General features: G+C 47.8%; 1 protein-coding gene across 5 annotated transcripts; it reads left to right on the top strand.

Annotated features, from left to right (window-relative positions):
• The first annotated feature begins 30,521 nt into the window (after positions 1-30,521).
• USF1 (upstream transcription factor 1) lies at positions 30,522-68,602 on the top strand. Of its 5 annotated transcripts, none has more exons than XM_069726255.1 (11): positions 30,522-30,655; positions 51,932-51,973; positions 66,098-66,147; positions 66,230-66,342; positions 66,978-67,079; positions 67,152-67,347; positions 67,415-67,502; positions 67,586-67,644; positions 67,722-67,816; positions 68,100-68,228; positions 68,298-68,602. In XM_069726255.1, exons 2-11 carry the CDS (start codon positions 51,966-51,968, stop codon positions 68,385-68,387), a joined length of 930 nt encoding a protein of 309 aa, XP_069582356.1. In that variant the 5' UTR covers positions 30,522-30,655; positions 51,932-51,965; the 3' UTR covers positions 68,388-68,602. The 5 variants fall into 5 exon arrangements, with proteins under 5 accessions (XP_069582356.1, XP_069582348.1, XP_069582331.1 ...); XM_069726247.1 differs by having other exon boundaries at positions 66,224-66,342; XM_069726230.1 differs by lacking the exon at positions 51,932-51,973 and having other exon boundaries at positions 30,573-30,655.
• Positions 68,603-72,089: the final 3,487 nt, after the last annotated feature.

Raw genomic sequence — 72,089 nt, 5'->3', positions numbered from 1 at the left:
CCGCACCACTGACCACATCTACACTCTGCACAGCCTCATCAAGAGCCACGTCCACAATACAAAGAACGGGAAGATATACGCTTGTTTTGTGGACTTCAAGGCCTTCGATTCAGTGTGGCACCCAGGACTATTCCTACAACTGCTGGAGAGCGGAATAGGAGGTAAAACATATGACGTCATCCGAAGCTCCTACACCGAGAACAGTTGCAGTGTGAAGGTCAACGGAAGGAGGAAGGCCTATTTCCAACAGAGTCGAGGAGTGAGACAGGGCTGAAGCCTCAGTCCAATGCTCTTTAACATCTACATCAATGAGCTGACAGTAGCCTTAGAGTCCTCCTCAGCACCAGGACTCATCCTCCATGACACCCAGGTGAAATTTCTGCAGTATGCAGATGACCTCGTGCTGTTATCACCAACTGAGAAAGGCCTCCAAGATCATCCTAAAGACCTTCAGCAGCACATGGGCACTGCCAATCAATGAGAAAAAAACTAATATCATGGTGTTCCAGAAAAGAAAGCAGAAACCCACTGGCCATCCTACCTTTATGATAGACAACCGTCCACTTACAGAAACCAACAGGTACACCTACCTGGGCCTAGAACTCAGCCAGTCAGGGAGCTTCAAGCAAGCTGTAGAGTTACTAAAAGACAAGGCATCCAAAGCCTTCTATGCCATCAGAAGGCGTCTGTACCATCTCAAGGCACCAGTAACCGTCTGGCTAAAAATCTTTGACTCCATCATTGCCCCAATCCTTCTGTACGGTGGTGAGGTCTGGGGCCCAGTCTTATACCCAAACTGGTCAAAGTGGGATGCTAGGCCGACAGAAATATTCCACCTAGAGTTCTACAAGCATCTTCTCCAAGTCCATCGGAGCACATCAAATAGCGCCTGCCGAGCAGAGCTGGGCAGATTCCCACTACACATCACAATAAAGAAGAAGGCACTGTCATTCAAGGCTCACCTACAAAGTAGCAGTCCCAGCTCCTACCATCACAAAGCCTTCCTACACCAGTAAGCCCCAGGAAGCCTCCCAAGAAAAAGTACCCAAAGCCAGTCTGACCAAGCCATCAACCTACATGGCCTGACAAAAGGTGAAATCCAGAAGATGGTACACAAAGTCAAAGAGGAATATCTCAGCATCTGGAGGAACAACATAAACAAATCCAAGAAACTGACAATATACCAGAATCTACAGAGGCAGTACAAACTGGCCCCATATCTAGAGAAACTAGAAAACCCCAAAGATCGACAGATCCTGAGGCGGTACAGACTGAGCGCCCACAGCCTACTCATTGAATCCGGGCAGCACCGACAGAACTACAAGCCCCGAGAGAGCAGACTCTGCCAGCAGTGCCCCCAGGAGGCCGTGGAGGATGAGGCCCACTTCCTGCTGAGGTGCCCTCATACTCCGCAGTGAGGGACACTCACATCAAGAGACTGTCTGATCTCCTCCCAGACTTCACCTTCATGGAGGAGCAAGAGAAACTGCCGATAATACTGGGGGAAGAGGAAAGTGCAGTGGCCGTAGCAGCGGAATATGTCAGTGCCTGCCACAGACTTTAGGCTAGGTTTACATTGCGTTAGTGCAATCCGTTTAGCGCATATGCCAACGGAATGCGCTAACGCAATGTCCAAAAAGGGATTGCGTTTGGCGATCCCGCTAGCGCAGATGCCTGATCTGCGCTAGCGAAGAACGGACCCTGAACGCTGCAAGCAGCGTTCGAGGTCCGTCCAAAAATAATGGGACATTGCTGACGCATGCCAAAAATGGCATACGTTAGCGATGCGTTAGCACATTGCGGTCAATGGGTGCGCTAACGGATCCGCTACATAGCGTTAATTGCGCCAACTGCGGCATGTAACGGATTCCGTTAGCGGACACCCACTAACGCAATGTGAACAGAGAGAGACTGACAGACAGAGAGAGAGAGACAGACTGAGAGAGACAGATACAGAGAGAGATAGAGACTGAGACAGAAAGAGACAGAGAGAGACAGAGAGACAGAAAGACAGAGACACAGAGAGACAAAGGCTGAGAGAGACTGACAGAGACAGAGAGACTGAGAGCGACAGAGAGTGACAGACTGTGAGAGACAGAGAGAGACAGAGACTGACAGAGACAGAGACAGCCCAGAGAGACAGAGATTGAGAGAGACTGAGAGGCAGAGACTGTTATGGACCTGGTGGTTAGGAGCACCCGGAACGACCTGATGGTTAAACTTCATACAGGACGAGCTCTGCGATGTGGGACCTCTGCTGACCGCAAGCCCTAATCCTATCACACACACTAGAAATAGCCGTGGAGCGCTCCTGACCAGACCTAGGCGCCTCGTCACAGCCTAAGAACTATCTAGCCCTAGAGATAGAAAATAAAGCCTACCTTGCCTCAGAGAAATTCCCCAAAGGTAAAGGAAGCCCCCCACATATATTGACTGTGAGTAAAGATGAAAGTCACAAACGCAGAAATGAAACAGGGTTCAGCAAAGGGAGGCCAGACTTACTAAATAGACAGAGTATAGGAAAGGTAACTTTGCGATCAGCACAAAAACTTACAAAAGACCACGCAGAGTGTGCAAAAAGGACCTCCGCACCGACTCACGGTGCGGAGGGGCCACTCTGCATCCCAGAGCTTCCAGCTAGCAAGACAAAATCATGAAAACCAGCTGGACAAGAAAACAGTGAACAAATAATGAGTATCAGGAACTTAGCTTCTGCAGGAGAAGGCAGGTCACCAGAGAGATCCAGGAGCGAACTGAACCAATGCAAAAACATTGACAGCTGGCATGGAGTAACGATCTGAGAGGAGTTAAATAGAGCAGTCAACCAAAGGATAAACCACAACACCTTTGTAAGGAACCTCAGAAGCAGCAGCTTCACTCATAGCCACCAGAGGGAGCCCATAGACAGAACTCGCCGAAGTACCATTCACGACCACAGGAGGGAGTTCGACAACAGAATTCACAACAGTACCCCCCCCCCTTGAGGAGGGGTCACCGAACCCTCACCAGAGCCCTCAGGCCGATCAGGATGAGCCAAATGAAAGGCACGAACAAGATCGGCAGCATGAACATCAGAGGCAAAAACCCAGGAATTATCTTCCTGACCATAACCCTTCCACTTGACCAGGTACTGGAGTTTCCGTCTCGAAACACGAGAATCCAAAATCTTCTCCACCACATACTCCAACTCCCCCTCGACCAACACCGGGGCAGGAGGATCAACGGAGGGAACCATAGGCGCCACGTATCTCCGCAACAACGACCTATGGAACACATTATGGATGGCAAAAGAAGCTGGAAGATCCAAACGAAATGACACAGGATTAAGAACTTCAGAAATCTTATATGGTCCAATGAAACGAGGCTTAAACTTAGGAGAGGAAACCTTCATAGGAACGTGACGAGATGACAACCAAACCAAATCCCCAACACGAAGTCGGGGACCAACACAACGCCGGCGGTTAGCGAAACGTTGAGCCTTCTCCTGGGACAATTTCAAATTGTCCACCACATGAGTCCAAATCTGCTGCAACCTGTCCACCACCGCATCCACACCAGGACAGTCCGAAGGCTCAACCTGCCCTGAAGAGAAACGAGGATGGTAACCAGAATTACAGAAAAAAGGAGAAACTAAAGTAGCCGAGCTGGCCCGATTATTAAGGGCGAACTCAGCCAAAGGCATGAAAGACACCCAATCATCCTGATCAGCAGAAACAAAGCATCTCAGATATGTCTCCAAAGTCTGATTAGTTCGTTCGGTTTGGCCATTAGTCTGAGGATGGAAAGCCGAAGAAAAAGACAAATCAATGCCCATCTTAGCGCAAAAGGACCGCCAAAACTTCGAAACGAACTGGGAACCTCTGTCCGAGACGATGTTTTCTGGAATGTCATGCAAACGAACCACATGCTGGAAAAACAATGGCACCAAATCAGAGGAGGAAGGCAGTTTAGATAAGGGTACCAAATGGACCATCTTAGAGAAGCGATCACAAACCACCCAAATGACCGACATCTTTTGAGAAACAGGGAGATCAGAAATAAAATCCATGGAAATATGCATCCAGGGCCTCTTCGGGATCGGCAAGGGCAAAAGCAACCCACTGGCAGGAGAACAGCAGGGCTTAGCCCGAGCACAAATCCCACAGGACTGCACAAAAGAACGCACATCCCGTGACAAAGAAGGCCACCAAAAGGATCTGGCCACCAAATCTCTGGTACCAAAGATTCCAGGATGACCAGCCAATACTGAACAATGAATCTCAGAGATAACTCTACTAGTCCATCTATCAGGGACAAACAGTTTCTCCGTAGGACAACGGTCAGGTCTATCAGCCTGAAACTTTTGCAGCACACGCCGCAAATCAGGGGAAATGGCAGACAAAATTACCCCTTCTTTAGGAATACCCGCCGGCTCCGGAACACCAGGAGAGTCAGGCACAAAACTCCTTGACAGGGCATCAGCCTTCACATTCTTAGATCCCGGAAGGTATGAAACCACAAAATCAAAACGGGAGAAAAAGAGCGACCATCGAGCCTGTCTAGGATTCAACCGTTTGGCAGACTCGAGATAAGTCAAATTCTTGTGATCCGTCAAGACCACCACGCGATGTTTAGCTCCTTCAAGCCAATGTCGCCACTCCTCGAATGCCCACTTCATGGCCAACAACTCCCGATTGCCCACATCATAATTGCGCTCAGCAGGCGAGAATTTTCTAGAAAAGAAGGCACAGGGTTTCATCACCGAGCCATCAGAACTTCTTTGCGACAAAACAGCCCCTGCTCCAATTTCAGAAGCATCAACCTCAACCTGAAAAGGGAGCGAAACATCTGGCTGGCACAACACAGGGGCAGAAGCAAAACGACGCTTCAACTCCTGAAAAGCCTCTACAGCCGCAGAGGACCAATTGACCACATCAGCACCTTTCTTGGTCAAATCAGTCAACGGCTTAGCAACACTGGAAAATTTAGGGATGAAGCGACGATAAAAATTTGCAAAGCCCAGGAACTTCTGCAAGCTCTTCACAGATGTCAGCTGAGTCCAATCGTAAATGGCCTGAACTTTAACAGGGTCCATCTCGATAGTAGAAGGGGAAAAAATGAATCCCAAAAATGAAACCTTCTGAACTCCAAAGAGACACTTTGACCCCTTCACAAACAAGGAATTCGCACGAAGGACCTGAAACACCATTCTGACCTGCTTCACATGAGATTCCCAATCATCCGAAAAGACCAAAATGTCATCCAAATATACAATCATGAATCTATCCAGGTACTCTCGGAAGATGTCATGCATAAAGGACTGAAACACAGATGGAGCATTAGAAAGCACGAATGGCATAACCAGGTACTCAAAATGGCCCTCGGGAGTATTAAATGCCGTCTTCCATTCATCACCCTGTTTAATTCACACAAGATTATACGCACCACGAAGATCTATCTTGGTGAACCAACTAGCCCCCTTAATCCGAGCAAATAAATCAGACAGCAGCGGCAAAGGATACTGAAATTTGACTGTGATCTTATTAAGAAGGCGGTAATCAATACAAGGTCTCAAAGAACCATCCTTCTTGGCCACAAAAAAGAACCCTGCTCCCAATGGTGACGACGACGGACGAATATGACCCTTCTCCAAGGATTCCTTTATATAACTCCGCATAGCGGCGTGCTCTGGCACAGATAAATTAAACAGACGGCCCTTAGGAAACTTACTACCAGGAATCAAATTAATAGCACAGTCGCAATCCCTATGAGGAGGTAGGGCACCGGATTTGGGCTCTTCAAATACATCCCGGTAATCTGATAGAAACTCAGGGACTTCAGAAGGAGTGGAAGGTGAAATTGAGAGCAATGGAACATCACCATGTACCCCCTGACAACCCCAGCTGGACACAGACATAGATTTCCAATCCAACACTGGATTATGGACCTGTAGCCATGGCAACCCCAAAACGACCACATCATGCAGATTATGCAACACCAAAAAGCGAATATCCTCCTGATGTGCAGGAGCCATGCACATGGTCAATTGAGTCCAGTACTGAGGCTTATTCTTGGCCAAAGGCGTAGCATCAATTCCTCTCAATGGAATAGGATACTGCAAGGGTTCCAAGAAAAAACCACAGCGCCTGGCAAACTCCAAGTCCATCAAATTCAGGGCAGCGCCTGAATCCACAAATGCCATAACAGAATAGGACGACAGAGAGCAAATCAGAGTAGCGGACAAAAGAAATTTAGACTGTACCGTACCAATGGTGGTAGACCTAACGAACCGCTTAGTGCGCTTAGGACAATCGGAGATAGCATGAGTGGATTCACCACAGTAAAAACACAGCCCATTCCGACGTCTGTGTTCTTGCCGTTCAGCTCTGGTCAAAGTCCTATCACATTGCATAGGCTCAGGCCTATGCTCAGAGAATACCGCCAGATGGTGCACAGCTTTGCGCTAATGAATGCGCCGATCGATCTGAATGGCCAAAGACATAGACTCATTCAGACCAGCAGGCGTGGGAAATCCCACCACGGCATCCTTACGGGCTTCAGAAAGACCCTTTCTGAAAATTGCCGCCAGGGCACATTCATTCCACCGAGTAAGCACAGACCACTTTCTAAACTTCTGACAGTACACCTCCGCTTCATCCTGACCCTGACACAAAGCCAGCAAGATTTTCTCTGCCTGATCCACTGAATTTGGTTCATCATAAAGCAATCCAAGCGCCAGAAAAAACGCATCTACATCACGCAATGCAGGATCTCCTGGCGCAAGGGAAAATGCCCAGTCTTGAGGGTCACCACGCAACAAAGAAATAATGATTTTTACCTGTTGAACGGGGTCACCAGAGGAGCGGGGTTTCAAAGCTAGAAACAGTTTACAATTATTTTTGAAATTCAAGAACCTAGATCTATCCCCAGAAAATAAGTCAGGAATAGGAATTCTAAGCTCTAACATAGGATTCTGAACCACAAAATCTTGAATGTTTTGTACCCTTGCAGAGAGATGATCCATACAAGAGGACAGACCTTGAATGTCCATATCTATACCTGTGTCCTGAACCATCCAAAGGTCTAGGGGAAAAGAAAGACAAAACACAGTGTAAAGAAAAAAAAATGGTCTCAGAAGTTCTCTTATCCCTCTATTGAGATGCATTAATACTTTGGGCTAGCTGTACTGTTATGGACCTGGTGGTTAGGAGCACCCGGAACGACCTGATGGTTAAACCTCATACAGGACGAGCTCTGGGATGTGGGAACTCTGCTGACCGCAAGCCCTAATCCTATCACACACACTAGAAATAGCCGTGGAGCGCTCCTGACCAGACCTAGGCGCCTCGTCACAGCCTAAGAACTATCTAACCCTAGAGATAGAAAATAAAGCCTACCTTGCCTCAGAGAAATTCCCCAAAGGTAAAGGAAGCCCCCTGTTATGATTAGGCAACTCAGTACCACAGTGAACATAGAGGTCAGAGCACATACAGTGATCTGACAATAATCCAAAAACATAGAACGAGCTCTGAGACGTGGGAACTCTGTTGACCGCAATCCCTAATCCTATCCAACAACACTAGAGGCAGCCGTGGATTGCGCCTAACGCTACCTATGCAACTCGGCACAGCCTGAGAAACTAGCTAGCCTGAAGATAGAAAATAAGCCTACCTTGCCTCAGAGAAATACCCCAAAGGAAAAGGCAGCCCCCCACATATAATGACTGTGAGTAAGATGAAAAGACAAACGTAGAGATGAAATAGATTTAGCAAAGTGAGGCCCGACTTTCTGAACAGAGCGAGGATAGGAAAGGTAACTTTGCGGTCAACACAAAACCCTAAAAACCACGCAAAGGGGGCAAAAAGACCCTCCGTACCGAACTAACGACACGGAGGTACACCCTCTGCGTCCCAGAGCTTCCAGCAAACAAATAGATAAGCTGGACAGAAGAAAAGCAAACAAAAAAGCAAAGGAAAACTTAGCTATGCAGAGCAGCAGGCCACAGGAACGATCCAGGAGGAAAACAAGTCCAATACTGGAACACTGACAGGAAGCCAGGATCAAAGCACTAGGTGGAGTTAAGTAGAGCAGCACCTAACGACCTCACCACATCACCTGAGGGAGGAAACTCAGAAGCCGCAGTACCACTTCCCTCCACCAACGGAAGCTTACAGAGAGAATCAGCCGAAGTACCACTTGTGACCACAGAAGGTAGCTCTGCCACAGAATTCACAACAGCCCCCCACATATATTGACTGTGAGTAAAGATGAAAGTCACAAACGCAGAAATGAAACAGGGTTCAGCAAAGGGAGGCCAGACTTACTAAATAGACAGAGGATAGGAAAGGTAACTTTGCGATCAGTACAAAATCTACAAAAGACCACGCAGAGTGTGCAAAAAGGACCTCCGCACCGACTCACGGTGCGGAGGGGCCACTCTGCATCCCAGAGCTTCCAGCTAGCAAGACAAAATCATGAAAACCAGCTGGACAAGAAAACAGTGAACAAATAATGAGTATCAGGAACTTAGCTTCTGCAGGAGAAGGCAGGTCACCAGAGAGATCCAGGAGCGAACTGAACAATGCAAAAACATTGACAGCTGGCATGGAGTAACGATCTGAGAGGAGTTAAATAGAGCAGTCAACCAAAGGATAAACCACGTCACCTGTGTAAGGAACCTCAGAAGCAGCAGTTTCACTCATAGCCACCAGAGGGAGCCCATAGACAGAACTCGCCGAAGTACCATTCACGACCACAGGAGGGAGTTCGACAACAGAATTCACAACAGAGACTGAGAGACAGAGACACTGAGAGAGACAGAAACTGAGAGAGACAGAGAGACTAAGAGAGACAGAGACTGAGAGAGACAGAGAGACTGAGACAGATAGACAGACTGAGAGAAACAGAGAGACTGAGAGTGACAGACTGTGAGAGACAGAGACTGTGAGAGACAGAGACACAGAGAGAGACAAAGAGACTGGGAGAGACAGCGAGACAGAGAGAGACAAAGAGAGGCAGAGATTGAGAGAGACAGAGAGACTGAGAGCGACAGAGAGATGCAGAGACTGAGAGAGACAGAGAGAGGCAGAGATTGAGAAAGACAGAGAGACAGAGAGAGGCAGAGACAGAGAGGAAAACGGATGCTCAGGGACTTGTCAGGAGGGGAAAAGTGTCCTGCCTCCTCCTCACTGCACAGTGCAGTCACCACCAGCCCTGATACAACCACGCAACTGCAGCCTGAGCTCCTACTATGTCCTATCTCCTGTCCTGCTCCTCTATGCAGGGCTCAGGGAAGAAGCAGCATCCTCCTGAAGTCTCTTCAGCAGACACCACACAGTCGGCAATGTGTGTGTGTCTGCAGTATGCTCTGCTGGAGGCAGCAGGTACAGTGCCAGCAGCCAGCATCCTTGGGCACATGCTCCTCTACTGAACAGACCGCGGTAGTGCAGGGAGATTGTCTCTCTGCTCTACCGCAGAGCTTAACTATATTGGCGTGCACAGCAGGCTAATATAGTTAAGAGTAGCTTAGCTCTGGGTGGGCCCCTCTGAGCACTGGGCCCAAGGCGACTGCACCCTCTGCCCCCTGGTAGCTACGCTACTAGCAAGCGCAGATAAAGGTTGACCAGGTCCAGACATAGACATTTCAGGTCCAACCTCCACACTGCCCAGCCAGCACCACAGATAAAGGGTGAGACAGGCTCAGACACAGGTGCACAATTAAACAGAGCCTAGGGCAGGGCAGGGCAGGACAGGGCTGCGGTATGTGTGTACAGCAGCCTATCAATCACAGTGAACACAAAAAGTATGGCGTGCATAACCCAGTGCGCACGGCAACAGTGGTGGTCAGCCACATACCAATATCAAAGCAAAAGAGGGGAGAAGCCAGCGCTGCTTATGGTCAGAATGCAATACATAAAGTGCACATGCACAAATTGATTTCTGACTGTATTTCAAAATGAGACATTTAGCAAACAATTGATCAATTCTATGAGCCACCCCGCCATGTCACGGCATTCTCATAATGGCACAGTCCTACTCTACGTTTTTTATATTCACTGTGGCGGGGTGGCTCAAGGATTGATCAATTGTTTGCTAAATGTCTCATTTTTAAATACAGTTAGAAATCAATATGTACATGTGCACTTTATGTATTGCGTTCTGACCATAAGCAGCGCTGGCTTCTCCCCTCTTTTGCTTTGATATTGGCATGTGAAGTACAATATGTCACGAAAAAACAATCTCAGAATCACCAAGATCCATTGAAGTGCTCCAGAGTTATTACCTCATAAAGGGACAGTGGTCAGAATTGTAAAAATTGGCCCGGTCATTAACGTGCAAACCACCCTTGAGGGCAGGGCCGGACTGGGACAAAAAAGCAGCCCTGCCATACAAACCCCACCAGCCCACATACTATAACACTCACCATCCCCGAACAGGGAAAGTTTTCTATAACTTGTTCGGCCCCTCAACATGCTCTCTAAGGAGTTATTTGAAGAGCCACATGTGAATGGCTCTTCAAATAACGGCACTGTAGGGATTCGGACAAAAATCCGAGAGTGGACCCTCTGGGTCGTGACTCTAGAGCCCCCGGGGTCGAGCGGACCAGATGGAATCACCCCCTATACAGGGAGTGTTAGGGGCAGGACCTCGGGGGAATGGAGACACAACTGCTAGAGCCAAAGGGACGACCCAAGATAAAGAAGGAGACTACAGAGCAATTAGAATGGCGGGAAATAATAGGAAAACAGGACTTAACTGATAAAGACAGGAACACGAGACGGTGCAGGACACGGCAGGAACACAGGACTTGGCAGGAGACGTCAGGAACACGGAACTTGGCAGGACACAGCAGGAACACGGAACTTGGCAGGACACAGCAGGAACGCGGAACTTGGCAGGACACAGCAGGAACACGGAACTTGGCAGGACACAGCAGGAACACGGAACTTGGCAGGACACAGCAGGAACACGGAACTAACACTGAGACAAAGCGAGAACTAAGCTGGGAAAAGATACAGGGGAGCCTAGGGCATAGGGACACTGACAGCAGACAGTGCACCTACAAGGCAAAGGCGTCTTGCCTGGAAAGACGCCGAGAAGAAATAGCCGATGGGCGCCGCCATGTTGGGGCGGAGCCATCGGGTCGCGACCTCCCAGAAGGCCCAGCGACGGAGGAGATGCGACCGCGCATGCGCAGAGAGACCGGACGCCGAGAGCCGGCAAAGGAGGACGCAGAGTGGCGAGGGACAGGATCGCGAGCGCGCCGAGGGATGGAAGAAGCCGGGTGAGTATGCGCAGCGAGCGTGACAGTACCCCCCTTCTTAGTCCCCCTCCTTTTAAGGCTAGAAAGGAATCTTTTCATGATAAGAGGAGCATTGATGTTCTCTCGAGGCTCCCAGGACCTCTCCTCAGGACCAAATCCCTCCCAATCAATCAAAAAATAAGTTTTACCCCTAACTACCTTTTTGGCAAGAATATCTTTAACATTAAAGATTCCATCAGAGGTACAGAGCTGAGGAGAAAGAGAGGTAGCGGAGTGAAAACGATTAAAGACTGCGGGCTTGAGAAGAGATACATGGAAGGCATTGGGAATGCGTAAAGAGGCAGGTAGTTTCAATTTGTAGGAAACATCATTAATGCGACTCAAGATAGGAAAAGGACCAATATAGCGAGGACCCAGTTTGTAAGAGGGGATTTTGAGCTTGATATAGCGAGAGGAGAGCCAAACTTTATCACCCGGAGAATATGGAGGAGCATCCAAACGCCTTTTATCAGCAAATCTCTTCATATTATGGCTAGCTCTCTCAAGAGCCTCTTTAGTCTCACTCCAAATCTTAGAGAATTCCCGGGACAAGAAATCCGCTGCCGGTACCCCCGAGGAGAGAGAAACAGGAAGAGGAATGCTCGGATGTTGACCATAGACCACAAAAAAGGGAGATTTGGAGGAAGACTCACTGGGAAGATTGTTATATGAGAACTCAGCCCAGGGGAGAAGGGAGACCCAGTCATCTTGATGTGCATTGGAAAAATGTCGTAAGTAGGTAGTCAGGACTTGATTAACTCGCTCTACTTGACCGTTGGACTGAGGGTGATAAGCGGAAGAGAAGTCCAAGTTAATTTTCAATAGACTACAGAGAGCTCTCCAAAAACGTGAGGTAAATTGTACTCCGCGGTCTGAGACAATATGATGTGGAAAACCATGAAGACGGAAGACTTGGTGTAAAAAGATTTTTGCCAACTCAGGAGCGGAAGGCAGACTAGGCAACGCGATGAAGTGAGCCATCTTAGAGAACCGATCCACAACAACTAGGATGACAGAGCAATCCGAGGAACAAGGTAGATCAGTGATGAAGTCCATAGCGATATGGCTCCATGGGACGGAAGGCACAGGCAAAGGATGCAGGAGACCGGAAGGAAGCTGCCTAGGAACTTTATTTTTGGCACAAGAAGAACAAGAAGCAACGAATTCGGTGATGTCTAGTCAGAGAGATGGCCACCAGTAGTGCCGAGAGATAAGGGAAAGTGTTTTCTTGACTCCTACATGTCCCGCAATCTTGGAGGAGTGACCCCAACGTAAAACTCTCTCCTTGTCTTGATTAGACACAAGAGTCTTGCCAGGAGGAGCTGAAATCACTCTTAGAGGAGCAAGAGTGACGATCTTCGCAGGATCAATAATGTGAGCCGGAGAATCCTCAATGTCCTGAGGCTGAAAGGATCTTGAAAGAGCATCCGCTTTGACATTTTTATTTCCGGGTCGGAAATGAAGTTCAAATTCAAATCGTCCGAAGAATAAAGACCATCTAGCTTGTCGTGGATTTAGTCTTTGGGCAGATTGAACATAGGCCAGATTCTTGTGGTCTGTGTAAATGGTGAATGGATGAAGAGACCCCTCAAGAAGATAATGCCACTCTTCTAAGGCTAGTTTGATAGCCAATAGTTCTTTATCCCCAATGGAGTAGTTACGCTCAGGAGCAGAAAAGGCTTTAGAAAAAAAACCACAGGTCACCAAATGTCCGGACGAGGATCTTTGTAAAAGTACTGCTCCGGCTCCAACAGAGGATGCGTCGACTTCAAGGACAAACGGTCTATTAGCATCAGGACGATGAAGCACAGGGGCTGTAGCGAAGCTTTGTTTAAGGGACTGAAAGGCCTCTTCAGCCTCAGGGGTCCAAAGACTGGAGTTGACTCCCTTGTGAACTAGGGCAGAGATAGGCTTGGTCATGGAAGAAAAATGAGAAATAAATTGTCTATAGTAATTGGCAAAGCCAAGAAAACGTTGGATTGCTTTTGTTCCAAGAGGGCGGGGCCAATTCAGGACAGCAGAAACCTTCTCTGGATCCATCTCTAAGCCGGATCTTGAGACAATATATCCAAGGAAGGGAAGTGAGGATTGCTCAAAGACGCACTTCTCAATCTTAGCGAACAGATGATTCTCCCTTAGTCGTTGCAGAACACGGCGGACATCTCGTCTATGAGTGGAGAGATCCGGAGAAAAGATGAGAATGTCGTCAAGGTAAACCACGACTGAGGAGTAGAGAAGATCCCGAAATACATCGTTCACAAATTCCTGGAAAACCGCAGGGGCGTTGCAGAGGCCAAACGGCATAACCAAGTATTCATAGTGACCGTCACGAGTATTGAAGGCGGTCTTCCACTCATCGCCCGCACGAATTCGAACCAGATTGTATGCGCCACATAAATCCAATTTGGTAAAAATTTGCGCACCTCGAAGACGATCGAAGAGTTCTGGAATGAGTGGCAGAGGATATTTGTTCTTCACCATGATGTTGTTTAGGCCTCGATAATCAATACAGGGACGAAGAGAACCATCCTTCTTCTTCACGAAAAAAAACCCTGCTCCGGCGGAAGAAGAAGACTTGCGAATGAATCCTTTAGCAAGATTTTCCTGAATATACTCAGACATAGCCTGTGTCTCAGCAGGAGAGAGAGGGTAGATTCTTCCCCTGGGCGGGTTAGTTCCAGGCACGAGATCTATGGGACAATCATAGAGACGATGAGGCGGAAGACCCTCAGCCTCCTTCTTGTTGAAGACATCGGAGAAAGCACTGTAGACACAGGGTAAGGCGGGAAAAGAGGAGGAAGGAGAAGAAGAAGAAGAAGAACCTACAGGACGCTCCGGCAGCAGACAACGTTCCCGACAAAGCTCTTCCCAGCGCAAGATATTGCCATTGCGCCAATCTAAAGTGGGCTCGTGATTCCGTAACCAAGGAAGACCTAAAAGCATAGGATGAGACAGACCCGCTAAAACATAAAATGCAATTTTTTCCTTATGCAGAGCCCCAACTTGAAGTTCCACCTCAAGCGTAACTTGAGTAATGGTCTCCTGTAACGGTCTACCATCCACAGATGCAAGAATCACAGGAGCCTCTAGGGTTTTGACTGGAACGGAGAATTTCAAAACCTCTTCCAACCTGATAAAATTCCCTGCTGCGCCAGAATCCACATAAGCATCCAAAGAAATGCCCTTGCCAGAGATATGCAAAAGGACAGACAAAGTGAGGGGTTGAGAGGAATCACACACACCTAGGGAGGCCTCTCTTACCTGACCTAGGCGGAGGAGTTTTCCGGACGTTCAGGGCAAGACCGCAACAAATGGGCAGCACTCCCGCAGTTAAAACATAAACCCTGAGTACGCCTCTCTTTACGTTGCTGTTCTGACATCTTAAGACGGTCCACTTGCATAGGTTCTGGTGCGGACGCCAGAGAGGAAGTCCTAGGCTGTGGGCTGAGTGGCTTACGGGTGGCAGGGGAAGGACGAAGAGATCTCCGCTCCCGGGCGCGTTCCTGGAACCGAAGGTCAATACGGGTAGCTAAGGAAATTAAATCCTCCAAAACCGTAGGGGTGTCCCGACCAGCTAAATCATCTTTAATGCGCCCAGAGAGGCCCCGCCAGAAAGCACCCACTGTTCCAGCCTAAGTCAGAGGAGAGGGTGCGGAACTGAATAGCATACTGGCCCACAGATAACGATCCCTGATGGAGAGACAATAGAGCCTCAGTAGTAGAGGCCAGACGTCCAGGTTCGTCAAAGACAAGACGGAAGGTCTCCAAAAATTCTGACAACCGGGAGACTAGGGGATCGTCTCGCTCCCAGAGTGGATTTACCCATGCCAAGGCATCACCCTCCAGATGGGAAATCAAAAAGGCAACTTTGGACCGATCCGTCGGGTAATGCTGGGGCAGAAGTTCAAAGTGAAGACGGCATTGGTTCAAAAATCCTCGGCAGAATTTAGGATCCCCATTGTACCGAGGTGGTTTAGCCAAGCTGGGTGGAGGGTGGGGAGCAGAAGCAGAGGTAGAAGCGGCTGTCTGGACAGAAAGCAGCCGATCGTCTATCGAAGACATATAACTAAGGATATGAGCCTGGGTGTCACGCTGCTGAGCTAACTTTTGCTGTAAGCCAACGAGTAGAGCGGCGTTGCCAGGATCAGAGGGCAGGAGCGTAGACAGGCGAGAATCCATAGCCTTCATAAAGGACATAATACGGGACTGATTCTCCCGCAAAAAGAGTAACTCTTTTTGCGCAGCAGAGGCCCCAGCGGGGTCCATGGCCTTTGCCTACTGTAGGGATTCGGACAAAAATCCGAGAGTGGACCCTCTGGGTCGTGACTCTAGAGCCCCCGGGGTCGAGCGGACCAGATGGAATCACCCCCTATACAGGGAGTGTTAGGGGCAGGACCTCGGGGGAATGGAGACACAACTGCTAGAGCCAAAGGGACGACCCAAGATAAAGAAGGAGACTACAGAGCAATTAGAATGGCGGGGAATAATAGGAAAACAGGACTTAACTGATAAAGACAGGAACACGAGACGATGCAGGACACGGCAGGAACACAGGACTTGGCAGGAGACGGCAGGAACACGGAACTTGGCAGGACACAGCAGGAACACGGAACTTGGCAGGACACAGCAGGAACGCGGAACTTGGCAGGACACAGCAGGAACACGGAACTTGGCAGGACACAGCAGGAACACGGAACTTGGCAGGACACAGCAGGAACACGGAACTAACACTGAGACAAAGCGAGAACTAAGCTGGGAAAAGATACAGGGGAGCCTAGGGCATAGGGACACTGACAGCAGACAGTGCACCTACAAGGCAAAGGCGTCTTGCCTGGAAAGACGCCGAGAAGAAATAGCCGATGGGCGCCGCCATGTTGGGGCGGAGCCATCGGGTCGCGACCTCCCAGAAGGCCCAGCGACGGAGGAGACGCGACCGCGCATGCGCAGAGAGACCGGACGCCGAGAGCCGGCAAAGGAGGACGCAGAGTGGCGAGGGACAGGATCGCGAGCGCGCCGAGGGATGGAAGAAGCCGGGTGAGTATGCGCAGCGAGCGTGACAGTCTCTAGGGAAGAGGGCGTTCCAGCAGCAGAAGTCAGAGCCCCAGTGATGTATATACCCCAGAGCAGTAGCCTAGCTACCGGGGGGGCAGAGGAGGCCATCACCCTGGGCCTGGTGCTCTGAGGGGGCCCACCGGGAGCTATGCTACTGTAACTGTATCGGCGCGCGCAGAAGGTGGCTACGCTGGAGCCTTGCCCTCCAGCAGTATGACTACTATCAAACACAAAATGGGCAGGGAGCATGGCAATGCGGATGGGTTGTCCCACCAGGGTGAACCTGCTGAGGTGCACATGGAGGAGTACCTAGAGGTTTTGCCTCCGTAGCGCAGTCCAAAAGGGGAGGTGTCACGATAATGTGAATATGCCATGTTTGAGTCTACCTAACTCTACAAGACGCTACGGGCTATTCCGCCCCCCTCTCTTTTCTTCTGCCTGCTGCTATGTGTGTAATTCAAACCCTCACTCTGCGGCTTGTGTGTGTGTGCGTGTGAATCCTAAACCCTTCAGTTTACCCTTCCAAAATAATTTTTATGGTCCTTGTAGCTGCAGCAAACAATTCTCCCATCTAGTACCAGCTAAAACTGGTTTAAGTCTCTTCAAAACGGCAGGGATTTCTTTGTTCTATTATAGTGATATGTTGGGCCACCGATGCGGGCTAGGAATATAAGGAGTACATAATACGAATGTCCATCGGTAGATCTGTCAATCACAGTAAGCACTAGCAGCTAAAGCATTGAGTGCAAAGTGGGGATTTCTTCTTAACCCCTTAACACCCCCGGGTGGTTTGCACGTTAATGACGGGCCAATTTTTACAATTCTGACCACTGTCCCTTTATGAGGTTATAACTCTGGAACGCTACAACGGATCCCAGTGATTTTGACAATGTTTTCTCGAGACATATTGTACTTTATGTTAGTGGTAAAATTTCTTTGATATTACCTGCGTTTATTTGTGAAAAAAATGGAAATTTGGCGAAAATTTTGAAAATGTCGCAATTTTCCAACTTTGAATTTTTATGCCCTTAAAACACAAAGTTATGTCACACAAAATACTTAATAAGTAACATTTCCCACGTCTACTTACACCAGCACAACATTTTTTGTTTGTTAGGGAGGTATAAGGCCAGCGTCACACTAGCGAGTTTTATGGACGTATGAGCGCAGAAAATACGTCCAGAAAATACGCATTGCACACGGCCCAATGATCCTCTATGGGGCAGCTCCTATCTGCCGTATATTACGCATCCGTAATATACGGTATGTTACGGGCGTAGAAAATCGCAGCATGCTGCATTTGTCAGCGTACTGCGCAAAAAATACGCAAATGAAAGTCTATGGGGGCGTGAAAATGTCGGATTACACACGGACCATGCGTGTGACTTGCGAGAAATACGCAGCAGTGTTCTATAGAAAAGCCGGCAATTCAGTGCGGTGTACAGTAAAATCACACTGACAGAATATCCCATATCCCACCACTACAGGGGAGTGGGAAGAGAGAGGCTAAGTGCCAGAATAGGCGCATCTTACAGATGTGCCTTTTCTGGGGTGGCTGGGGGCAGATGTTTTTAGCCAGGGGGGGTCCTATAACCATGGTCCCTCTCTAGGCTATTAATATCTGCCCTCAGTCACTGGCTTTCCCACTCTGGCAGAGAAAATTGCGCGGGAGCCCACGCCAATTTTTTCCGGGATTTAACCCTTTAATTTAATAGCTAGAAACCCCAAATTTGACACTTCTTACATTACTAAAGAGGAATATGTAATACAAGAAGGGATATGAGATGGTTTACTGTATGTAAACCATGTCTCATATCCTGTCGGGTTTGTGAAGGAGATAGGAAATGCCGGCAATTGAATTACCGGCTTTTCTGCTATCTAGCGCTGAATTAAATATAAATATATATATATATATATATATATATATATATATATATATATATACACAGGGTGGAGCGTGGTAATTTGCTGATTTGGGAATGAAATAAAAAAATTATGATCATTAGAAAAATTTACATTTAAATTTATATATTTTAATTATACTGAACAGTAATGAAATTTTTAAATTACATGCTTTTAAATAGTGTATCTGGCAAATGTCGACCTTCGCTATCCACACACTGCTGCATACGTTTTCTGAAGTTTTCATAAACTCTAACAAGCATGTCCACTGGTATTCTGCCAATTTCAGCTTCAATTGTTTGTTTACACACCCACTGAGGTGAAAATGTGCCTCATCAGAAAAAAATACAATTGCGTCACGGGGTATCGTTGCTAACATGTCTTCACAAGAGGTCCGCCGTGTCAAATAGTCCCATGCTGACAAATGTTGGACCACGCACATTTTATACGGGTGAAAATTCAGTTCATCATGAAGAATCCGGTGGAGAGAACGTCTTGAAATGCCAAGAGCAAATGATTGCTTCCGAGCAGAGCGTTTCGGAGATTGCAGTACTGCTGCTCTAACTCTCTCGATGTTTTGTGGTGTTGTAATCCTTCTCTCAGGTCCCCTTCGTACAAATGACACATTCCCTGCTGTTCTGAATGCATTCACCCAATTTACAATGTCTGTTATTTTATGTGATATTTGTTAATTGTTTTGTGTGGGTGGCATCTGGTGGTGATTGGTGCACTGTGTGGCATCCACACTATATAAGATGGCCCCCTATGCTGTATTGTATGCTTGACAAAGACCAAGTGGTGGTCGAAACGTTGCTGTGTCATGGCTTAATAAAGCTAATTTTCAAGATTTCTACACCTGGATGGAGCACTGTTCATTCCTCTTTGATTGATTTGGCTATATTCGGGACGGTTCCCTGAATGTTGAACGGGCGCCCCAGTACTGTGAGTGCTGTCAGTTTTCTGTTTTTTCTGTATGAAAATTGTACATTCACACTGAAGGCATCCTATGAATTAACAAAAGTGGAATTATATACTTAAAAAAAAGTGAGAAACATCTGAAATTATGTCTTATATTCTAGGTTCTTCAAAGTAGCCACCTTTTGCTTTGATGACTGCTTTGAACACTCTTGGCATTCTCTTGATGAGGTTCACGATATAGTCACCGGGAATAGTTTTCAATTCATAGGTGTGCCCCGTCAGGTTTAATAAGTGGGATTTCTTGCCTTATAAATGGGGTTGGGACCATCAGTTGTGTTGTGCAGAAGTCTGGTGGATGCACAGCTGATAGTCCTACTGAATAGACTGTTAGAATTTGTATTATGGCAAGAAAAAAGCAGCTAAGTAAAGAAAAATGAGTGGCCATCATTACTTTAAGAAATGAAGGTCATTCAGAAAAATTGGGAAAACTTTGAAAGTGTCCCCAAGTGCAGTGGCAAAAACCATCAAGCGCTACAAAGAAACTGGCTCACATGAGGACCGCCCCAGGAAAGGAAGACCAAGAGTCACCTCTGCTTCTGAGGATAAGTTTAGCCAAGTCACCAGCCTCAGAAATCGCAGGTTAACAGCAGCTCAGATTAGAGACCAGGTCAATGCCACACAGAGTTCTAGCAGCAGACACATCTCTAGAACAACTGTTAAGAGGAGACTTTGTGCAGCAGGCCTTCATGGTAAAATAGCTGCCAGGAAACCACTGCTAAGGACAGGCAACAAGCAGAAGAGACTTGTTTGGGCTAAAGAACACAAGGAATGGACATAAGACCAGTGGAAATCTGTGCTTTGGTCTGATGAGTCCAAATTTGAGATCTTTGGTTTCAAACACCGTGTCTTTGTGTGACGCAGAAAAGGTGAACGGATGGTCTCTACATGCCTTGTTCCCGCCGTGAAGCATGGAGGAGGAGGTGTGATGGTGTGGGGGTGCTTTGCTGGTGACACTGTTGGGGATTTATTTGAAATTGAAGGCTTACTGAACCAGCATGGCTACCACAGCATCTTGCAGCGACATGCTATTCCATCCGGTTTGCGTTTAGTTGGACCATCATTTGTTTTTCAACAGGACGATGACCCCAAACGCATCTCCAGGCTGTGTAAGGATCATTTCACCAAGAAGTAGAGTGATGGGGTGCTATGCCAAATGAGATGGTTTGGGGTGAGCTGGACTGCAGAGTGAAGGCAAAAGGGCCAACAAGTGCATCTCTGGGAACTCCTTCAAGATTGTTGGAAGACCATTCCGGGTGACTACCTCTTGAAGCTCATCAAAAGAATGCCAAAAGTGTGCAAAGCAGTCAACAAAGCAAAAGGTGGCTACTTTGAAGAACCTAGAATATAAGACATAATTTCAGTTGTTTCACACTTTTTTGCTAAGTATTGTAGCGTGGCTAAAGGGTGTCTAATCGACGGGAGATATGTGTCACATAGGTGGCTTGCTGCTGTGATGTAACCATAGCTACCTATATGTGTTTCAGGACCTGTGGTGATGTCACAACCACATGTCTGGTCATGTGATGGGTTCTGGGTGTGGTTAGACATATAAAAGAAAGCCTAATGCTTAACACAGTAGATAAGTAGATATGTATGGAGGTGGAACCCTCCTAAGTGTGTTAAGGCTCCAGGACTGAGCCTGAAGGACTGGACACTAGTTTTCTTGCCTGAGCCAGAGTGTTATGACCTGGTGGTCAGGACAATAATGGACCTGGTGGTTAAGAGCACACGGAATGACCTGATAGTTACTGATAATAAAGGACGAGCTCTGGGACGTGGGAACTCTGCTGACCGCAATCCCTAATCCTATCACGCACACTAGAAATAGCCGTGGATTGCTCCTAACGCTCCCTATGCAACTCGGCACAGCCTAAGGAACTAGCTAGCCCTGAAGATAGAAAAATAAAGCCTACCTTGCCTCAGAGAAATTCCCCAAAGGAAAAGGCAGCCCCCCACATATAATGACTGTGAGTAAAGATGAAAATACAAACACAGAGATGAAATAGATTTAGCAAAGTGAGGCCCGACTTACTGAACAGACTGAGGATAGGAAAGGTTGCTTTGCGGTCAGCACAAAAACCTACAAAAAGACCACGCATAGGGCGCAAAAAGACCCTCCGCACCAACTCACGGTGCGGAGGCGCTCCCTCTGCGTCCCAGAGATTCCAGCAAGCAAGACAACAATAAAAAAAGCAAGCTGGACAGAAAAATAGCAAACCAAAGAAAATACAAGCAGGAACTTAGCTTCTGCTGTGAAGACAGGTCACAAGAACGATCCAGGAGTGAACTAGACCAATACTGGAACATTGACAGGTGGCATGGAGCAAAGATCTAAGTGGAGTTAAATAGAGCAGCCAGCTAACGAATTAACCTCGTCACCTGTGGAAGGAAAATCAGAAACACCCACCAGAGGAAGTCCATGGACAGAACCAGCCGAAGTACCATTCATGACCACAGGAGGGAGCCCGACAACAGAATTCACAACACCAGAGGCTATTTGTTTTCTGTTATTTTTACCAAATGGTTTATGATGCAATAAACCTTTGTGAACTTTTAAAGGAACGTGCCTCCTGAGTGTCAGCCGTCGCACCTGAGTGAGTGAAATCCCTACAGTATATAATTCCACGTGTTATTTTGATGCCTTTAGTGTGAACGTACAATTTTCATAGTCATGAAAATACAGAAAAATCTTTAAATGAGAAGGTGTCCAAACATTTGGTCTGTACTATGTATATATATATATATATATATATATATATATATATAGACTGTATATATGTTTTTAAGAATATTTGAGCCGATGGATCCATGATATGTCCATTTTGCAAGCCTGCGAGAAAAAAAAATCGCCGTACGGAAGCCATACGGATGCCATACAGATAAATTTGTGCGTAAAAATCGAATCCTCGCATTGAATACGGAACAGTGTTTTGAGACAATTACTGCGTATTACGGCCGTAAAAGATGGACCGTATTTACTAGTTTGTCCTACCTGCTCTATACGACTGTGCGTCCTATGAGGTGAATTACACTACTGATTTGGGTTGGCTCCGGATCCGTTAACCTTTGGTGAAAATCGGAGCTGGTAGCAGCGACTTTGTTCTGTGCAATTGGGCGTCTCTGCAGCTACTGGCGGCGTTGATATTGTTCCTGCCTGAGTGGGAGTAGTTATATTGCCCTCGCTACAGTGTGCCCAATAGCCAGTACATAGCAGGCAGCCTTTCTGGCGACTAATTACCCTATGTGCAGTACCTAATCTGACCTGAGGGTAAGGGGGGCGCCAGAGAGCTGCAAGTTCCAAACTGGAAGTGGGATGTAGATAAATCCCCTTCAGAAGGAACCAGGGGCACCCAAACAACCCCGGTTCGTGACAATTTGGTGTGAGTAGTGGGAACGATAAAGATATCCTGTCCGGGATCCTGAACATATTGTTGGGATCCGTGAAATATCGTTGGCAGCACGGTGTGAACCGTGACAGATACATGAAAACTTATTATTTTGTGATCGCTATTCCCCAAGTGACCCCCAACCCTTATATTTGATATGCGGTCTGGCCTGTTGGTTAATATTAGGTCTAGCAGTGCCCCCCATCTTGTTGGGTCCTGAACCAGTTGTGAAAGGTAATTATCTCTCAAAGTTGTTAAAAACCGATTGCTGGAACGGGTCATACCCTGTGCTGGAAGGAGGTGACGTCGTTCCCTGTACTGGAGGGAGGTGACGTCTTTCCCTGTACTGAGGGAGGGGACATCATAATCTGTACTGGAGAGAGGCGACTTTATACCCTGTACTGGAGGGAGATGATGTCATTCCTTTACTGGAGGGAGGTGACATCATACTCTGTACGGCCAGTCTCACACATCCAGATAATTCCGGTACCGGAATTATCCTTGTCCGTGTGTCCGTGAGATCACGTAGGTCATCCGTGTGGCACACGTGTGGCACACGTATGCCGCCCGTGTGCCGATTGGGTACCACACGGAGCGTGCAGGAGACAGCGCTAGAGATAAGCGCTGTCCCCTGCATCTGGTGCTGAAGCCGCCATTCATATCTTCTCTCCAGCAGTGATCGCTGGCGAGAAGATATTAAAAATCCTTTTTTTTTTTTTCGTGTTTAAAATAAAGATCCCTGTCCCCAACCCCCTCCCACCCCCTGTGCGCCCGCCCGCTGTTAATGAAATACTCACCCGGCTCCCTCGCAGCGTCCTGTCCTCACTGCAGCTTCTCCTGTATAGCAGTGTCCCCCATCTTGTTGGGTCCTGAACCAGTTGTGAAAGGTAATTATCTCTCAAAGTTGTCAAAAACCGATTGCTGGAACGGGCCATACCCTATACTGGAGGGAGGTGACGTCATACGCTGTACTGGTGGGAGGTGACGTCATACGCTATACTGGTGGGAGGTGACGTCATACGCTGTAATGGTGGGAGGTGACGTCATACGCTGTACTGGTGGGAGGTGACGTCATACGCTGTACTGGTTGTACTGGTGGGAGGTGACGTCATACGCTGTACTGGTGGGAGGTGACTTCATACGCTGTACTGGTTGTACTGGTGGGAGGTGACGTCATACGCTGTACTGGTGGGAGGTGACTTCATACGCTGTACTGGTTGTACTGGTGGGAGGTGACGTCATACGCTGTACTGGTGGGAGGTGACGTCATACGCTGTACTGGTGGGAGGTGACGTCATACGCTGTGCTGGTGGGAGGTGACGTCATACGCTGTGCTGGTGGGAGGTGACGTCATACGCTGTACTGGTGGGAGGTGACGTCATACGCTGTACTGGTGGGAGGTGACGTCATACGCTGTACTGGTGGGAGGTGACGTCATACGCTGTACTGGTGGGAGGTGACGTCACACGCTGTACTGGTGGGAGGTGACGTCACACGCTGTACTGGTGGGAGGTGACGTCACACGCTGTACTGGTGGGAGGTGACGTCACACGCTGTACTGGTGGGAGGTGACGTCACACGCTGTACTGGTGGGAGGTGACGTCACACGCTGTACTGGTGGGAGGTGACGTCATACGCTGTACTGGTTGTACTGGTGGGAGGTGATGTCATACGCTGTACTGGTGGGAGGTGACTTCATACGCTGTACTGGTTGTACTGGTGGGAGGTGACGTCATACGCTGTACTGGTGGGAGGTGACGTCATACGCTCTACTGGTGGGAGGTGACGTCATACGCTGTACTGGAGGGAGGTGACGTCATACGCTGTACTGGTGGGAGGTGACGTCATACGCTGTACTGGTGGGAGGTGACGTCATACGCTGTTCTGGTGGGAGGTGACGTCATACGCTGTTCTGGTGGGAGGTCACGTCACACGCTGTACTGGTGGGAGGTGACGTCACACGCTGTACTGGTGGGAGGTGACGTCATACGCTGTTCTGGTGGGAGGTGACGTCATACGCTGTTCTGGTGGGAGGTGACGTCATACGCTGTACTGGTGGGAGGTGACGTCATACGCTGTACTGGTGGGAGGTGACGTCACACGCTGTACTGGTGGGAGGTGACGTCACACGCTGTACTGGTGGGAGGTGACGTCACACGCTGTACTGGTGGGAGGTGACGTCACACGCTGTACTGGTGGGAGGTGACGTCACACGCTGTGCTGGTGGGAGGTGACGTCATACGCTGTGCTGGTGGGAGGTGACGTCATACGCTGTACTGGTTGTACTGGTGGGAGGTGACGTCATATGCTGTACTGGTGGGAGGTGACATCATACGCTGTACTGGTTGTACTGGTGGGAGGTGACGTCATACGCTGTACTGGTGGGAGGTGACTTCATACGCTGTACTGGTTGTACTGGTGGGAGGTGACGTCATACGCTGTACTGGTGGGAGATGACGTCATACGCTGTACTGGTGGGAGGTGACGTCACACGCTGTACTGGTGGGAGGTGACGTAATACGCTGTACTGGTGGGAGGTGACGTCATACGCTGTACTGATGGGAGGTGACGTCATACGCTGTACTGGTGGGAGGTGACGTCATACGCTGTACTGGTGGGAGGTGATGTCATACACTGTACTGGTGGGAGGTGGTGACGTCATACGCTGTTCTGGTGGGAGGTGACGTCATACGCTGTACTGGTGGGAGGTGACGTCATACGCTGTACTGGTGGGAGGTGACGTCACACGCTGTACTGGTGGGAGGTGACGTCATACGCTGTACTGGTGGGAGGTGACGTCATACGCTGTACTGGTGGGAGGTGATGTCATACACTGTACTGGTGGGAGGTGGTGACGTCATACGCTGTTCTGGTGGGAGGTGACGTTATACGCTGTACTGGTGGGAGGTGACGTCATACGCTGTACTGGTGGGAGGTGACGTCATACGCTGTACTGGTGGGAGGTGACGTCATACGCTGTACTGGTGGGAGGTGACGTCATACGCTGTACTGGTGGGAGGTGGTGACATCAGACGCTGTACTGGTGGGAGGTGACGTCAGACGCTGTACTGGTGGGAGGTGACATCAGACGCTGTACTGGTGGGAGGTGACGTCATACGCTGTACTGGTGGGAGGTGACGTCATACGCTGTACTGGTGGGAGGTGACGTCATACGCTGTACTGGTGGGAGGTGGTGACATCAGACGCTGTACTGGTGGGAGGTGACGTCATATGCTGTACTGGTGGGAGGTGACGTCACACGCTGTACTGGTGGGAGGTGACGTCATACGCTGTACTGGTGGGAGGTGACGTCATACGCTGTACTGGTGGGAGGTGACGTCATACGCTGTACTGGTGGGAGGTGACGTCATACGCTGTTCTGGTGGGAGGTGACGTCATACGCTCTACTGGTGGGAGGTGACGTCATACGCTGTACTGGTGGGAGGTGACGTCAGACGCTGTACTGGTGGGAGGTGACGTCATACGCTGTACTGGTGGGAGGTGACGTCATACGCTGTACTGGTGGGAGGTGACGTCAGACGCTGTACTGGTGGGAGGTGACGTCATACGCTGTACTGGTGGGAGGTGACGTCATACGCTGTGCTGGTGGGAGGTGACGTCATACGCTGTACTGGTGGGAGGTGACGTCATACGCTGTACTGGTGGGAGGTGACGTCATACGCTGTACTGGTGGGAGGTGACGTCACACGCTGTACTGGTGGCAGGTGACGTCACACGCTGTACTGGTGGGAGGTGACGTCACACGCTGTACTGGTGGGAGGTGACGTCATACGCTGTACTGGTGGGAGGTGACGTCATACGCTGTACTGGTGGGAGGTGACGTCATACGCTGTACTGGTGGGAGGTGACGTCACACGCTGTACTGGTGGCAGGTGACGTCACACGCTGTACTGGTGGGAGGTGACGTCACACGCTGTACTGGTGGGAGGTGACGTCATACGCTGTACTGGTGGGAGGTGACGTCATACGCTGTACTGGTTGTACTGGTGGGAGGTGACGTCATACGCTGTACTGGTGGGAGGTGACGTCATACGCTGTACTGGTGGGAGGTGACGTCATACGCTGTACTGGTGGGAGGTGACTTCATACGCTGTACTGGTTGTACTGGTGGGAGGTGACGTCATACGCTGTACTGGTGGGAGGTGACGTCATACGCTGTACTGGTGGGAGGTGACGTCATACGCTGTACTGGTGGGAGGTGACGTCATATGCTGTACTGGTGGGAGGTAACGTCATACGCTGTACTGGTGGGAGGTGACGTCATACGCTGTACTGGTGGGAGGTGACGTCATACGCTGTACTGGTGGGAGGTGACGTCATACGCTGTACTGGTGGGAGGTGACGTCAGACGCTGTACTGGTGGGAGGTGACGTCAGACGCTGTACTGGTGGGAGGTGACGTCAGACGCTGTACCGGTGGGAGGTGACGTCAGACGCTGTACTGGTGGGAGGTGACATCATACGCTGTACTGGTGGGAGGTGACGTCATACGCTGTACTGGTGGGAGGTGACGTCATACGCTGTACTGGTGGGAGGTGACGTCATACGCTGTTCTGGTGGGAGGTGACGTCATACGCTGTACTGGTGGGAGGTGACGTCACACGCTGTACTGGTGGGAGGTGACGTCACACGCTGTACTGGTGGGAGGTGACGTCACACGCTGTACTGGTGGGAGGTGACGTCACACGCTGTACTGGTGGGAGGTGACGTCACACGCTGTACTGGTGGGAGGTGACGTCACACGCTGTACTGGTGGGAGGTGACGTCATACGCTGTACTGGTTGTACTGGTGGGAGGTGATGTCATACGCTGTACTGGTGGGAGGTGACTTCATACGCTGTACTGGTTGTACTGGTGGGAGGTGACGTCATACGCTGTACTGGTGGGAGGTGACGTCATACGCTGTACTGGTGGGAGGTGACGTCATACGCTGTACTGGAGGGAGGTGACGTCATACGCTGTACTGGTGGGAGGTGACGTCAGACGCTGTACTGGTGGGAGGTGACGTCAGACGCTGTACTGGTGGGAGGTGACGTCAGACGCTGTACCGGTGGGAGGTGACGTCAGACGCTGTACTGGTGGGAGGTGACATCATACGCTGTACTGGTGGGAGGTGACGTCATACGCTGTACTGGTGGGAGGTGACGTCATACGCTGTACTGGTGGGAGGTGACGTCATACGCTGTTCTGGTGGGAGGTGACGTCATACGCTGTACTGGTGGGAGGTGACGTCACACGCTGTACTGGTGGGAGGTGACGTCACACGCTGTACTGGTGGGAGGTGACGTCACACGCTGTACTGGTGGGAGGTGACGTCACACGCTGTACTGGTGGGAGGTGACGTCACACGCTGTACTGGTGGGAGGTGACGTCACACGCTGTACTGGTGGGAGGTGACGTCATACGCTGTACTGGTTGTACTGGTGGGAGGTGATGTCATACGCTGTACTGGTGGGAGGTGACTTCATACGCTGTACTGGTTGTACTGGTGGGAGGTGACGTCATACGCTGTACTGGTGGGAGGTGACGTCATACGCTGTACTGGTGGGAGGTGACGTCATACGCTGTACTGGAGGGAGGTGACGTCATACGCTGTACTGGTGGGAGGTGACGTCATACGCTGTACTGGTGGGAGGTGACGTCATACGCTGTTCTGGTGGGAGGTGACGTCATACGCTGTTCTGGTGGGAGGTCACGTCACACGCTGTACTGGTGGGAGGTGACGTCATACGCTGTACTGGTGGGAGGTGACGTCATACGCTGTTCTGGTGGGAGGTGACGTCATACGCTGTTCTGGTGGGAGGTGACGTCATACGCTGTACTGGTGGGAGGTGACGTCATACGCTGTACTGGTGGGAGGTGACGTCACACGCTGTACTGGTGGGAGGTGACGTCACACGCTGTACTGGTGGGAGGTGACGTCACACGCTGTACTGGTGGGAGGTGACGTCACACGCTGTACTGGTGGGAGGTGACGTCATACGCTGTGCTGGTGGGAGGTGACGTCATACGCTGTACTGGTTGTACTGGTGGGAGGTGACGTCATATGCTGTACTGGTGGGAGGTGACATCATACGCTGTACTGGTTGTACTGGTGGGAGGTGACGTCATACGCTGTACTGGTGGGAGGTGACTTCATACGCTGTACTGGTTGTACTGGTGGGAGGTGACGTCATACGCTGTACTGGTGGGAGGTGACGTCATACGCTGTACTGGTGGGAGGTGACGTCACACGCTGTACTGGTGGGAGGTGACGTAATACGCTGTACTGGTGGGAGGTGACGTCATACGCTGTACTGATGGGAGGTGACGTCATACGCTGTACTGGTGGGAGGTGACGTCATACGCTGTACTGGTGGGAGGTGATGTCATACACTGTACTGGTGGGAGGTGGTGACGTCATACGCTGTTCTGGTGGGAGGTGACGTCATACGCTGTACTGGTGGGAGGTGACGTCATACGCTGTACTGGTGGGAGGTGACGTCACACGCTGTACTGGTGGGAGGTGACGTCATACGCTGTACTGGTGGGAGGTGACGTCATACGCTGTACTGGTGGGAGGTGATGTCATACACTGTACTGGTGGGAGGTGGTGACGTCATACGCTGTTCTGGTGGGAGGTGACGTTATACGCTGTACTGGTGGGAGGTGACGTCATACGCTGTACTGGTGGGAGGTGACGTCATACGCTGTACTGGTGGGAGGTGACGTCATACGCTGTACTGGTGGGAGGTGACGTCATACGCTGTACTGGTGGGAGGTGGTGACATCAGACGCTGTACTGGTGGGAGGTGACGTCAGACGCTGTACTGGTGGGAGGTGACATCAGACGCTGTACTGGTGGGAGGTGACGTCATACGCTGTACTGGTGGGAGGTGACGTCACACGCTGTACTGGTGGGAGGTGACGTCACACGCTGTACTGGTGGGAGGTTACGTCATACGCTGTGCTGGTGGGAGGTGACGTCATACGCTGTACTGGTTGTACTGGTGGGAGGTGACGTCATATGCTGTACTGGTGGGAGGTGACATCATACGCTGTACTGGTTGTACTGGTGGGAGGTGACGTCATACGCTGTACTGGTGGGAGGTGACTTCATACGCTGTACTGGTTGTACTGGTGGGAGGTGACGTCATACGCTGTACTGGTGGGAGGTGACGTCACACGCTGTACTGGTGGGAGGTGACGTCATACGCTGTACTGGTGGGAGGTGACGTCATACGCTGTACTGGTGGGAGGTGATGTCATACACTGTACTGGTGGGAGGTGGTGACGTCATACGCTGTTCTGGTGGGAGGTGACGTTATACGCTGTACTGGTGGGAGGTGACGTCATACGCTGTACTGGTGGGAGGTGACGTCATACGCTGTACTGGTGGGAGGTGACGTCATACGCTGTACTGGTGGGAGGTGACGTCATACGCTGTACTGGTGGGAGGTGGTGACATCAGACGCTGTACTGGTGGGAGGTGACGTCAGACGCTGTACTGGTGGGAGGTGACGTCATACGCTGTACTGGTGGGAGGTGACGTCATACGCTGTACTGGTGGGAGGTGACGTCAGACGCTGTACTGGTGGGAGGTGACGTCATACGCTGTACTGGTGGGAGGTTACGTCATACCCCCTGTACTGGTGAGAGGCGACTTCATACCCTGTACTGGAGGGAGGTGGTGTCATGCCCTGTACTGGAGAGAGGTGACGCCAATTCTTGTACTTAAGGCATGTGACGTCACACCCTAGTCTGGGCGGAGGTGACGTCATACTCTTTACTAATGCGTTGGATGATTTGCTACTTCACGTTGAGGAAGTGACGTCACTGACTCAGTTCTCGCTTCTCGCAGTTGTCGCTTCCACTTCCACTGCCAGCATTAATCATGGCGTTTTGTTAAGAAATCTGGGACGAGGAAAAAGTTCCCGGTGATGGTGGAAGTGACGCAACATCCGCCCTGAATAAAGATGTCCTCTGCCTGCTCATTGCGCATGCGTCAAGTCCATGGCCGGGAACCGGAGGCCCCGAATTATTGGAGCAATTACCAGGTAGCAGCGGCTCTACTGTGAGGGAGGAGCCAATCTGTAATCTTATGTGCAGGGGAGATGGCGGGGGGAGTGCGAGAAATTACTTACAATATGTAGTGTAATACCTCCTCCCCCAATATGTAGTGTAATACCTACCGTATATAGTGTAATACTACCCCCCCGTATATAGTGTAATACCTCCCCCAATATGTAGTGTAATACCTCCCGTATATAATGTAGTACTCCCACCTGAGTTTATAATGCAATACCCCCACCCCATATAGAATACAATATTCCCACCCCTGTATATAGTGTAATGCCCCCATCCCCCCATATATAGTGTAATACCCCCATACCCCCCGTATATAGTGTAATACCCCCATACCCCCCGTATATAGTGTAATACCCCCATCCCATATATAATACAATATTCCCACCCCCTGTATATAGTGTAATACCCCCTTATATAGTGTAATTCCCCCATCCCATATATAATACAATATTCCCACCCTCTGTATAGTGTAATACCCCCCTTCTATAGTGTAATACCGCCATCCCCCCGTATATAGTATAACACCCCCCATCCCATATATAATATTCCTACCCCTTGTATATAGTATAATACCCCTATCCCCCATATATGGTGTAATACCCCCCATCCCATTTATAATACAATATTCCCACCCCCTGTAAATGGTGTAATACCCCCTTATATAGTATAATACCCCCATCCCCCGTATATAGTGTAATACCCCCCATCCCATATATAATATTCCCACCCCCTGTATATAGTGTAATACCCCTATCCCCCGTATATAGTGTAATACCCCCCATCCCATATATAATACAATATTCCCACCCCCTGTATATAGTGTAATACCCCCCTTCTATAGTGTAATACCGCCATCCCCCCCGTATATAGTGTAATACCCGCCATCCCATATATAATACAATATTCCCACCCTCTGTATATAGTGTAATACTCCCCTTATATAGTGTAATACCGCCATCCCCCCGTATATAGTGTAATACCCCCCATCCCATATATAATATTCCCACCCCCTGTATATAGTGTAATACCCCCCTTCTATAGTGTAATACCGCCATCCCCCCCCGTATATAGTGTAATACCCGCCATCCCATATATAATACAATATTCCCACCCTCTGTATATAGTGTAATACTCCCCTTATATAGTGTAATACTGCCATCCCCCCGTATATAGTGTAATACCCCCCATCCCATATATAATATTCCCACCCCCTGTATATAGTGTAATACCCCCATCCCATATATAATACAGTATTCCCACCCTCTGTATATAGTGTGATACTCCCCTTATATAGTGTAATACCGCCATCCCCCCGTATATAGTGTAATACCCCCCATCCCATATATAATATTTCCACCCCCTGTATATAGTGTAATACCCCCTTATATAGTGTAATACCCCCATCCCCCGTATATAGTGTAATACCCCCATCCCATATATAATACAATATTCCCACCCTCTGTATATAGTGTGATACTCCCCTTATATAGTGTAATACCGCCATCCCCCTGTATATAGTGTAATGCCCCCCATCCCATATATAATATTCACACCCCCTGTATATAGTGTAATACCCCCTTATATAGTGTAATACCCCCATCCCATATATAATACAGTATTCCCACCCTCTGTATATAGTGTGATACTCCCCTTATATAGTGTAATACCGCCATCCCCCTGTATATAGTGTAATGCCCCCCATCCCATATATAATATTTACACCCCCTGTATATAGTGTAATACCCCTATCCCCCGTATATAGTGTAATACCCCCCATCCCATATATAATACAATATTCCCACCCCCTGTATATAGTGTAATACCCCCCTTCTATAGTGTAATACCGCCATCCCCCCCGTATATAGTGTAATACCCGCCATCCCATATATAATACAATATTCCCACCCTCTGTATATAGTGTAATACTCCCCTTATATAGTGTAATACCGCCATCCCCCCGTATATAGTGTAATACCCCCCATCCCATATATAATATTCCCACCCCCTGTATATAGTGTAATACCCCCCTTCTATAGTGTAATACCGCCATCCCCCCCCGTATATAGTGTAATACCCGCCATCCCATATATAATACAATATTCCCACCCTCTGTATATAGTGTAATACTCCCCTTATATAGTGTAATACTGCCATCCCCCCGTATATAGTGTAATACCCCCCATCCCATATATAATATTCCCACCCCCTGTATATAGTGTAATACCCCCATCCCATATATAATACAGTATTCCCACCCTCTGTATATAGTGTGATACTCCCCTTATATAGTGTAATACCGCCATCCCCCCGTATATAGTGTAATACCCCCCATCCCATATATAATATTTCCACCCCCTGTATATAGTGTAATACCCCCTTATATAGTGTAATACCCCCATCCCCCGTATATAGTGTAATACCCCCATCCCATATATAATACAACTAGATTGTGGCCCGATTCTAACGCATCGGGTATTCTAGAATATGCATGTCCCTGTAATATATGGACAATGATGATTCCAGAATTCGCGGCAGACTGTGCCCGTCGCTGATTGGTCGAGGCAACCTTTATGACATCATCGTCGCCATGGCAACCATTATGACATCATCGTCGCTGTGCCCGTTGCTGATTGGTCGAGGCCGCCAGGCCTCGACCAATCAGAGACACGGGATTTCTAAGTCGATGCTGTGCCGGTCTCTGATTGGTCGAGGCCTGGCGGCCTCGACCAATCAGAGAGTCGGGATTTCCAGGACAGACAGACAGACAGACAGACGGAAAAACCCTTAGACAATTATATATATAGACTAGATTGTGGCCCGATTCTAACGCATCGGGTATTCTAGAATATGCATGTCTCCGTAGTATACAGGTCCTTCTCAAAAAATTAGCATATAGTGTTAAATTTAATTATTTACCATAATGTAATGATTACAATTAAACTTTCATATATTATAGATTCATTATCCACCAACTGAAATTTGTCAGGTCTTTTATTGTTTTAATACTCATGATTTTGGCACACAACTCCTGATAACCCAAATAACCTGTCTCAATAAATTAGCATATTTCACCCATCCAATCAAATAAAAGTGTTTTTTAATAACAAACAAAAAAACCATCAAATAATAATGTTCAGTTATGCACTAAATACTTGGTCGGGAATCCTTTGGCAGAAATGACTGCTTCAATGCGGCGTGGCATGGAGGCAATCAGCCTGTGACACTGCTGAGAGGTTATGGAGGCCCAGGATGCTTCAATAGCGGCCTTAAGCTCATCCAGAGTGTTGGGTCTTGCGTCTCTCAACTTTCTCTTCACAATATCCCACAGATTCTCTATGGGGTTCAGGTCAGGAGAGTTGGCAGGCCAATTGAGCACAGTAATACCATGGTCAGTAAACCATTTACCAGTGGTTTTGGCACTGTGAGCAGGTGCCAGGTCGTGCTGAAAAATGAAATCTTCATCTCCATAAAGCATTTCAGCCGATGGAAGCATGAAGTGCTCCAAAATCTCCTGATAGCTAGCTGCATTGACCCTGCCCTTGATGAAACACAGTGGACCAACACCAGCAGCTGACATGGCACCCCACACCATCACTGACTGTGGGTACTTGACACTGGACTTCAGGCATTTTGGCATTTCCTTCTCCCCAGTCTTCCTCCAGACTCTGGCACCTTGATTTCCGAATGACATGCAAAATTTGCTTTCATCAGAAAAAAGTACTTGGGACCACTTAGCAACAGTCCAGTGCTGCTTCTCTGTAGCCCAGGTCAGGCGTCTCTGCCGCTGTTTATGGTTCAAAAGTGGCTTTACCTGGGGAATGCGGCACCTGTAGCCCATTTCCTGCACACGCCTGTGCACGGTGGCTCTGGATGTTTCCACACCAGACTCAGTCCACTGCTTCCTCAGGTTCCCCAAGGTCTGGAATCGGTCCTTCTCCACAATCTTCCTCAGGGTCCGGTCTCCTCTTCTCGTTGTACAGCGTTTTCTGCCACATTGTTTCCTTCCAACAGACTTACCATTGAGGTGCCTTGATACAGCACTCTGGGAACAGCCTATTTGTTGAGAAATTTCTTTCTGGGTCTTACCCTCTTGCTTGAGGGTGTCAATGATGGCCTTCTTGACATCTGTCAGGTCGCTAGTCTTACCCATGATGGGGGTTTTGAGTAATGAACCAGGCAGGGAGTTTATAAAAGCCTCAGGTATATTTTGCATGTGTTTAGAGTTAATTAGTTGATTCAGAAGATTAGGGTAATAGGTCGTTTAGAGAACCTTTTCTTGATATGCTAATTTATTGAGACAGGTTTTTTGGGTTATCAGGAGTTGTATGCCAAAATCATGAGTATTAAAACAATAAAAGACCTGACAAATTTCAGTTGATGGATAATGAATCTATAATATATGAAAGTTTAATTGTAATCATTACATTATGGTAAATAATGAAATTTAACACTATATGCTAATTTTTTGAGAAGGACCTGTATGGACAATGATGATTCCAGAATTCGCGGCAGACTGTGCCTGTCGCTGATTGGTCGAGGCAACCTTTATGACATCATCGTCGCCATGGCAACCATTATGACATCTACGTCGATATTGTGCCCGTTGCTGATTGGTCGAGGCCTGGCGGCCTCGACCAATCAGAGACGCGGGATGTCTACGTCCTTTATGACATCATCGTTGCTGTGCCAGTCTCTGATTGGTCGAGGCCGCCAGGGATTTCTACGGCGATACTGTGCCCGTCGCTGATTGGTCGAGGCCTGGCGGCATCGACCAATCAGGGACGTGGGATTTCCAGGACAGACAGACAGACGGAAAAACCCTTAGACAATTATATATATAGATAGATATTCCCACCCCCTGTATATAGTGTAATACCCCCTTATATAGTGTAATACCCCCATTCCCCTGTATATAGTGTAATACCTGTTATGATCTGGTGGCCTACGAGCAGCATGAGACGGACTCTGGAGAAGGTGGTCCCTGTACTGACCGCAAACCCTGAACCTAGCAGCGCAACTAGAAGTAGCCGTGGGGGGTACCTAACACTCCCTACACCCCTCGGCACAGCCTAAGATCTAACTACCCCTAAGGCTATGTGCACACTTTGCAGATTCCACTGCGGATTTTTCCGCAGCGGAATTGCAAAATCCGCAGTGAAAACCCATCGCGGTTTTTACTGCGGATTTATCGCGGTTTTTACTGCGTTTTCTTCTGCGGATTTTCAACTGCAGTTTTCTATTGGAGCAGCTGAAAATCCGCAGAAAAGAAGTGACATGCTGCGGAATGTAATCCGCAGCGTTTCCGCGCGGATTTTTCTGCAGCATGTGCACAGCGTTTTTTGTTTCCCATAGGTTTACATTGAAATGTAAACTCATGGGAAACTGCTGCGGATCCGCAGCGGTCAAATCCGCTGCGGATCCGCAGCAAAATCCGCAAAGTGTGAATATAGCCTAAAGGTTTCCTGTTTCTGTCTATCTTGCCTCAGAGAATATTCCCAAAGGATAGATGGCCCCCCACAAATATTGACTGTGAGAGGAGAGGGAAATAACATACGCAGATATGAAATCAGATTTTAGCATAGGAGGCCATACTAGCTAAAAAGAAAGGATAGAACAAAGTACTATGCGGTCAGTATAAAAACACTAGAAAGTATCCACCGCAGAAAATACGGATCACCACATCTGACTAAAGACATGGGGGGTATATCTGCATCTCCAGAGACACAGCTTGGCTGCAAAAAATCCTTCACAGACCAAGCTGGACAAGACAGAAACATGAAAATGCACAGAACTATAAGGTCCACTGCAGGTGGACAGCGAAAACAAGGCCAGGACTTATCTTTGTAGAAAAACACAGCAAACTGGAGAGACCAGCAGGGATGTGAATCCTTCAAAAACAATGGACAACTGGCACTGACTAAAGGATCCTGCAAAGCTATATACCCCAGTCAGTTTTGCAATTAGTAGATACACATGTCCACTCCTGCAGTCCAGACACAACTGCATTACCCTCTACAACCACCGGAGGGAGCCGAAAAGCTTATAGTGTAATACCCCCTTATATAGTGTAATACCCCTATCCCCCATATATAGTGTAATACCCCCCATCCTATATAGAATACAATATTCCCACCCCCTGTATATAGTGTAATACCCCCACTTCCTCGGTATATAGTTTAACCCCTTAAGCCCCGAGGGTGGTTTGCATGTTAATGACCGGGCCAATTTTTACAATTCTGACCACTGTCCCTTTATGAGGTTATAACTCTGGAACGCTTCAACGGATCCCGGTGATTCTGACAATGTTTTCTTGTGACATATTGTACTTCATGATAGTGGTAAAATTTCTTTGACATTACCTGCGTTTATATGTGCAAAAAATGGAAATTTGGTGAAAATTTTGCAGTTTTCCAGCTTTTAATTTTTATGCCCTTAATATGTCACACAAAATACTTAATAAGTAATATTTCCCACATGTCTACTTTACATCAGCACAATTTTGGAACCAAAATTTTTTTTTTGTTAGGGAGTTATAAGGGTTAAAAGTTGACCAGCAATTTCTCATTTTTGCAACACCAATATTTTTTAGGGACCACATCTCATTTGAAGTCATTTTGAGGGGTCTATATGATAGAAAATACCCAAGTGTGACACCATTCTAAAAACTGCACCCCTCAAGGTGCTCAAAACCACATTCAAGCAGTTTATTAACCCTTCTGGTGCTTCACAGGAATTTTTGGAATGTTTTAAAAAAAAAAAATGAACATTTAATTTTTTTCACAAAAAATTTACTTCAGCTCCAATTTGTTTTATTTTACCAAGGGTAACAGGAGAAATTGTACCCCAAAAGTTGTTGTGCAATTTGTCCTGAGTACGCTGATACTCCATATGTGGGGGTAAACCACTGTTTGGGCGTATGGCAGAGCTCGGAAGGGAAGGAGCGTTATTTGACTTTTCAATGCAAAATTGGTTGGAATTGAGATGGGACGCCATGTTGCTTTTGGAGAGCCACTAATGTGCCTAAAAATTGACACCCCGCACGGGTGACCCCATTTTGGAAAGTAGACTCCCTAAGGATCTTATCTAGATGTGTTGTGAGAGCTTTGAACCCCCAAGTGTTTCACTACAGTTTATGACGCAGAGCCGTGAAAATAAAAATTCTTTTTTTTTTTGCCACAAAAATTATTTTTTAGCCCCCAGTTTTGTATTTTCACAAGGGTAACAGGAGAAATTGGACCCCAAAAGTTGTCCAATTTGTCCTGAGTACGCTGATACCCGTATGTGGGGGGGATCCACCGTTTGGGCGCATGGCAGAGCTCGGAAGGGAAGGAGCACCATTTGGAATGCAGATTCAGATGGATTGGTCTGCAGGCGTCACATTGCGTTTGCTTGCAGAGCCCCTGATGTACCTAAACAGTAGAAACCCCCCACAAGTGACCCCATATTGGAACCTAGACCCCCCCAAGGAACTTATCTAGATGTGTTGTGAGAGCTTTGAACCCCCAAGTGTTTCACTACAGTTTATGACGCAGAGCCGTGAAAATAAAAATTCTTTTTTTTTTTTGCCACAAAAATTATTTTTTAGCCCCCAGTTTTGTATTTTCCCAAGGGTAACAGTAGAAATTGTACCCCAAAAGTTGTTGTCCAATGTGTCCTGAGTACGCTGATACCCCATATGTTGGGGTAAACCCCTGTTTGGGCGCACGGGAGACCTCGGAAGGGAAGGAGCACTGTTTTACTTTTTCAGCACAGAATTGGCTGGAATTGAGATCGGACGTCGCGTTTGGAGAGCCCCTGATGTGCCTAAACAGTGGAAACCCCCAACTGTAACTGAAGCCCTAATCCAAACACACCCCCAACCCTAATCCCAACCACACCCCCAACTCCAACACACCCCTAACCCTAATCCCAACCGTTCAGGATTTCTCGCAGAAAATTCCTGAGAATTCCGGACATTTTCTGCAAGAAATCCGCAAGAAAACCGCATGCGATTTTGCCGCGGTTTTGACGCAGTTTTTTCCGGACACTTCCCAATGCATTTTGGAGTGGGAAATCCTCAAAAAAAACGGAAAATTAATGAACATGCTGCGGTTTTTACCGCGATGCGTTTTTTTTTCGCGGAAAAAAACGCATCATGTGCACAAAACATGCAGAATTCATACCCCATCCCCCCCATATATAGTGTAATACCCCCATCCCCCGTATATAGTGTTGTACCCCCACTCCCTCGGTATATAGTGTAATACTCCCATCCCCCGTATATAGTGTTGTACCCCCATCCCCCTTTATATAGTATAATACCCAATCCCCCCATATATAGTGTAATACCCCCATTCCCCCGTATATAGTGTTGTACCCCCACTCCCTCGGATTATAGTGGAATACCCCCTGTATATAGTGTAGTACACCATCCCCCGTATATAGTGGAGTACCCCCCCATAGTATGTAGTGGAATACCCCCATATATAGTGTTGTACCCTCACTCCCTCGGTGTATAGTGTAATACCCCCATCCCCCCGTATATAGTGTAGTACACCATCCCCTGTATATAGTGGAATACCTCCATCCCCCCCCGTATATAGTATAATACCCCATCCCCCCGTATATAGTGTTGTACCCCCATCGCCCCGTATAGTGTTGTACCCCCATCCCCCAGTATATAGTGTTGTACCCCCATCCCCCTGTATATAGTGTAATATCCCCATCTCCCCGTATTATTATTATTATTATACATTTTTATAGCACCATTTATTCCATGGCGCTTTACATGTGAATACGGGGCAAATATAGACAAATACATTAAACATGAGCAGATAACAAGGCACACGAGTACATAAGGAGGGAGGACCCTGCCCGCGAGGGCTCACAGTCTGCAGGGGGTGGGTGAGGATACACTAGGAGAGGGAGAGGGTATATAGTGTAATACCCCCATCTCCCCGTATATAGTGTAATACCCCCATCTCCCCGTATATAGTGTAATACCCCCATCCCCCGTATATAGTGTTGTACCCCCACTCCCTCGGTATATAGTGTAATACCCCATCCCCCCATATATAGTGTAGTACCCCCATCTCCCCCGTATATAGTTTTACCCCATCCCCCTGTATATAGTGTAATACCCCCATCCCCCGTATATAGTATAATACCCCCATCCCCCCGTATATAGTATAATACCCCCATCCCCCTGTATATAGTGGAGTCACACCCCTCAGTATGTAGTGGAATACCCCCATATATAGTGTTGTACCCCCACTCCATCCATGCATATATAGTGTAGTACCCCAGGGCCGGCTCCAGGTTTTTGAGGGCATCGGGCGAAAGAGTCTCAGTGGGCCCCCCCCACCTTTAACACATACCACGATTCATGATGCACAGATACAGCAGAGAAACATAGGTATAGTACAATGCCAGATTTCACTTCTTAGGCTACTTTCACACATCAGATTTTCAGCGTCAGGCTAAATCTGGCTACATTTTAAAAAACGGAACCCGCGAATGTTGCCGCCGGATCTGTTTTTTTTTCCCATAGACTTGTATTAGTGCCGGATTGCGCCTGATGACCTTGCATTTCGTCTGGTTTTTGCCGGCAATTCTGCTGTTTTCGGTTTCTTGAAAAAACGTCCCTAGCAACGTTTTTTGTCTCTGGCAAAAAAAGCCGGAAGTGCTGGATCCGGCGCTTCCGGCTGTTTGCTAGAATGGAAGTCTATGAGAGCCGGAAGGTGCCGGTTTTTTAAACTGAGCATGCTCCAAATTTTTTTTATCCAACGATAACCTAGATATGCTAGCCGGATCCGTTGAAAAAAATGTATTCGTCGCATCAGTTTTTCACAATCTGCGCCGGATCCAGTTTTTCCAACATTCGCCGGATTTAGCCTGACGCTGAAAACCTGATGTGTGAAAGTAGCCTAACATGAGTGATAGCTATTGTAAATTCTACCATACCATACCATACAGCAGAGGGGCTTTATATAAGTCAACCCCTTATATGCCAATTTTTGTGACCTACTCCCTCTTCCTTAGTTACCAGTAGGCATTTTATTGTTAGCTGAACTTGATGCAAAGAAAAACTGCATACATTGAATATGACAATTTTTTTAATGGAAAACTTTTTAAAAGTAAACATTAGAAAGTATTAAAGGGAACCTGTCACCCCCAAAATCGAAGATGAGCTAAGCCCATCAGCATCAGGCTTATCTACAGCATTCTGTAATGCTGTAGATAAGCCGCCGATGTTACCTGAAAGATGAGAAAAAGAGGTTCGGTCAAATGGGTGTCTCAGGTCCGCTCCGGCGCCTCCCATCTTCATTCCATGACGTCCTCTTCTGGTCTTCACACTGCGGCTCCGGCGCAGGCGTACTTTGTCTGCCCTGTTGAGGGCAGAGCAAAGTACTGCAGTGCGCAGGTGCCGGGCCTCTCTGACCTTTCCCGGCACCTCCGCACTGCAGTACTTTGCTCTGTCCTCAACAGGGCAGACAAAGTACGCCTGCGCCGGAGCCGCAGTGTGAAGACCAGAAGAGGACGTCATAGAATGAAGATGGGAGGCGCCGGAGCGGACCTGAGACACCCATTTGACCAGACCGCAGCGGGACCGCCCCTGGGTGAGTATAATCTAACCTCTTTTTCTCCTCTTTCAGGTAACATCAGGGCTTATCTACAGCATTCTAGAATGCTGTAGATAAGCCCCTGATGACGGTGAATTACCTTACCATCGTTTTTGGGGGTGACCGGTTCCCTTTAACGTAGAACATTTGTAAAAGTGCAAAATGGGTAGCATATAGCACAGGCCATGTAGCATATAGCACGGCCATGGAGTATAAAGCACAGCCCACATCTCACCCCCCCCCCCCCCCTGTTATGGCTGGTAATTCAGTACCACAATGGACATAGAAGTCAGAGCACATACAGTGACCTGACAATAACCCAAAAACATAGAACGAGCTCTGAGACGTGGGAACTCTGCTGACCGCAATCCCTAATCCTCTCAAACCACACTAGAGGCAGCCGTGGATTGCGCCTAACGCTCCCTATGCAACTCGGCACAGCCTGAGAAACTAGCTAGCCTGAAGATAGAAAATAAGCCTACCTTGCCTCAGAGAAATACCCCAAAGGAAAAGGCAGCCCCCACATATAATGACTGTGAGTTAAGATGAAAAGACAAACGTAGAGATGAAATAGATTTAGCAAAGTGAGGCCCGACTTTCTGAACAGAGCGAGGATAGGAAAGGTAACTTTGCGGTCAACACAAAACCCTACAAAAACCACGCAAAGGGGGCAAAAAGACCCTCCGTACCGACTAACGGCACAGAGGTACACCCTCTGCGTCCCAGAGCTTCCAGCAAGCAAGAAAAACCAAATAAGCAAGCTGGACAGAAAAAAACAGCAAACAAAATGACAAAAGCGGAACTTAGCTATGCAGAGCAGCAGGCCACAGGAACGATCCAGGAGGAAACAGGTCCAATACTAGAACATTGACTGGAGGCCAGGATCAAAGCACTAGGTGGAGTTAAATAGAGCAGCACCCAACGACTTCCCCACATCACCTGAGGAAGGAAACTCAGAAGCCGCAGTACCACTCTGCTCCACCAACGGAAGCTCATAGAGAGAATCAGCCGAAGTACCACTTGTGACCACAGGAGGGAGCTCTGCCACAGAATTCACAACACCCCCCCCTCGAGAATGGCCCCACAGTCCAGTACTCACGGTTATAGTAAAAAAAAAACAAAACCACACTCCTCACCTCTCCTCGTGCCCGCGCTGCTCCCTGCTCCTGTCTCAGCGACTGCACTGCCTGGCACACAGTGAGTGCACGATCACATCATCGCGCACCCACAGAGGCAGAGGGGAATGATGGGAGAGGGAGCGTCAGCTGACGTTCTCTCCTCCATCGTTGCTTTGAACTGTACCGGCAAAGGCCAGTGTAGTTCAATGCAGCGGCGGGGGAGTCGGCGCTGGTGGCAGGCGGGCCCCCCTGCCTCACAGGGGCCCCTTAGCGGTTGCGTAATGTGCCGCTAGCTGAGGGCCCCCCCTGCCTGCAGGGCCTCTCCGGAGCCTCGGTGTACCGTGAATGGCCCCCCCCATCTCGCCAGGGCCCCCGCACTTTCCCGGGTTGGCCGGGTGCTGGCGCCAGCTCTTTAGTACCCCCACCCCCTCGGTGTATAGTGGAATACCCCCATCCACTGGTATATAGTGTAGTACCCCACCCCCTCAGTATATCGTGGAATACCCCCACCCTCCCCCGTATTTGTGTATTATTCCCCTTATATAGTGTAGTACCCCCGCCTCCTGTATACGGGGGGAGGGGGCGGTACTACAATATATACGGGAGGTAGGAGTATTGCATTATATACGGGGGTGGGGGTTTTGTATTATATACAGGGGGTGGGGATATTACACTATAACGGGGGTTACATAGTTACGTACGTAGGTTGAAAAAAAGACCTAGATTCATCAAGTTCAACCTTTCTCCACCAACTGTACATTTTGTATGTTCGTATTATATAAGGGGTGTGGGGGTATTCTATTATACGTGGGAGTATTACACTATATACGGGGTGGGGTATTACATTATATACGTGAAGGTTTTACACTATATGTGGGGGTATTACATTATATACGTGACGGTATTACACTATAAAGGGGGTGGGGGCATTACATTATATACGGGGGAGTATTACACTATATACGGGGGGTGTGGGTATTACATTATATACGTGGAGGTATTACACTATATATGGGGTGGGGGTATTACATTATATATGGAGGAGTATTACACTATTTATGGAGGGTGGAGGTATTACATTGTATGCGTGGGAGTATTACACTATATATAGAGAGTGGGGGTATTGCGTTATATACGTGGGAGTATTACACTATATACGGGGTGGGGGTATTGCATTATATATGGGGATATTATGCTATATACGGGGGTGGGGGTATTGCATTATATACAGGGGGTGGGAGTATATTACACTATACATTGGGGGGGATATTACGCCATATAATGCCTCTGAATATCCCCCTCACCCCCATTTATAGTGCAATGTACCCCCACCCCTCCCGGGTATATAGTGTAATACCCCTCTCGGGTATACAGTGTAATACCCCATCCCAGGGGCATATAGTGCAATACCCCCCGGTATATAGTGTAATACCTGCCCCCGGGGTATATAGTCTAATACTCTTCCCCCGGGTATATAGCGATATAGTGTAATACACCCCCCCCTCCTCCCCGGGTATATAGTGTAATACTCCCTGGGGTACATAGTGTAATACCGCCCCCCAGGTATATTGTGTAATACCTTCTCCCCCCGGGTATATAGTGTAATACCCCCCTGGGTATATAGTGCAATACCCCTCCCGGGGGCATATAGTGCAATACCCCCCCCCCCCCACATATATAGTGTAATACCCCCCCACCCGGGGATATATTGTTCTCCCCCGGGTATATAGTGTAATACCCCCTCCCGGGGGCATATAGTGCAATACCCCCCAATATATAGTGTAATACCCACCCCCGGGGTATATAGTCCAATACTCCTCCCCTGGCTATATAGTGATATAGATTAATACTGTAATATCCCCCCGGTATATAGTGTAATACCCCCCCGGGTATATAGTGATGTAGTGTAATAAACCGGGGGGATATTGTGCAGTACCCCTCCCCCGGGTGTATTGTGTAACACCTTCTCTCCCCGGGTATATAGTAAACCCCCCCCCCCCCCCCCGGGTATATAGTGTAATACCCCCCAAGGGTGTATAGTGCAATACCCCCTCCTGGGGGCATATAGTGCAATACCCCCCCGGTATATAGTGTAATATCCCCAGCCGGGCATATATTGTAATCCCGCCCCCAGGTATATAGTGTAAAAATCCCCCCGGGTATATTGTGCAATACCTCTCCCCCGGGTATATAGTACCCCCCTCCCTCCAGGTATATAGTGTAATACCCCCCCCCCCCCCGGGTATATAGTGTAATACCCCCCTGGGTATATAGTGCAATACCCCTCCCGGGGGCATATAGTGCAATACCCCCCCCCCCCCCACATATATAGTGTAATACCCCCCCACCCGGGGATATATTGTTCTCCCCCGGGCATATAGTGCAATACCCCCCAATATATAGTGTAATACCCACCCCCGGGGTATATAGTCCAATACTCCTCCCCTGGCTATATAGTGATATAGATTAATACTGTAATATCCCCCCGGTATATAGTGTAATACCCCCCCGGGTATATAGTGATGTAGTGTAATAAACCGGGGGGATATTGTGCAGTACCCCTCCCCCGGGTGTATTGTGTAACACCTTCTCTCCCGGGGTATATAGTAAACCCCCCCCCCCCCCCCCCCGGGTATATAGTGTAATACCCCCCAAGGGTGTATAGTGCAATACCCCCTCCTGGGGGCATATAGTGCAATACCCCCCCGGTATATAGTGTAATATCCCCAGCCGGGCATATATTGTAATCCCGCCCCCAGGTATATAGTGTAAAAATCCCCCCGGGTATATTGTGCAATACCTCTCCCCCGGGTATATAGTACCCCCCTCCCTCCAGGTATATAGTGTAATACTACCCCCCCGGGTATATAGTGTAATACCCCCTCCCGGGGGCATATAATGCAATAACCCCCGGTATATAGTGTAATCCCACCCGGGTATATAGTGTAAAAATCCCCCCCCCCCCCCCCCGGGTATATTGTGCAATACTCCCGGGTGTATAGTTAATACCCTCCCGGGTATATAGTATAATGCCCCCCCGGGTATATAGTGCAATCCCCCCCTGGGTAGAGTGTAATGCCCCCACACACACCCCCGGTGTAGAGTGTAATATCCTCACCCCATTGTATAGAATTTAATATCCTATCACCACCCCCCTGTATAGAATAAATACGACAATCTTACTGAGAGCAGTGAGGTGTATGTAGCCAGGTAACTTGATTGTCCCAAGATGGATTCTTCAAGACTTCTCTGGGGTTTAAGTGATGGTAAATGAAGCAGCCCTGTGTTCTTCCAGCTGGGGCCATGGTCTTCTTAGCTGACATCCTGCAGACTTTCTTGGAACAGAGGAAAATGTCTCCTTATATAGTTCACAACTGTCCTTCAACCAGCAACCAGAGGTTAAGAGAAAGATGTGATGAGGTTAACTCGCATTGTTGATTATGTAATCTATTTGCATAGTTTTCCTCCTCTGTTTTGCAAGTCAATAAACTGGCTGGCGTGGACAATGTATAATCAGCATATCCGTAAACATTGTTCAAGGACCCTTTATCACTATTGGAAATATAACAGACAATAAACTGTAGAAGCAGATAAGATGCAAAACATTAGCCATTTAGAAATATCAATTTAACCTACAGAAGAGTCAATACTTCAGAAAACAGTTTATGATTCTGGACCTACTGAATTTACGTCTGGCATAATTAAGAAGAAATTATGTGTCCTCACATTCCTCACCCTTCTTAATTTTGCCTCGAAGACTGCGGGATCCTGTTGTGGGCTGCTGTTGACGGGGTTTCCATATTTGTTAGGCTTTTGGTCATCCTTCTCTACTGGTCTGGACGGTCCATCAGCATTTCTATGATCTTTGCCTTTTTTATGGGAGACAGGAAAAATTATAGAACTTTAAGGCTAAATTCCATCTGAGTAAACGTCAGTTGTCCCCAGCAGTTCGATTTAGCCAACTTTAAAGCATTGTGATCGGTTCTGACCATGAATTCCTTGCCGTAGAGGTAAGGCTGCAATTATTTTAGGGCACAGACTATGCCCATGTGCGTGTGTCTCTCTGATTATTGCTTTATTGCGTAGGTACCTAAAAGACAGAACACCTGAGTAGGTTGGAAATCCCTTCTCTAACACTTTCTTTTTCTATTGTGGTGTATGCCCTCTCCTGGTCCAACAATTTTCGGGATATATTGGCTATCTGGTGTTCCTGACCATTGTCCCCATGTGACTGAGTACTGCTCCCAATCCGGTGTCCAATGGACAATGAATCGGCGGCAGAAGTCAGGGGCGGTCAGGACTGGGCTTTGGGCTTGCTGCGTTTTCAACTGGAGGAATGCGGACTCGCATTCTCGGGTCCAGATGAGATTGCGGGCATATCTTTTGGTGGTAAGGTCAGTGAGGGGCTTTGCTACTGTACTGTAATTGTAGATAAACTTTTGTTAGTTTGCAGTCCCTAGGATGGTAAGCTGGGCTTTTGCTACTGTCTGCAGCACCTGGGACACATGCTGTTGATGCTCTTCCCAGGTAAGATAACGATGTTATTCAGGTTGGCCTGGGCATACCCCTGACGTCCTTCTTGTAACTGGTCCACCATCCTTTGGAAAGTAGCTGAGGCATTCTTCATCCCAAATAGTATGCTGGTAAATTCATACAGGCCAAAAGGGGTGATGAATGTAGATTTCTCTTAAGCCTCTTTTGTGAGTGGGATCTGCCAGTATCCCTTGCTCAAATCGATGGTATATATGAACAGAGATCCGCCTAATCTGTGTAGTAGTTCATCCACCCAAGGCATGGGCTATGCATCTGTAACGTTGACCTTATTGTGTGGCCTCTAGTCCACACAGAAGTGACTATTCTTGACTTTCTTGGTCACCAACACTACACTGGCTGCCCATGAGCTATGGAAAGGAACTGTGGACCCCCCCATATTCAACATGTCATCGACCTCCGCTTTCATCATTGCCTACACTGGAGGTGTCACCTGGTAGGCAGGTTGTCTGAATGGAGTGGCTACCCCTGTGTTGACATGATGCTGGTCCAAAGGTGTTCGACCAGGCCAACTAGTAAGCAGGGAGCCCTATGTTCCAACCAGTTTTATTAACTGCTGCTTCTGTGATAGGCCAAGCCGCTCCCCCAGTGGGACATTTGTTACCCTTATTTCTCTTCTGGATCCCACCAATAAGTCTGGGATCTTGTCCAGATCTGGGACATCTAAAGGGGCACAACAAACTGCTAAGTTGGTAACTTCCCTTTCCTCATAAGCTTTTAGCCTGTTAACATGATGGGTCCGTTCACAAATACCTGGTCGATCCAAAGCCACGGTGTAGTCAGTCTCCCCGCATTTCCTAGTGATGGTGAACGTACCCGCCCACATGGCTTGCTGCTTGTTTTTGCATACTAGAACTTAACCTAACCACAGGTAAATTCTCGGAGTCTAGCAGTATGGTTGTAACACAGTCGTTGCCTTTCCTGAGCTACTTCTCAATTCCTATGGGCTATGAGGTACCTCATCTTTTTTTCCTAAACTTTTGGACATACTCCCAAATGGGAACCTCTTCTGTGGGAAAAGTGCCCTCCTTTCTCTTACTAGCTCCAATGGCCCTTGTACTTTTCAACCATACAGCAATTCAAAAGGAGAGAACCCAGTAGAATCCCGTGTCTCTTCCTGGTTGGCGAAGAGGAGCTGCTGCAGGTTTTTCTCCCTTGTCTCTAACCCCCTCCCCCATCGGACTCTTCATACCGGCTAATGAGCTGCTTGAGCATTCCGTTGAAGCCCACAACTCATTAGTTTCGGAGTAGTAAGCATGGGGCTGACACCATGTTTCTCCCAGAGGGTCTGAATCTGCTCGCTTCGGAACTGGGTCCCCTGGTCGTTCAATCTTTCCTGTGGATGCCTTACTTGACTAAAAACGTCCAGTAGAGCTTGATCCACATGTTTTCCACATCTATGGATGACAGGGCAACAGCCTCCGGGTAGTGTGTGGCAAAGTCGACCAGAGTGAGGATGAACCTCTTTGCACTGCGGCTGGGGACTGCTAAGGGGCTCAGTAAATTGATGACAACCCTCTGGAATGGTTTACCTATCAAGGACATGGACTGAAGTGGGGCATGATAATGTACTCCCACCATCCGTTGACAAACTGGAGGCTTTGTATTTCCGCATCACCTCTTGAGTGACATTTAGCCAAAAGAAACTATGCAGCAGTTGGGCCTGGGTCTTTCTGACCTCCATGTGCCCAGCTGCAGGGATGTCATGAGCTAAGTGCAGGAGTTGGGGTTGATACTGCTGGGGCACCATTAGCTGATAGACATGGGTCCAGGGATTTTCTGGGCAGGATGTGGGCTTTTCCTGATATAAGTTGATTCTCCCATCTACACCTCTGCCTGATTTTTATTTTCTTCCCCAGGTTGAGTAGCCATACTGCGGGCAAGCTCTAGGGTGGGGTCCGTGAGTTGGGCTTACCTAAACTCCTTGCAATCTGTTCTGGTGGGACAATATCTGGGCTGACCAGGGTGATGGAAGACCCAGTGTCCCAAAGTCCTTGGGCCTAGATATCACCGACCTTGACCGGCTGAATGAAGCAATGGAGGTTGGCTGGTGTAGGGTGGCCAATCCGCCGTAGAGTATGAATGGGATATCCCTTCCTCCGCTGCTGGTGTATCCCAGGAATAGCGTCCCTCAGTCCCTGCTGTATCGCTTTGGCAGATACTGACGGACGGGCTCCAACCATGGGGCCCCGACCTTGAGGACAATCTTTGGCAAAGTGTCCAAGGCACCTGCATATATAACAGCACCGTGGGTTTAGCAAATCATGGGTACTGTTGGTAACCCTTTGTCCTTGTGGGTATTCTAATGGGTAGTGGGATCATCCTGCTTGAGTGACGGGTTGCCATTCGAATCTTTGGTTGATGGGTCTTTTGGGATCATATCGGGTCTCCAGCGAGGTCTGTGGGCTGCTGGCCTATTGGGCGGCTGGCTCTGGGGTGTCAGGCTTCCAGTTGGCTACCCACTCTCGTGCTTCTGGGGTAATTTTCTCCATTAATTGCTTGATCGCGTCCCGAAGGGCAGCATCGGAACCCTACCATCGAGCCAGCAGTTGCAGTGTCGCACGGAGTTGCCTGCCAAATTCTACACAGGAGACCCCTGGTGAGAATATATCCAAGACTTGGTGCGATATCTCTCGGGGTAATGGTAAAAAGGGCCAGCAGGGTGTCCTTAATGGTTCCATAGACCAGTCAGTCTTGAGGCCCAAGTGACAAGGCAGCATCCCATACCCAACTAGTCAAACTAATCCACAGGTATTTAGCCCAATCAGCTCTGGGCACCTGGTGCACTAGCATTAGAGTCTCAAAATCATGCAGCTGTTCATAGATTTTGGTGTTGAACTCATTAAACAATGGCACACCTCTGTAGTGGAGAGGAGTTCCTTAGTGGGGGACTATCATGGGAATAGAGTCCGGTTCTGGCGGTAAGGGTACTGGAACTCCTAAAACTGATTCCATAGCAAACAAGCCATTTCCCAACTTGAGGCAACAAGTCCCAATGCAACCAACAACTTGTAGATTTGGGCTGCTGGGGACTGTGTTGATTCCAGACCAGCACTGGGTTCTTACTCTGGCAATTCATCTGGCTCCATCTCGGCAGAGTTTTCGTCATCCTTCACGATGTTCTGGGCATCCCAATGGACCAATTCCTTGATCAAATACAACCAAGTGTCAGTGGTCTGGTATTCAATCTGTTGAAGCTGGCACAGCTCATGTAGTAGTCATTTCCTGTGGCTATACATCCACCCTGGTCATCTTCCCACAGCCGAGTTGGTGTGGTTGGACATGGTGGCATTCGAAACCTGCTGTGTATGCCTCACCTGTGGTCTGTTGGGTCTGTCTATATGCCTCCCTGGTTGTGGAGCCCTTAGACTATGTGTACGAACACCAGTCCCCTGCAGCTCCCCCCAGCTGCCGGGCTGAGTAGTCTTGCTCCTGCCACCATATGAAGTCACAGGGTCAGTGGGTGCACTCGTACCAGGTCTCATACCACTGAGTACCCACTCTATTTTCCCGTGGGCAGAACACTACGCGGAGAACACAGGGTGAGGGTAAAAGTTTGACAATTTATTGAACCACCAGCACACAATAGCATACAGAAAAGTCCCAGCAAATACCAAAGATGGTGCAAATTACAGAGTTTCACCCTTCCCCTAACTCGCCTAGATTACAGCTGTTTCCAGGGATGACTACCCCAACCAGTCGTTCCCTGCTTTTGGAGGTAACGACAAGCTTTGGAAGCTAACCGATAGCCGTGAGGTATGTGGTCAGGTAACTTGATTGCCCCAACCTAGATTCTTCAAAACGTCTCTGGGGTTTCAGTGATGATTATTAAAGTCCTTTGTTCTTCCAGCTTGGGTAGTGGCCCCCTAAGGCTACTTTCACACTTTTTGGGAAAAAAACGCATCCTGCAAATGCGCCCGCAGGATGCGTTTTTTTCCCATAGACTTGTATTGCTGACGGATTGCGACGTATGGCCATACGACGCGTCCGTCGTGCACTGGATGCGTCGTGTTTTGTCGTACCGTCGTCACAAAAAACTTTCAATGTAATGTTTATTCGTAGTCAGATCCGCCATTTCCTACCGCGCATGCGCGGCCGGAACTCCGCCCCCTCCTCCCCGGGACTTAGAATAGGCAGCGGATGCGTTGAAAAACTGCATCCGCTGCCCACGTTGTGCCGAATTTGCACAACGTCTGTCTGTACGTCGTGCCGACGCTTTGCGACGGCCGTGTACCAACGCAAGTGTGAAAGTAGCCTAAGCCGACATCCTGTAGAGTTTCTTCGAACAGAGGACAAAGTCTCCTTTTATATAATTCACAACTGTCCTTCAACCAGCATACAGAGGTCAAGAGAAGTCATTGTTTGATAATGTAATCTATTTGCATAGGTTTTTCCTCCTGTTTTGCAAGTCAACAAAACAGGATTACATGTGGGGATTCCCTAGCAACCAGGTAACCCCCATATGTACTTATGCTGGCTAACAGATATAAATCATTCAGCTGCGGCGATGAAAACTAATCTCCCGAGTACTTACAAATACTCGGAGGACACCCGAGTGTGCTCGGGAAATCTCGAGTACCGATTATACTCGCTCATCACTAGTAAACATATTGGCAAACATTGTTGAATGACCCTGTATCACGGTCTTCCAAAGATAGCAGACAGTAAGTTGTAGGAGCTAATATAAGATGCAAAACATTAGCCATTCATCCATTTAGAAATATCAATTTAACCTACAATAGGCAATACTTCAAACGACTGTTTGTTTATGATTCTGTGCATACTGAATTTGCGCCTGGCTTAAGACACACACACACACACACACACACACACACACACACACACACACACACACACACACACACACACACACACACACACACACACACACACACACACACACAATGGAATAATTTCCCCACCTCCTTCTCCTGCATATCACAGCAGTTCTTGGTTTTTCGTTTCTCTGCTGTAGGATACAGACATCTGATGACGTACAGAACTGAGAAATGAAGGGGTGAGTGATATTTATAGGAGGTGAGAATTGTGCTATGTATACGAAGGGGAGCGAGTTATGAAGAACGAGAGCGCCATACCGTGTGTGAGTATACATTTAGAATAAGGGCACCCTAGCATGTGTGTGTGTGTGTGGGGCGAGAATGAGGGGCCCTACGGTATGTATATGTAGAATAAGAGCACCCTACCGTGTTTAGAGAGCATTAGAGTGCCATATCGTGTGTATGGCCTACCATGTGTGTGGTGAGAATAAGCGTGCCCTATGGGGTGTGTGGTGAAAATAAGAGTTTACTACCGTATGTGGCGAACGTAAGAGCGCCATTTCGTGTGTATGGTGAGAATAAGGGAGCCCTACCGTCTGTGTGTGTGTGTGTGGCAAGAATGACCGCACCCTACCATGTGTATATGAATGTATACAAGGGCACCCCACTATGTGTGTTACAAAAATATGGGCTCCCTGTGGTGTGTGGATATATATATATATATATATATATATATATATATATATATATATATATATATATATATATATTTTTTTTTTTTTTATTGCTGTACCATGTTTAGGAAACGATGAGCCAATATATCACTGTACTGTATGTATATGGGGGTGAGGAGCCCAAATATCACTGTGTGGGGGCAGCCTAGATCTCTGTACCGTGTGTGTATTTTATAGATATAGATTGTACTCACTCAGGTGCATAGGAGGAAACAGGAGGCACAGTCTCTTCAACGTCCATGTGGGTTTATTTGCTTCATAAACCATCAAGCCCTCAACAAAAAGGTAAACACAGCACAAAGGAGATAGAACCAGTAGGAGTCGTGCCTCGAGATCGGCAACATCCTACTGAGGCGCGTAGCCGGTGGCCGGAACGCCGAGGAAGTAACAGACTTCACATTACTTCAAACACCGGCAGGACAGTTAATTATAGGTTGGCTGTCTAACTTAAATCACCTAAGCGGACATAGGAGGCAATTGTGGGAGAGGGGCGTCTCTAGGGCCCCAGAATAACTCCAGGCCTACCTGTCATACGGGTGCGTCCTAGCCATATTATACTGGGGGGACGGAGAGAGAATGGATACGACAGTTGTGAGGACTATCTCGTGGTGCTCAACACACAGGCGCTAGAAGGTAGGCACTGATTTCCACCTGCAAAGGGAACTCTGGATGTGCCTTCGGACCGGCCAGCCTCAGCCAGCCCTGTTAACTGTGCTCTGGATTGCGGATCCCGAAGTCTTCAGTAAAAAAGGTAAAGAGACTGCAACCCTGCATCCTCGTTATTAATTGCTCCTCACATCATCACCACCTACACTACTGGGAAGCCCTGGGGATATACTTCATCTGTGGGAAGGTATACCATCTAGCTGCCATCACATCACCCCAGTGGACCCCTAAGCAGCGTCGGTCACCCTGACCGAATACCACAGGTGGCGTCACGAACTCTTGACAAACTTTCATCACCTTTCATTGGACGCCCCTTAGCAGGGTCACGGACCGGGTCCAGCCACCGTGACAACCCCAGGACCGAGACAGAGAGGACCGGTACCGAGTGCCCCACGGCCCTGCGTCTGGGGGCGCTCCAGACACAGAAAGGCTTCTCCCTCTCAAGACACAGACCACTCTGCCAGTGTGGACTGACTGGACATTACAGACTCCCAAACACACCTCCTTTACATAGGTGTAACCACACCCAGGTACCTATCACATGGCTAGTCAGATGATCGTAACATCACCGCAGGTCCTTAAACACACAACCATCTTAGGTGTTCAGATACACCCCTTTGGGTGGGTGGGTATGTAGGTGACTGGACCCACCCATCTCTCCAATCACCTGGAAGCCTTCCCAATGTAAAACAAATCCCTCAGCAATAGATCTACTGAGAAAAACATACCCAGGCTTCCATCACAGTGGCACCCACCTTTGCGATACATACCGCCCATTAATCACATGACCAGTCACCATACCAATATATATAATGTGGGGAGCGTATGTATCGCGGTGTGTATGTGTATATATTAGTGGGAGCCTATTCATCACTAAATGTAGACAGCCAATATTTCGCTGTATTGTATGTATGTGGAGGGTGGGGAGCCCATATATCGCTGTGCTGTATGTACAGTGGGTACGGAAAGTATTCAGACCCCTGTAAATTTTTCACTCTTTCATTGCAGCCATTTGGTAGATTCAGAAAACTTCATTTTTTTCACATTAATGTACACTCTGCACCCCATCTCGACTGAAAGAAACAAACGTAGAAATTTTTGCAAATTTATTAAAAAAGAAAAATTTAAATATCACATGGTCATATGTATTCAGACCCTTTGCTCAGCATTGAGTAGAAGCACCCTTTTGAGCTAGAACAACCATGAGTCCGATTGGGAAAGATGCAACAAGTTTTTCACACCTGGATTGGGGGATCCTCTGCCATTCTTCCTTGCAGATCCTTTCCAGTTCCGTCAGGATGGATGTTGAACGTTGGTGGACAGCCATTTTTAGGTCTCTCCAGAGATGCTTATTTGGGTTTAGGTCAGGGCTCTGGCTGGGCCAGTCAAGAATGGTCACAGAGTTGTGCTTAGGGTCATTGTCTTGTTGGAAGGTGAGCCTTCTTCCAAGTCTGAGGTCCAGAGCACTCTGGAAGAGGTTTTCATCCAGGATATCTGTAGTTGGCCGCATTCATGTTTCCTTCAATGACAACCAGTCGTCCTGTCCCTGCAGCTGAAAAACGCCCCCGTAGCATGATCCTGCCACCACCATGTTTCACTGTTGGGATTGTATTGGGAAGGTGATGAGCAGTGCCTGGTTTTCTCCACACATACTGCTTAGAATTATCACCTAAATGGTCTATCTTCATCTCATCAAACCAGAGAATCTTATTTCTCATAGTCCGGGAATCTTTCATGTGCTTTTTAGCAAACTCTATGCAGGCTTTCATATGTCTTGCACTGAGGAGAGGCTTCCGTGAGGCCATTCTGCCTTAAAGGCCCGACTGGTGGAGGGCTGCAGGGATAGTTGACTTTGTGGAACTTTCTCCCATCTCCCTACTGCATCTCTGAAGCTCAGCCACAGTGATCTTGGGGTTTTTCTTTACCTCTCTCACCAAGGCTCTTCTCCCACGATTGCTCAGTTTGGCTGGACGGCCAGGTCTAGGAAGACTTCTGGTGGTCCCAAACCAATTCCATTTAAAGGAAACCTGTCACCCCCCTCCCCCTCTCCTAGGCATTTGTAAGTAAAAGAGCCACCTTGTTCAGCACTAATGCTGCATTTGGACACGGTGGCTCTTTTAGTTATGCTCCTTGCACACGCTGAAATAAACACTTTTATAAAATGTGCCCCCTCATACCATGAAATCGCAAGGGAGGCGGGACTTTCCTTCCTAATCAGACACAGTACAGCCGTCATTCATACCCCCTTGGCGCTGGACGCCGCCTCCTCAGCGTTGTTTGAATCTGTCCCGGAGCCTGCACTGTTATGTTATCCCTTGGGCATGCGCAGTTAGCGCTGCCCGTCTTCTGACATCATTTGATGTCAGGCTGACTGCGCTTGTGTGGCCGCGCTGCCCGAGATCCCGCACCGCAGTGTCTTCTGATTTATTCATACTGCGGGGCTGGGATTCATGGGCATGCGCAGTGCATATCTTCGCCTCTCACTCATCTCCCTCCGCCTTCTTCAGACTGTGCGGCGTCAGCTGATCCCTAATCGCCGTGGCATGCGATTAGGGATCAGCTGACTCTGTCACTTACCCCAGCAGGCCACGGGTATCATTAGAAATATTGGTCTTGTAGAAAATCTTCCTTTCCTCCATCCAGCTTAATATTAGTAATATATACCATCTGGTTCATGGGGGCGGAGACAACATGGGCCTGTGTTATTTCCAATGCCAGGGCTGAATTTCAGTCGCAGTCCGTACCTGATCACCAGCTCTCTGTTTATAGATGGTGTCGATTATTTTATTCTTTCGATGGCACCATAACAATTAGGTGATGTTACAATTGCTTTCTTGGAGAAAACAGTTGCAAAATTAGGAATTAAAGTTGGGCCTTCTCAACATCATCATTTTTGACCACTTCACCTTTTTGATCCCGTAAAAAATTCTATAGCATCCTTGACTTTTCTTTTGCTTTTTGACATACCACCAAAATCTTTTTTGCTATTTTTGGTCTCCCTTGCAAGCCTCACTTCATAACTTGCTTTATCTCTTCTAACTCGTGCCTTGCATTCCCTGCAGTCAGCATTATACTTTTCTTTAGATATGCTCCCCTCTTTCCATTTAATATACATTTCTTTTTTCCTTTATAACAAGTGACTACGTTCTGTGTTCATCCACCCTTGTCTCTTTAAATGCTTCCAATTCTTCCAACTTTTCAGGATTGTTACCGATTGTGTGGTGAGAATTTCCTTTAGCAAAATCTCCCATCCTTCCTGGACATTTCTGTCCTTTAGATCATTCTGCCATTGGACCTTTCCTACCCTCTTTCTGAGTCCATTAAAATCTGCCTTTCTGAAGTCCAACTTTAAATACTTTTCTTCCTCCTCTTGTAATCCAAAGTTTGGAGATAGCATGATCGCTGCCATCTTTATTTCCTTAATCATTTCCTCCCTGTGGTGGGTATGAGGCTATGTGCACACGTTCAGGATTTCTCGCAGAAAATTCCTGAGAATTCCGGACATTTTCTGCAAGAAATCCGCAAGAAAACCGCATGCGTTTTTGCCGCGATTTTGACGCGGTTTTTTCCAGACACTTCCCAATGCATTTTGGAGTGGGAAATCTGCAAAAAAAACGGAAAATTAATGAACATGCTGCGGTTTTTACCGCGATGCGTTTTTTCACAGAAAAAACTGCATCATGTGCACAAAACATGCAGAATTCATTCTAAATGATGGGATGCTTATTGTATGCGTTTTTTTGCGGTTTTATAGCGTTTTTATCGGGAAAAACCGCAACGTGTGCACACAGCCTTAATTAGGTCCAAGATTGCAGATCCTTTTGATTTCTATTCTACCTTTTTGGAAGTTAACCCTGCTGTACTGTTTGGATCAATATGACCTGAAATGATTTTTAAGACCCTGTAGATTTTTTTTTTTTTATGAGGATTTGAAACTTGTGGTATCTTAACTTCTCCTCATTTATGGAGCTCTATATATTTATTTTTTTACTTTTTGCTACACGCTGATTGTTACACTTATACTGTTCGGGTCAATATGACCCCATTAGCATTTTATACTGTTCTACAGGTCTCTGATTATTTCTGACTGCAAAAGTTATGTTTTTTTATGTGTACTTCATCTCAAAATAGTGGTGGTTTCACTGTTCTTATCAGTAAACAAGTACCGTATATACTCAAGTATAAGCCGAGATTTTCAGCCCAAATTTTAGGGCTGAAAGTGCCCCCCTCGGCTTATACTCGAGTCACGGTAGCGGTGGGGTCGGCGGGTGAGGGGGTGAGGGCGCTGAGGCATACTTACCTAGTCCCAGCGATCCTCGCGCTGTCCCTGCCGTCCCACGGGCTTCGGCGCTGCAGCTTCTTCCTCTCTTCAGCGGTCACGTGGGACCGCTCATTACAGAAATGAATAAGCGGCTCCACCTCCCATAGGGGCGGAGCCGCTTATTCATTTCTCTAATCAGCGGTGCCGGTGACCGCTGATAGAGAAAGAAGCTGCAGCGCCGAAGACAGGAGGGGACAGCGCGAGGATCGCCAGGACTAGGTGAGTATGTTATATTCACCTGTCCTCGTTCCAGCCGCCGGGCGCCGATCCATCTTCCCGGCCGGCGCCTCCATCTATCCGGCGTCTGCGCTCTCTGACTGATCAGGCAGAGGGCGCGATGACGCATATAGTGTGCGCGGCGCCCTCTGCCTGATCAGTCAGAGCAGAGACGCCGGGAAGATGGAGGCGCCGGAACGAGACGCTGGGAGCTGCAATCAAGGGAGGTGAGTATGTGGTTTTTTTTTTTTTATTGCAGCAGTAGCAGCGGCAGCACAGATTAATGTGGAGCATCTATGGGGCACAGTGAACGGTGCAGAGCACCGTATAAGGCACAGCTAGGGGGCACAATGAACGGTGCAGAGCACCGTATAAGGCACAGCTAGGGGGCACAATGAACGGTGCAGAGCACCGTATATGGCACAGCTAGGGGGCACAATGAACGGTGCAGAGCACCGTATAAGGCACAGCTAGGGGGCACAGTGAACGGTGCAGAGCACCGTATATGGCACATCTAGGGGGCACAATGAACGGTGCAGAGCACCGTATAAGGCACAGCTAGGGGGCACAATGAACGGTGCAGAGCACCGTATAAGGCACAGCTAGGGGGCACAATGAACGGTGCAGAGCACCGTATATGGCACAGCTAGGGGGCACAATGAACGGTGCAGAGCACCGTATAAGGCACAGCTAGGGGGCACAATGAACGGTGCAGAGCACCGTATAAGGCACAGCTAGGGGGCACAATGAACGGTGCAGAGCACCGTATAAGGCACAGCTAGGGGGCACAATAAACGGTGCAGAGCACCGTATATGGCACAGCTATGGGGCACAGTGAACGGTGCAGAGCACTGTATATGGCACAGCTAGGGGGCACAGTGAACGGTGCAGAGCACTATATGGGGCACAGCTGTGGGGAAATATGAATGGTGTAGAGCACTATATGGCACAGCTATGGGGAAATAATGATCTATTTTTATTTTTGAAATTCACCGGTAAATGCTGCATTTCCACCCTAGGCTTATACTCGAGTCAATAAGTTTTCCCAGTTTTTTGTGGCAAAATTAGGGGGGTCGGCTTATACTCGGGTCGGCTTATACTCGAGTATATACGGTAATTATCTAGTATTATCCATTTGCTGTTTGTGAGAGAGGAGACTGGTTGTCTATCATTCAAAGGCTGGGGGTTTCACTGTCATCAGTAATCAAGTATTTATTTAGTCAAATGCATTTTCAGTTTGTGAGAGAAGACACTGTTGTCTTATAAATTGGACACCAGTCATTTGACTTACACCCTGAAGCTAAGTCCTGTGAAAGAGACGCTGGAATCTGTGAGAGAGAGAGAGAGCACTGAGCTGTGAATACACATCTTTACAGGTATTTTTTTTTTTTTTTTTCAAAACTTGGATAAAAAGGTTTCTAAAATGTCTATTGACTGACGCTGTGAATACATATCTTTACAACTATTGTTTTCTTTTCCAAACTTAGGTAATTCTAATAAGCACAATGCACCATGACAATGCCGTAAGTGATAGAGAAGACAGAAAACCTGACATTATTTTAGATTATAATGTCACAAAGGGAGCAGTTGAAACTTTAGACCAAGCAATATCAACATATACATGCAAACGCAAAACCAATCGGTGGCCAATGATTTTATTTTATAACATACTGGACGTTTCTGCATACAATGCATTTGTCTTATGGAAAGAAATCGACCCCGATTGGAACCGGAATAAGCTGCATAAAAGAAGATTATTTCGTGAGGAATTGGGCAAATCCTGGGCTAGGCCATATATTGAGAGCAGAAAAGTGACCCCCCAGAAGTGAAGGAGCAACAGTCATTGTAAAGAGTGTCCAGCATGCTCAAGAAAGAGACTCCACATCCACGGCCTCCACCAGCACAGCTACCAGCAGCCCAGCTATCAGCAAAAAAAGGAAGAGATGTAGCTTCTGTCCATCTTCCTGTGACAATAAGACTAATCTGACATGTGCTGGATGTTCAAAATATCTGTGTAAAGGACATATGTCATATTATTGTGTTTAGTGTAAAAACGCATTGTAGGATTGCTCTTACTGAGTGTATTGGGGGACACTCGCTTAGCACTGGATTAACGTACACGAGCACGGTTTTTCACACAAAACAGTCCACATGGTTTATTATGGCACCATAAACCACAGATATATGAACAATAAGCAAACAGTCTTTGCATCAATCTTCACATTAACAGTATACGGCTTTGAAAACGTGGTCACTAATCATGCTGAACCTCTGTGTCCAGTTATCGTGGGTTACCACACAGTTTATAAATCAACACAAGCACCAGCAGTCTATGGTACCTTACGGGAGCTCCTGCTCCACCTGCTGACTCCTTGTCAGTCTTCTGGGAAAGTTGCCTCACGGGAATCACCAACTTGCCTGTGCGGCATATCTTAGTCAGTCCAGACCCACAGAAGGACGGTAGCTTCCCTAACAGTTCCACTGTTCGCTTTTCAGGGATCCGGTCCTACTCCCAGGACCTCCCAACACACAAGCGTGTGACCTCTCCAGGTGCTATTCAGGACTCCATCCAACACCCCAGGCATGTGACCTGTCCGGGTGCTATTCAGGACGGTAGTCCAACACCCCAGGCCACCAGGTCTGAAGCCTCACCATGTGCTCTTCAGGAAGCCTCCTCCCAGGTCTTCCAACACAGGCTTCAAACAGGAAACTCACAGCGACATGTGACCCACACCCTGGTCACATTATATATCTTTAACGACTCCCCTGGGTGGGAGTTTGGATGTGTGGCTAGTTTGTCCCGCCCATCTCACATAACTAGCCCTGCCAACCTCCCATAGCTATTATACAACACAAAATACTTGTGGGACTATAGGTCCCAGAACACCACATCGCTTCAGGCTGGCAGCGCAGAGTCTCCTCCTCTGCGACACACATATCGGCCATTCACCACAATGCCGGACTTTGTCACATAATCACATCCATGCATGCAACTGCCATGCACTCTCCCAGCCTCAATACGCCTCCGTGCGTATACCGGGGAGACCATGCAGCGCCCCCTACCTGTTACAGGGGTCACTGCATCACAGCATGAAGACGTTCAGTTTTTCTTTCTAAAAAGGTTGAAGTTTTTATGATTTTTCATCTGTTGATTTATAAATATTGTTTTTAAAAAGTTAAATTTCATGTTTTAGTAATAGTAATGTAAAGCTTCTTTGTTATTTGTGTGCAGAATGCCAACAATCAAAGATAATTGTAAAAAGCCTGTGTAACCTTTTTATGAAAAAAAATAAATTAAGTTTAAATTTTTCATTTGTTTATGATCAATCATGTTCACATACAGTATAATAATGAAAAAGTATTCAAATAAAACACTTAGAGTAGCTAAAAATCAAGAATTAATAGGTCGGGTCATATTGACCCGGGAACAGTACAAGTGTATAGCAAATGCGGACAGAACAGTAGGGTTAAAGTTGTCAGCAAGAGAAGATAAGAATTTACTGTACTTTTGCATGAGAGTGATTCTTAACAAATCACTGTCATACTTTTTTTTTTTTTTTAGAACAGAGACCTCTGATGTAAAAAAAAAAGTTCATCCATTTCTTCAGTCTGACCAGGTGGCCTATAGTAAACACCTACAATATTGTCCTTTCTATTCTTCTCTCCTTGAATTCTTACCCAGTTTCTACAGAGCACCAGTGTCTGAAGCTTGGATCTCTGAGGAGATGTACAATTTCCTAACATAAAAAGCAACACCTCCTCCTTTCTAATTTAATCCTGTTTCTAATAAATAAGTTGTAGCCTTCAAGGTTTGTATTCCAATAATGTGTATCATCCCACCAAGTTTCAGTGATGCCTATGACATCATATCTCTCGTCCTGTGTTAGCAGCTCCAATTCTCCTTGTTAGTTTCCCATTCTCTGTGCATTTGTACATTTTAGTTTGTATTCTGCCTAACTTGCTCCACTATTTTCATTCAGAGGTTGATGTTTTTGTTCTTACTTTCCACTTCTAATAGCAGGGTTCTCAAAAGAATTAATTAGCTGCATATTTCTTTCTGGCCGTATATTTCCCATCCCATATTGCTCTAGTTTAAAGCTCTCCTGATGAGTGTAGCAAGGCATCTACCAAATATGTGTTTTCCTGCTTTCGGAAGATGCAACACATCTTTAGCAAGGAGTCCATAATACTAGTAATTCACTCCATGGTCAAGAAACCCAAAACATTGCTCACGGCACTATCGACGTAGCTAATTATTCACCTGTAGAATCCTGTTCAATCTCCTTGGTTCATGTCCATCCACTGGGAGGATAGATGAGATGACCCCTGCTCCCAGTTCCTTCACTTTCCGGTCTAGGTCTTCAGAGTCTCTGCCTATAGTTTCCAGTTTCTTTCTTGCTTTGTCATTTGTTATTGTGTGTATTCATAGCCTTGAGTAGTCTTTACCACCGAAGAGTCTTGATACCCTTATCATAAACATGATATGATGATTTGGGCACCTGGAAGACAGCACACTTCTTGTGACATAATGTCTGATCGGCAGATAGCGGCTTCTGTTCCTCCGAGTACGGAATCCCCCACGACCACCACTCTCCTTTTCTTCTTCACCACAGTGCTTCTTTTTCTCCCTTGAGGCTTATGACTTCTTACTGGGGTTTTGATTGCACAGCACTTTTTGATGTACATCTTCATAGTTGTCCTCCGTGAGAGCCTGGTAGCGGTTCTTCATCGGTATGGGTGCTGAATGCCTCTTCATCCTCCTGCTTCTTTGGGTCATGTGCTTCCGTTTCTCATACAGGAACACCGAGTAGTTCATCTCTTGGAACATTCTGAATAGATTCTTCTGCTCTGTCAAGGAAATCCTCATCTTCTTTGAGCTTCAGTGTAGCTATTCTCTCCTGAAGACATTGCAACTTTTCCTCTAAAGGTACCGTCACACTAGACGATATCGCTAGCGATCCGTGACGTTGCAGCGTCCTCGCTAGCGATATTGTCCAGTGTGACAGGGAGCAGCGATCAGGCCCCTGCTGTGCTGTCGCTGGTCGGGGAAGAAAGTCCAGAACTTTGTTTCGTCGCTGGATCTCCCGCAGACATCGCTGAATCGGCGTGTGTGACACTGATTCAGCGATGTCTTCGCTGGTAACCAGGGTAAACATCGGGTAACTAAGCGCAGGGCTGCGCTTAGTAACCCGATGTTTACCCTGGTTACCATTGTTAAAGTAAAAAAAACAAACGCTACATACTTACCTACCGCTGTTTGTCCTCGGCGCTCTGCTTCTCTGCTCTGGCTGTGAGCACAGCGGCCGGAAAGCAGAGCGGTGACGTCACCGCTCTGCTTTCCGGCTGCCCGGCGCTCACAGCCAGAGCAGAGAAGCAGAGCGCCGAGGACAGACAGCGGTAGGTAAGTATGTAGCGTTTGTTTTTTTACTTTTAGGATGGTAACCAGGGTAAACATCGGGTTACTAAGCGCGGCCCTGCGCTTAGTTACCCGATGTTTACCCTGGTTACCGGGGACTTCGGGATCGTTGGTCGCTGGAGAGCTGTCTGTGTGACAGCTCTCCAGCGACCAAACAGCGACGCTGCAGCGATCCGGATCGTTGTCGGTATCGCTGCAGCGTCGCTTAGTGTGACGGTACCTTAACAGAGTCACAAGCTACATTTCTAGCACGTAAAGTTTCTCCTCTGGCAAGTCTGTAAACATGTTAAAATACAATAAATTTGCGCAAGGGAAAAACTGGAGAATATATGGGAAAAAATAGAAGCTTTACTGAAAATAAGTAAAAAGTGAAACCATGTCAGAGAAAAAAGGAACCACCTCGGTAATTGCACTTAGCTCAGCTTTAGAGAAAAAATAGTATATAATATATAACAGAACACAGATTAATTACCACATAAGCAAGATTCCTGTTTCTGGGCTGCAAAAAATAATTAAGATAACTGCAAGGAATGAATGATTAATCAATATATGCCAGGAACAAACAGATGGCTTCACAATAATAATGTATAAAAGTCCCAATAAAATAGTCCAGAATCCTGTGTATTTTGAGGGCCCTTTAGGCCATTAGGAGGACAGTCTAAAAGACAGTTTTGGAGCATGCATGTAGAAGCCGAAATTTGCACAAAGAGGCTGCCCCGGCCGGTGGCAGTACTTCTATTAGAAAGCTTACCGCAGTATCCAGTAGGAGGAAACACCTGTTCACTTGCTGCGGTTTACCTTTCGTGGAGCCGGTGTGATGATGGTGACCGCTGGTTCTTCGTTAGGATGCAGGCAGCAGTTGTGTCCGGGGGTCTATGGTGAATCCCGGTCGCTGAGGTCAGTAACTGCGTCCCCTCTATGGGCGGTATTAGGAGAAATTACTTAAACAGGCTTAGTGCAAATTGTATCATATATTCCTTTTCTCTCTGACATTGTTGCACTTTTTACTTATTATTTGCAGTAAAGGTCCTATTTTTTTCCCATATATTCTCCAGTTTTTCCCTTGCGCAAATTTATTATATTTTAACATATATCCTATTGACAAACCTGTGGTTATTGTCCAGATTTCCAGCATCGATAAACTCTCTCCTACTAGAGTCGCTGAATCATATACCTCACTTTGAGGCCGGGATCACACATGCGAGAAACACAGCCGAGTCTCGCATGTTAATACCCGGCACTCAGGAGTGGAGTATGCGGCCGCATAGCAATACATGGAGCCGCACGCTTTACTCCCGAGAGCCAGCGACAGTGCCGGGTATTAACATGCGAGACTCAGGCCGGGATCACGCATGCTAGAAATACGGCCAAGTCTGTAAACATGTAGCACACATTGCAGCTCACCATATGGGTAATCTCCTTCTCCATGTTGAACAAAACAAATTTCTGTGCAACCACCATCGGTTTGACAATTTCCTCCAAGCAGCTCAATCCAGCTGCACCCGAAAATCCTCAGGTTTCCAGAATGCACAAGGAATATGCAAATTCTCCCACAGCCTTCAATTCCTGGTTTCCTGGGGAGGGTGGGGAGCCCATATATCGCTGTACTATATGTATATGTGGAAGCCCATATATCACTGTACTGTATGTATATGGGGTGGGGGAGGCCATATATCGCTGTACTGTATGTGGAGGGTGGGGAGCCTATATATTGCTGTACTGAATATGGGGGTGAAGCTCCTATATATTGCTCTACTATATGTATATGCGGGTGGGGAGCCTATATATCGTACTGTATATGGGGTGGGGAGCCCATACATTGCTGTACTGTATGTATATGGGGGTGGGGAGCCTATATATCATACTGTATATGGGGTGGGGGGCCCATATATTGCTGTACTGTATATGGGGGTGGGGAGCCTATATATCGTACTGTATATGGGGTGGGGAGCCCATATATTGCTGTACTGTATGTATATGGGGGTGGGGAGCCTATATATCATACTGTATATGGGGTGGGGGGCCCATATATTGCTGTACTGTATATGAGGGTGGGGAGCCTATATATCATACTGTATATGGGGTGGGGGCCCATATATTGCTGTACTGTATATGGGGGTGGGGAGCCTCTATATCATACTGTATATGGGGTGGGGGGCCCATATATTGCTGTACTGTATATGGGGGTGGGGAGCCTATATATCATACTGTATATGGGGTGGGGGGCCCATATATTGCTGTATGTATATGGGGGTGGGGAGCCTATATATCATACTGTATATGGGGTGGGGGGCCCATATATTGCTGTACTGTATATGGGGGTGGGGAGCCTATATATCATACTGTATATGGGGTGGGGGGCCCATATATTGCTGTACTGTATATGGGGGTGGGGAGCCTATATATCATACTGTATATGGGGTGGGGGGCCCATATATTGCTGTACTGTATGTATATGGGGGTGGGGAGCCTATATATCATACTGTATATGGGGTAGGAGCCCATATATTGCTGTACTGTATGTATATGGGGGTGGGGAGCCTATATATCATACTGTATATGGGGTAGGAGCCCATATATTGCTGTAATGTATGTATATGGGGGTGGGGATCCTATATATTGTACTGTATATGGGGTGGGGAGCCCATATATTGCTGTACTATATGGGGGGAGCCTATATATCATTGTACTATATGCATTTGGGGGTGGGAAGCCTATATATGGCTGTGCTGTATGTATGAGTGCTGAGTGTGTATATATGTGTGTGTGTATGTATGTATGTATATATATAGAGAGAGAGAGAGAGATAGATATATATATATATATATATATATATATATATATATATATATATATATATATATTCTATATCTGTACTGTATGGGTGGAGGTAAGGGGCTTATATATCGTTGTATGTATGTATTTATATTGGGTTGGGGAGTTTATATATCGCTATATTGTATGTATATGGGGGGGCCTGTTATAATTTTCTCTGTGCCCTTTCTTGAAGGCAGCAGAAAGCGTCAGAGATTGAGGAGGGCACTGTCCGCGTTCAGGAAGGTGAGCCGGGTTTTGGGGATATTTGGGAGGTGTTATCATCTGCACGTATTCTTACTGGCCTCCTTCTCTCCACAAGGTGCAGTGGCCACAGGGGAGGACCCCACCAGCGTTGCCATTGCTAGTATCCAGTCAGCCGCAACCTTCTCGGACCCGGGGGTGAAGTATGTATTCCGGGCCGACAGTGGAGGTACACAGGTAGGTGATATAATACAGGGCCAGATATGGAGGGTACTATAATACAAGGCCAGACATGGGGGTCACTATAATAAATAGCCAGATAGCAGGGAAAGCTCTATAGTACATGGCCAGATAGCGGGGAGGGAGCTCTATAATACACAGTCAGATATGCAGGAAGAGCTCTATAATACACGGCCAGATATGGGAGGGGAGCCATATAATACATGGCTAAATAGCGGGGGGAGTGGTATAATACATGGCCAGATATGGGGGGGTGGGGAATCGTACAATACACGGCCAGATATGGGGGAGTAGCATAATACTGAGACAGATATGGGGGGGGAGTGGTATAATACACGGCTAGATAATGGGGAAGGGGGGGGCGGTAAAATACACGACCAGATATGGGGGGGGGGGGGGATTGGTATAATACACGGCCAGGCAACGGGGGGGGGGGGGGTGTGAGTGGTATTATACACGGCTAGATAGTGAGAGTAGGGGGAAGCACTATATTATGGGGAGGAGTCATCCTATGAATCATAGGAGTAAAGTCAAGTCCGGCTTATAAGGCTCCTTCCTGCTCTGGTTCTTTGGGGCCTGCATCTGATTTTCAGCCCTGGATGTAGTCTGTTGTATGGCTTTGTCATCTCCAGGTCATGTACAGGGTAATCCAGGTGGCAGAGGGTCAGTTGGATGGACAGACGGAGGGCTCAGGTGCCATTAGTGGGTTCCCGGCAGCGCAGTCAATGACTCAGGTGAGTCCTTTGCCTATGTGTAATATGCAGCCAGTGACCCTAGAAGGGAACGTCATCTCCCGCACGTTGCAGGCAGTCATCCAAGGCGCGTTCACCAGTGAGGATGCTGGGGAGAGCGACACCGCCACAGAGACCCACTACACCTATTTTCCCACAGCAGCAGTGGCAGACACAAGTACGTCAGTCGGAGCAGGTGCCACCGCAACAACTGTGGTTACAACACAAAACAATGAGGCCCTGCTGGGTCCTGCAGCGTCCACCGGTGCAGGTAAGACCTGAGTATGGCTATCATTTGTACCCGTGGACACAAGCTGATCTCTGCTTCCACCTCACAGGGCAGTTCTTTGTTATGATGTCTCCTCAAGATGTTCTCCAGGGGGGAGCTCAGCGGTCCATCGCTCCCAGGACTCACCCGTACTCTCCGTGAGTATCTGTCATTGTGTCATAAACCTGAAAGTTGTAAATGAAGATGTCACACATGTCTGTCCGTCCTCTCCCCTGTCTAGGAAATCTGATGGCCCTCGCACCACACGTGATGAGAAGAGGAGAGCGCAGCATAATGAAGGTAACGTCCTGTAATGGTTTGCTTGCAGGACGCTGTGCACATTACGTGCTCCACCATAATGCTGTTTCTCTTCACAGTGGAACGCCGGCGTCGGGACAAGATCAACAACTGGATTGTTCAGCTGTCCAAGATCATCCCCGACTGCTCTATGGAGAGTACGAAGTCCGGCCAGGTACAGAGCTGCAAACCCAATGCTTCCATGGCTGGCAGGGTTCAGGACCTTCCCCTCCACATCACCCTGTTTCCAATAAAGTGGCTGATGATCTGTGCCAACATATCCCCCACCACTCTGCTCAGGGAGGTTTCACATCAGTCCCAGTGACGCACAGTTTGATCTAGCTCAGTATGGCCAGTTGTAGTAGAGATGGATTATGTGAAGGAGTGGGCATGCTGTGTTTGGGAGCACGTAGGATCTGGTGGCAATTCCCAACTCTCAAATCTTGCCTGTTTTTTAGAGCAAAGGCGGCATCTTGTCTAAAGCCTGTGACTACATCCAAGAGCTGCGCCAGGGGAACTTGCGCCTGTCTGAGGAGCTGCAGAGCCTCGAGCAGCTGCAGATGGACAATGAGATGTTAAGGCAGCAGGTGAGTTTTAGGCCTGAGGGAGTTGTGGCTACAAGACACTGGTGACTGGGTCTTATCCTTCTTGTGCAGGTGGAAGATATCAAGAACAAGAATCTGATTCTTCGCACTCAGCTCCGCCATCACGGGGTAGAGATCATTATTAAGAATGATGCCCGCTGATGGAGCTGCCTTGGAGATCAGGCCCATGGACAGTGGACCAAGATTCCGAGCCCCGTGCATCAATGCACTGTAAATACATCATGAGGAGACTCGTGTGACCAGATGTAGAAATGTATATTTGTTAATTTTTGTACTTGTGTTGCCTCTGCTTTGCCCGGCGTCACTTGCCACCTGCCCTTATCTTGTTTTATTAGAATGAATTGTGCTGTACAGTCCCTGCTACCTCTTCTGCCTGTCATTGACCGTCGTCGCCTGTTCAGAGCTCCTGCCCACCACCGGGCTGTGGTGTTTGGAGGGTCCACATTGTCCATTATACATACGGAAGGAGAAAGACTAAACTTTGTGTGGATTCTCAACAGTGTGAGCTTTAGAGCGGCTCTGGCATGTGCAGCAAACAACCTGCAGGTGCTCTGCTCTAGTGCCCACCACAGTGTAGTGTGGAGGGGATGTCCACACATTGATTCTGCCCTATTATTTGCCTCTTGGCCTACTGTTCAATGTTTGGTACTGTTACACAGCGTCCAAGGCTGATATTAAATATCTAGACCACCACCCGAGCCCACGTGCAGACGTCCAGAACAGGATGACATGAAGCCTGATGATGTGCAGCTGTTGGTATCATTTCCGCAAAGCGTGGTACTGTGTCCAGACACCATGTCGCCAGAAGCCACTGAGTGTTTAGAGGGCTAAACAGATGCCTGTGGTGGATGGTAACATACCTCAGGTCTGAGGGATATTTCTATATACCTGGGGGTGATCACACAAACCGGCCCTGGCCTAAAAGCCAATTTCACATGTGCCCCAAACCAACATTCTGAACATGAGTCATAAATCAGCATGTGCAGTTGGAATTTATTGTATCACGATCCGTATACCAATTCCCCATCGCTGGGTACAGGGACAACCTCCACCAGTTCTGAGTACAGCTGGTACATGCTCGTAGAGGGATTGTTTATTTTCAGGGTCATCTACAAGATTGTGCATTAAGCAAATGGTGGGGCTGCAGAAAGTAACAGATGACAATCATAGGCGCAGTTGTAAATGTCTGCTAACTTGTACACCAAGCTGTGCGCCCAATCCTTTCCAGTCCCGTCACCCCTGGTGTAGAACCTCCAGTCTCTCTCTATGTAGTCTACCTTTACCACCAGCCGCTTTGTCACATTAGTAAAGATCTCACTGATACCAGCGCGGTCCTGTGCTGGGACAAGTCCGTTCATTACATTTATTCCTTCTGAATCTTCCTCCCATCACCCGTGTAATAATATTGAGAAGTGGAAGGTACTGCAGCAACTCGGCCCCATAACGATACAGAGTGAGGGGCTGAGGGCGCACTTTGCAGGAGTGATCCTCCACATCTTAAATCCTAATTATTCAGCACACGACATTGTGGGCAATTGTAGCTTACAGCTTTTTGGGGCCAGTTTGTGAAAACCCTTTTCTGCTCACCATAATAATAATAATCTTTATATAGCGCCAACATATTCCGCAGCGCTTTACAGTTTAACAGTTTCAAACACAACAGTCATAGGTAACAACGTTAACAATACAGTAATAAAGCAAAATAAGACGACCCTGCTCGTGAGAGCTTACAATCTACAATGAGGTGGGGGAGATACAAAGTACAGGTGTATATTTACAATGATGTATTTACAAACATGGTCCAGCCATCTTCAGGGGTTGGGGAATAGATATGGATAGTGAATAGGCTACACACACACACAAACATAAAATGAGTTTGATTAGGGAACGTGATAGGCCGCTCTGAACAAATGAGTTTTGAGCGAGCGCCTAAAACTATGCAAGTTGTGGATGGTCCTAATATCTTGGGGTAGAGCATTCCAGAGGATTGGTGCAGCACGGGAGAAGTCTTGTAGTCGGGAGTGGGAGGTACGGATTAGTGCAGAGGTTAGTCGAAAGTCGTTTGCAGAGCGCAGTGGTCGGCTAGGCCGATAGACAGAAATGAAGGAGGAGATGTAAGGGGGTGCCACACTGTGGAGAGCTTTGTGGGTGAGAACAAGTACTTTGAATTGTATCCTATAATGAATGGGCAGCCAGTGTAACGACTGGCGAAGAGCGGACACGTCCAAGTAACGATTAGCCAGATGGACGACCCTGGCTGCCGCATTAAGGATAGACTGGAGAGGGGAAAGTCGCGTGAGGGGGAGGCCAATTAATAGAGCGTTACAGTAGTCCAGACGGGAGTGGATTAGGGCTACAGTGAGAGTTTTTGTTGTCTCCATGGTGAGAAAAGGGCGGATTCTAGAGATGTTCTTTAGGTGTAAGCAGCACGAGCGGGCAAGAGATTGTATGTGGGAGGTGCCTGCCTGCTGCCGGGGTGTTATTATGGTGCCACCCACGGAGAGGGAAATGTCAGATTTAGGGAGGTTAGTAGAAGGCGGGAGCAGAAGAAGTTCAGTTTTGGAGAGGTTGAGTTTCAGATAGAGAGCGTACATGATGTCAGAGACTGCGGACAGACAGTCAGTGGCGTTCTGTAGTACAGCAGGAGTAAGGTCAGGGGATGACATGTAAAGTTGTGTGTCATCAGCGTAAAGATGGTACTGAAAGCCAAATCTGATGGTCACCATGATAAGCGAACCTGAACTGTAAAGTTTAAGGTTTGTACCGGACACCTAGTGTCCGGTGCTGACGTCCGTTTTACAGTTCGGGGAGGAGAGAGAGACAAACATTTTGCAGCTCCAAAGTTTGGGCCCCCATTGATTTCTACGGGGGTTCAGGTTTACGTTTGGGTACAGTCCTGTTAAACGAACCCGAACTTCCACGGGTCCACTTCTCCCTACCCATAACTCTGCACAGGATCCATAAAGAGATGTTGGGGGGATTGGTGATGAAGTCGGTCACTACCTCTGGGCTAAACTAGTAAAAGCTTGTTTATTTTCTGAGCCACTGAGAACTCTGCACTGAGCAAATAATGGTTGCCATCATTGGCACCAGACCTAGTGAGGGTAACTGGGATGGTGGCACAGAAAGTAATGTACAACTGATAAGTGTCTGATTAAGAGGCAAAAATTTCCATCAGCAGCTGCTAAATCTTGTCAAATTCCTTCCCTGAGGCATGGGAATTTCGATGGAGTCAGATCCCATGCAACTATATTAACGCCTATGGCTGTAGAGAGGGAGGCCACACACGGACAAAGTTGTTGGTACTTTCTGTTAATGTATGAAAAACTCACAATGGTCACTAAGATAACTTGAAACTGAGAAAAGTATCTTTCAATGTAAATTTACATGAAGACAACAAATGAGAATCAGACTTTACTTGTAAATTGTGGTTCAGCATAAAAAAAAAAACTAAAATGGCCTGGGCAAAAAGTGATAAAGAATGAAAATAATGTGATCATAGGGATATGTTAATCTAAGGTGTATTTAGTATCTGCAGGTGTTTACAGACTTATAATTAGTCAGTGCCTATTTACATGGTGAAAAGTAGTCACTGTGCTATTTATTATCATCTTGTGCTCCACACAACATGGAGCACAGAAAGCTGAGGAAACAGTTCTCAGGAAATTATAAACAAAAATGGTAAAGGCCACAAGTCCGTTTACAAACACCTGGATGTTCCTGTAGCTGCACATATTCAGAATTGTAAGGTCTATGGGGCTGCAGCCAACCTACCTGGACGCGGCCACAAGAGGAAAACTGATGACAAAATTTAGAGACAGATAATCCAATCCATCTCTTAAT

The sequence above is a fragment of the Ranitomeya imitator genome, chromosome 1, assembly GCF_032444005.1.
Source record: "Ranitomeya imitator isolate aRanImi1 chromosome 1, aRanImi1.pri, whole genome shotgun sequence".
NCBI lineage: Eukaryota > Metazoa > Chordata > Amphibia > Anura > Dendrobatidae > Ranitomeya > Ranitomeya imitator.
Note: the sequence above shows the minus strand (reverse complement) of the source record. Positions and strands in the feature narration are given on the sequence as shown.

What these genes read in the sequence shown, in the direction of transcription:
- USF1 (XM_069726221.1), top strand. Translation starts at nt 30,612, where the DNA reads ATGGCCGGGAACCGGAGGCCCCGAATTATTGGAGCAATTACCAG. An exon ending in CCGACAGTGGAGGTACACAG is followed by an intron (nt 66,343 to 66,977) that starts GTAGGTGATATA and finishes TGTCATCTCCAG; the next exon opens with GTCATGTACAGGGTAATCCA. An exon ending in AGAGTACGAAGTCCGGCCAG is followed by an intron (nt 67,817 to 68,099) that starts GTACAGAGCTGC and finishes CCTGTTTTTTAG; the next exon opens with AGCAAAGGCGGCATCTTGTC.